Genomic DNA, 72,089 nt, shown 5'->3' on the forward strand with positions numbered 1-72,089 from the left:
AATTCTGGCTTCACCACTTATGGTAGCAATGTAGATAATAGTATTTGATAAATACTTAACCTTCTTAAAACTCCATTCTTTAGCTGACAATAACTACAACTACCTTAAACATGTAAGTATTAAATGAAATAAACCTGTGAAAAATTTAACTAAAAAAATTAATTACTAATAAAAAATTCAAAAAAAGCTTGTAGAACAAGGATATAAAGAAACACCGTACAATGTATTTGTGTGTTAAGCTGAGTGCTATCACAAGAGTCAAAAAGTTAAAAAATGAAAACCTTAAAAAAATAAAGTTACAGTAAGCTTAGGTGAATTTCTTATTGAAGAAAGTGAACGATTGTTTTATAAATTTAGTGTATCCTAAGTGTACTGTGTTTATAAAGTATATAGTAGTTCAGTTATGTCCTAGGCCTTCACATTCACTTACCACTCACTTACTGATTCACTCAGAGCGGTTTCCAGTTCTGCAAGCTTTATTCATAGTAAGTGCCCTTTACAGGTGTAGCATTTATTATCATTTATACCATATTTTTACTGTACCTTTTCTATGTTTAGATGCAGAAATACTTCCCATTGTGTTACAATTGCCTACAATATTTGGTACACGCTGCGCTAAATACAAATTTGTAACATGCTGTATAGGTTTGTAGCCTAGGAGCCATAGGCTATATCATATAATCTAGGTGTGTAGTAGGCTATACCATCTATGCTTGTATAAGTACACTCTATGATGTTCTTACAATGACAAAAATCACCTAAGGATTCATTTCTAGAACACACCCTCATTTTCATGTGCGTCCGTGTGAAGAGACCACTGAACAGGCTTTGTGTGAGCAACAAGGCTGTTTATTTCACCTGGGTACAGGTGGGCTGAGTCTGAAAAGAGAGTCAGCAAAGATAGATAGGGGTGGGGCCATTTTATAAGATTTGGGTAGGTAAAGGATAAAGGGGGATTGTTCTCTGGTGGGCAGGTGTGGAGGGTCACAAGGTGCTCAGCAGGGGAGGTTTTGAGCCAGGATGAGCCAGGAGAGGGAATTTCACAAGGTAATGTCATCAGTTAAGGCAGGAACAGGCCATTTTCACTTCTTTTGTGGTGGAATGTCATCAGTTAAGGCAGGAACTGGCCATCTGGATGTGTAGTGCAGGTCACAGGGGATATGATGGCTTAGCTTGAGCTCAGAGGTCTGATATTCTTGTCTTCTTATGTTAATAAGAAAAATAAAATAGTGGTAAAATGTTGGGGCAGCGAAAATTTTTGGGGGTGGTATGGAGAGATAATGGGCGATGTTTCTCAGGGCTGCTTCGAGGGGGATTAGGGGTGGTGTGGGAACTTAGCATGGGAGAGATTAAGCTGAAGGAAGATTTTGTGGTAAGGGGTGATATTGTGGGGTTGTTAGAAGAAACATTTGTCAGGTAGAATTATTGGTGATGGCCTGGATATGGTTTTGTATGGATTGAAAAACTAAACAGAATAAGAGAAGGAGAAAAACAGGTATTAAAGGACTAAGAATTGGGAGGAGCCAGGACATCTAATTAGAGAGTGCCCAAGGAGGTTCAGCATAGCCTTGCCAGCAAAGATTATTTATTTACTTTAAGAGTTAAGAGTGGTGGTTTGGGGATAGCACCAGGAGATACCAGCTGTGATGGCTTGGAGAAACAGTGTAAACCAACAATGTAAATAAGAGCAGGGCATTTATAAGTAGTTGAGAATGGTGAATAGGAGTATGACTAGACAGAAGATAGTAGGATGACAAGTTTTTTGGGGCACAGTCCAAGTTGGTCTGGTGTCTGGAATGAGACTGGGGCCTAATAAAAAGGAGCATCTATACAGGAGCTTAAATGGGCTGTACCCTGTAGCATTCCGAGGACAGGCCCGAATTCTGAGAAGGGAAAGTGGTAAAAGTATTGTCCAGTCCTTTTTAAGTTGGTGGCTGAGCTTGGTGAGGTGTGTTTTTAAAAGACCATTAGTCCGTTCTACCTTTCCTGAAGACTGAGGACTGTAAGGGATATAAAGGTTTCACTGAATACCAAGGGCCTGAAAAACTGCTTGGGTGATTTGACTAATAAAGGCCAGTCTGTTATCAGGCTGTATAGAGGTGAGAAGGCCAAATGGAGGAATTATGTCTGACAGAAGGGAAGAAATGACTGTGGAGGCCTTCTCAGACCCTGTGGGAAAGGCCTCTACCCATCCAGTGAAAGTGTCTACCTAGACCAAGAGGTATTTTAGTTTCCTGACTCGAGGCATGTGAGTAAAGTCAATTTGCCAGTCCTGGGTGGGGGCAAATCCCTGAGCTTGATGTGTAGGGAAGGGAGGGGCCTGAGAAACTCCTGATGAGTAGTAGAAGAGCAGATGGAACACTGAGAAGTGATTTCCTTGAGGATAGATTTCCACGATGGAAAGGAAATGAGAGGTTCTAAGAGGCAGGCTAGCGGCTTGTAACCTACATGGAAGAGGTTATGAAATGACGACAGAATAGAATGGGCCTGCAAGGCTGGAAGGAGATATTTTCCTGGTCTAAGAACCATTTGCCTTGTGTGGGAAGAGATTGATAGGTGGAAGTTTCAATGGGGGAGTAGGTGGGAGTGGACAGATGAGAAGGAGAAAAACTGAAAGTGAGGAATAGAAGTTGGAATGCTAGCTGCTTTTTAAGCTACCTTATCAGCATAAGTGTTGTCCTGAGTGATGGGATCTGATGCCTTTTGATGGCCTTTGCAGTGAATGACTCCAGCTTCCTTTGGAAGTAAAGCAGCTTTGAGAAGCATTTTTATTAAAGAGGCATTAATGATGGATGACCCTTGCATAGTGAGGAAACCTCTTTCAGCCCATATAACAGCATGTTGGTGCAAGATATGGAAGGCATATTTAAGAGTCAGTACAAATATTGACACGTAGTCCTTTTGCAAGAGTGAGGGCTTGAGTTAAGGCAATGAGTTCAGCTTACTGAGAGGTAGTGGAGGGGGGCAGAAAGTATATGCATCAGGTGTGAGGAAGAAAATAGATTTTGGAAGTTATGAGAACTCTAGAGAGTCAATGATTTGTGATTTTGAGGGCCTCTAAAAGTATTAAGGCAGTGGCAGCTGCTGCATGCAGATGTGAGGGCTAGGCTAAAACAGTAAGGTTAAGTTGTTTGGACAGAAAAGCTACAGGGTGCTGCCTGGGCTCTTGTGTAAGAATTCTGACCACACTAACCATGCCTAGGAAGGAAAGGAGTTGTTATTTTGTAGAAGGGATTGGGGTTTGGGAGATTAGCTGGACATGATCAGCAGGGAGAGCATGTTACCATGAGAATTACGTCGAGATAGGTAACAGATGAGGAAGAAATTTGGGCTTGACTGAAGTAATGGGGGCTGTCTGTGAAGCCTTGAGGCAGTACAGCCCAGGTAATTTGCTGAGCCTGTTGGGTGTCAGGGTCAGTCTAAGAGAAAGTGAATAGAGGCTGGGGTGAAGGGTGCACAGGAATAGTAAAGAAAGCATGTTTGAGATCCAGAATAGAATAATGGGTTTGTGGAGGGAGGTATTTAGGATAGGAGAGTATATGGGTTTGGCACCATGGGGTGGATAGGCAAAACAAGTTGGTTGATAAGGCGCAGATCCTGAACTAACCTGTAAGACTTGTCCGGTTTTTGGACAGATAAAATGGGGGAATTGTAAGGAGAATTTATAGGCTTTAAGAGGCTGTGCTGTAACAGGCAAGTGATAACAGGCTTTAATCCTTTTAAAGCGTGCTGCAGGATGGGATATTGGCATTGAGTGGGGTAAGCATGATTAGGTTTTAATGGGATGGTAAGGGGTACATGATCAGTCACTAAGGAGGGAGTAGAGGTATCCCATACTTGTGGGTTAAGGTGGGGAGATATAAGGGGAGGATGTGAAGGAGGCTTTGAACTGGGGGAAAAGGTGGCAATGATGTGTGGCTGTAGCCCAGGAATAGTCAGGGAAGCAGATAATTTAGTTAAAATATCTCGGCCTAATAAGGGAACTGGGCAGGTGGGGATAACTAAAAGGAGTGCTTAAAAGAGTATTGTCTAAGTTGGCACCAGAGTTGGGGAGTTTTAAGAGTTTTAGAAGCCTGGTCATCAATACCCACAACAATTATGGAGGCAAGGGAAACAGGCCCTTGAAAAGAAGGTAATGTGGAGTGGGTAGCCTCCGTATTGATTAAGAAGGGGACGGACTTACCCTCCACTGTGAGAGTTACCCAAAGATGGACATCCATGATGGTCTTGGGGGCTTCCAAGGCAATCAGGCAGTGTCAGTCTTCAGCTGCTAAGCCAAGAAGATCTGGGAAGGAGTCAGAGAGCCTTGGGCCAAAGTTCCAGGGGCTCTGGGAGTGGCTGCCAGGTGAGCTGAACAGTCTGATTTTCAGTGGGATCCTGCACAGATGGGACACAGCTTAGGAGGAATTCTGGGCTGCAAGCATTCCTTGGCCCAGTGGCCATATTTCCAGCACTTCTAGCAAGCTCCTGGGGGAGGCGGGCCTGGGTGAATGCCTGACTGCTGTGGTTTAGGCGTTTGGAAGTTCTTGTGTGCTGGAGATGTGGCTGGGGTTTGTCTCATGGTTGAGGCAAGGAATTGCAACTCAGAAATACATTGCTACTTGGCTGCCTCTACTCTATTATTGTACACCTTGAAGGTGAGGTTAATTAAGTCCTGTTGTGGGGTTTGAGGACTGGAATTTAAATTTTGGAGCTTTATTTAATGTCTGGAGCAGATTGAGTAATAAAATAAAATGCATATTGAGAATAAGATGACCTTCTGACCTTTCAGGGTCTAGGGCTGTAAAGCGTCTGAGGGTTGCTGCCAAACAAGCCATGAACTGGGCTGGGTTTTTATATTTGATGAAAGAACCTATACACTAACTGATTTGGGAGAGGTCAGATAAAGAAAAAGGAGCATTAACCTTGACTATGCCTTTAGCTCCAGCCACCTTTTTAAGAGGAAATTGCTGGGCAGGTGGGGGAGGGCTAGTCACGGAATGAAACTGTAAGCCAGACCAGGTGTGAGGAGGGGAGGTGATTAAAGGATTATAGGGTAGAGGAGTGGAGACTGAGGAAGAATTGGGACCTAGCTTGGCCTGGCGAGGAGCAGCCTGGGGAGGAGGGGAGAGGTCAGATGGGTCTGTAGAAAAGGAAGATTGGAAAGAGGAAAGACTCAGCGACACTTGGGGCTGGGACTGAGGGGACAGGGGGAAGGGAAAGAAGGAAGATTTGGGATGAGTTGCATTGGGAACAGAGAGTAGGGAGGGACGATGTGTAAAAGAATGCCTGGACGTCAGGCACCTCAGACTGTTTGCCCATTTTACGACAAGGATTATTTAGATCTTGTAGGATGGAAAAAATCGAAAGTGCTGTTTTCTGGCTATTTGGAACCACTGTCGAATTTGTATTGGGGTCAAGCAGCATTTGCAGAAGAAAATAAGGCATTTAGGTTTTAGGTCAGGTGTGAGTTGAAGAGGTTTTAAGTCTTTGAGAATACAGGCTAAGGGAGAAGGAGGAATGGAGGGTGGAAGGTTGCCTATAGTGAAGGAGGCAAGTCCAGAGAAAAGAGAGGGTAGAGACATGGAGAGAAGGAGTTGGGGGTGCTTGCCCCACAGGAAAGTGGAGAAGGGGTAGAGACATGGAGAGAAGGGGTCGGGGGGTTCTTGACCCCCAGAAAAGCGATACTTGCCACTAAGGGTGAAGGACCAAGGCAGGCGTCCCTGCGTGGTCAGACACCACTGAAACATGGGTGAATAATCAGGCAGGTGTCCCTGCGTGGTCTGACACCTCTGAAACATGGGTGAATAATCAGGCAGGTGTCCCCACAATGATTAAACACCAAGGGAAGACTGCCTTCCCAAGTCTGTGACCCACGCTGGAGTTTTGGGTTCATGTTTAAAATGTGTCTCCTGAGTTGTCTTTACCAGGAAAGGAAAGGAACTGAAATTAAGAGAAGGGAGCGATTGAAAGCTGGTGCCAAGATTGAAAGGAGAAAGAGGTTAAGGGATAGGCAGGGAGGTTGGAGAAGAGAGTAAAAAGAGGCTGCTTACTGGATTTTAAATTGGTGAGATGTTCCTTGGGCTGGTCAGTCTGAGGACCCGAGGTTGTAGGTGGATCTTTCTCATGGAGCAAAGAGCAGGAGGACAGGGGATTGATCTCCCACGGAGGTCCCCCTATCCAAGTCACGGCACCAAATTTCATGCACGTCTGTGTGAAGAGACCACCAAACAAGCTTTGTGTGAGTAACAAGGCTGTTTATTTCACCTGGGTGCAGGTGGGCTGAGTCCGAAAAGAGAGTCAGTGAAGGGAGATGGGGTGGGGCTGTTTTATAAGATTTGGGTAGGTAAAGGAAAAAGGGGGATTTGTTCTCTGGTGGGCAGGTGTGGGGGTCACAAGGTGCTCAGTGGGGGAGCTTTTGAGCCAGGATGAGCCAGGAGAAGGAATTTCACAAGGTAATGTCATCAGTTAAGGCAGGAACAGGCCATTTTCACTTCTTTTGTGGTGGAATGTCATCAGTTAAGGCAAGAACTGGCCATCTGGATGTGTATGTGCAGGTCACAGGGGATATGATGGCTTAGCTTGGGCTCAGAGGCCTGACACTCATCATTAAGTGACACCTGACTCTATATCACTATTGTTTGAGATGAAGAAGTGAAAGCTCAATAAAAAGCTACATTTTGTTTAAGCAGGATGGTATTATATTCACTAGCTTCTATTTTAATATTATCACAATTTAATTGTTTTACATCTGCAATGCCTTCTCCCCATACCACATTCTTCTCAGGCTTCAAAGTTTAATTCTGGTCTCACCTCTTCCAAAAATTATTCCACTTTGCAGTTTCACACTGATTTCCTACTTCTCTATGTACTTTTGCATATACAGTATGAGTTAATTTAACATTTTATTGTACTCTTCTTCAGCAATTGTTTCATATGTCTACCTTCTCTTCCAAATTAGACAAAGTCCTTTAGGGTAATATGATGTCTTAGCAATATTGTATTCCTAGTGCTTCCAATGGACTCAGAACATATTAGCTGCTTGGGAAGAAACAAGTTATTGATTAAATCAATTTACTCAATTGCCTGCAAAATGAAACCTAAGAGAGTTAGATTTTTCTTAGGTACATTGAATGAATCAGAAGGTTCATCAAAGCTATAAAGAAGATTATAATAAACAGAAGTAGGCTGGGCACAGTGGCTCACGCCTGTAATCCCAGCACTTTGGGAGGCCGAGGTGGGCAGATCACTTGAGGTCAGGAGTTCAAGACCAGCCTGGCCAACGTGGTGAAACCCAGTCTCTACTAAAAATACAAAAATTAGCTGAGCGTGGTGGCAGGCAACTGTAATCCCAGCTACTTGGGAGGCTGAGGCAGGAGAATCACTTAAACCCAGGAGGTGGAAGCTGCAGTGAGCCCAGTTCGTACCACTGCACTCTAGCCTGGATGACAGAGTGAGACTGTACCTCAAAAAAAAAAAAAAAAAAAAAAAAAAAAGAAAAAAAAGAAAAAATATGGTAGAAAGAGAGTTGAGAGTGTTTGCATTCAAACTTCATGAGCTTCACAGATTTCCTAATAATAACTCGATTCCAACTTGACTTACCCAAATTTGCCCAGGTGAAGTTTTTTGAAAGGTGGGTGAATGATATAACTGAAGCTTAAACTTAACCGTGCAAACTCTAGCATCATTATCTTGGCTTATGTTTCTGGCAATGGCATACTCCCTGCTTTGATGAACCTTCTGATTCATTCAATGTACCTAAGAAAAATCTAACTCTCTTAGGTTTCATTTTGCAGGCAATTGAGTAAATTGATTTAATCAATAACTTGTTTCTTCCCAAGCAGCTAATATGTTCTGAGTCCATTGGAAGCACTAGGAATTAAGCACAATTATTAGAGGCTGTGGCAGATCCCTAGTTTTTAGACTAAAGGCTTAATTGATCTTTCTTTCACCAGAGTCTCTCCTAAGGAGCCCTAGATTAGTTCATCTACTCTACTTTTGGATTATGAGGGAGAACATTGCTGACAACCAGAAAGGCACTACTTTCTAGAATATTGTTCTAATCCCTGAAATCTGGCTGTGATTGAATTATCACATTCAGATGTGGTGTGGGGTTTTATGACTTCGTATTATATGTAGGTGTTCTCTGGGCATTGGTGTAACCCAAAACATCATGGAAAGTCTGTTGAAATCTTTGTCTGTGGGTTTGAGTAGTAAATGCACAGAGTTTTACTTTTTCATGTCTCTTACATACATGAATACATTTGCTAGGCTCTGGCCTATTAGCATTATGGAGCCTAGGAAGATTTGTTTGCTAGTTATCATGCAAGAGGGATAATTTTCTTCCACTTCTCCAATATGCAAAATTCACTCAGAAAAAAAAATTAAAGGCTTTAATTACTTGCTAATTTCCTTTATGGGAGACAAGAAAACTGCCAAACGTGTTCTGAGGGATGGTATTTATTATTAATTGCATGTACAGTAGTTTCCCTTTATCTATGGGGGATACCTTCCAAGACCCCCAGTAGATGCCTGAAACCTTGGCTAGTACTGAACCCTAAACAGACAGTTCCTGACATACAATGGTTCAATTTACAGTTTTTAAACTTCATGATGGTGCGAAAGTGATATGCATTCAGTATGCTCTTTGACTTATGAGGGAGTTATGTCCCGATAAACCCTCATAAGTTGAAAAATACTGTAAGTTCAAAATGCACTTTTGACTTAAAATATTTTCAGTTTATAATTGATATAACAGTTTGTAACCCCAGTGTAAGTTAAGGAGTATCTGTATACACAGTATTATTTTTCCTATATATACATACCTATGATAAAGTCTAATTTATACATTAAGAACAGTAAGAGGTTTACAACAATAACTAATAAAGTAGGACAATTACAGAAATAGGCTAGTATTACTTCTCTTGTTCTTTGGGGCCATTATTAAGGGTTACTTGAACACAAACAATGTAATATCTCGGCAGTCAACCTGATAACCCAGATAGCTACTAAGTGACTAACAGGTGGGTTGTGTATACAGTTGTGTATACAGGACAAAGGGATGTTCTCATCCAGAGCAGGACTCAGGGGACAGAGTGAGATTTCATTATGCTAGTCAGAATGGCTTACTATTTTAAACTTCTGAATTGCTCACCTCTGGAATTTTCCATTTAATATTCAGACTGCAGTTGTCCTCAGGTAACTGAAACTGGATAAGTGAAACCGTGGATAAGAGGGAACTACTGCAATTCTTCATTTTCTATATCCATGCTGATGAATATGTGCTAATAATTACATTAAATGCTTTTTCTATGTTTTATGTAAAAGGGCACAGATATCCCTTGTAGCATTTATAGTTATATTATTACCAAACATAGATTTTGTAATTATAGCTCATATATAAGATCTCATACTAAATTAACAGAAGTTGAATGATGACTCTGTTTTTAAGGTCACATAGCCAGTTATCCAGTTTTAAATATAACTGGCTTAATATAATCTGCAAACCCACAAGTATCTTGCACTTAGAACATATTTGCTCAGGCAAGACACTCTCACATTATTTACTCAGAAACTACCTAAATTATTTTGATTGTCAATTCTATTAATCACATTACTTCCTTGGTCACTTTCCTGCATTGTTTTATCTTTGAAACCTCTGTCTTTTCAATTTTCACTTTTGCACCCTAACTTAAATCATCCTGATTAATGGAAAGAAAACATTATTATGCATTCCCAAATTTTAACTAATCATTTAAAGTGAATATCCTCTGATGTGTTGGATAGGCATCGTAAAAACAGGATAAAATGCCACAACTTGCAAGTGAATGGCCAGAATATTTATTTATAAATTGAGATATGAAGAATGCACATTTTCTGAGCATCTTCTATAGCTCAGGTATCGTACCAGGAGTTTTACGTACATGATCTTGTTTAACCTTTACCCTGAGGTGGGTAGTATTATTATTCTACAGGTAAAATTGAAAAAGGGTTTCAGGGAGGGAGAGAGTTAGTACCTATCTCAACCACCTGGCTGGTAAGAGTTGAAGCGTGATATAAACCCATATATTTGTAACTGTCTAGCCTCTTTACCGAGAAACAGAAAAAGCAGAAAAGTTGCTCGCTCTTCAACATGACTATGACCCAGTAATTCCTTTGGAAAATGGCAGTCTGAGAAACCTCACTGACCCTGGTTCTACTTCCATGACTTTTGTACTCAGGATGCCTATGTTTGTACTGGATAGGATGAACTAGCTCTGTCCAGGAGAGTTTTTGGTTACAACCTGATTTGCAGAAAATAAGTTATCTACTTACATTGCTGTGGTATATAAAATATTCACCAGTCAACTGTCACCTGGCTTGAGAAAGTTTTTAATGATCTAAGGTGCTGGAAAGATAAATTTTATTGGAACTAAAACTCTAATAATAAACTGAGAAGACCATATCTCATAGAATCATTATGGTGTGACATCAATAGACTCAGGAGGGAAAGGGGAGGGGGTGGAGCTAGTGATGGCAGTCAGAGGCCTACTAGAAGAAGGAGAGAACCCACCACAGTAAAACTGTCTCCCATTTTGTAGAACTTGTTTATTTGCATGTACAGAGTATGTACCATTTAATATTTGAGAAAACAGTGTTAGCACAATGGCTGAAGGCATCATTAAAAGGAGCATAAAGTTTTTAATCTGTTAGACTTATGAGATGTGCCTGTATTAGTCAGTGTTCTTTGGAGGGACAGGATGAACAGGACAGATGTATATATGAAAGTGAGTTTATTAAGGAGTAATGACTCAACACAATCGCAAGGTGAAGTCCCACAATAGACTCTTTGCAAGATGAGGAGCAAAGAAGACAGTATGAGTCCCCAAACCTCAAATGTAGGGAAGCCTACAGGGCAGCTTTCAGTCTGAGGCCGAAGGCCCTAGAGGCCCTGGCAAATCACCGGTATAGGTCCAAAAGTCCAAAAACTGAAAAACTAGGAGTCTGATGTTTGAGGGCAGGAAGCATCCAGCATGGAAGAAAGATGGAGGCAAGGAGACTTAGCCAGGCTAGTCCTTCCACGTTCATCTGCCTGCTTTTATCCTAGGTGCACTGGCAGCTGATTAGATGGTGCCCACCCAGATTCAGGGTGTTTCGGCCTCTCCTAGTCCACTGACTCACATGTTAATCTCCTTTGGCAACACCCTCATAGACACACCCAGGAACAATACTTTGCATCCTTCAATCCAATCAAGTTGACACTCAATATTAATCATCACAGTGCCATTAGAAATTTATAAGACCACTGGAAAGCTCTTTAATTCCTTTGAAATCGGACAACCCCATCTATTAGGGCTATGTGGTGTGGATATTTGTACTAATTTTATGAGTGTCATCCTTGTTTTCTTTTCTAGAATGTAACATTTTTAATGTTGGTTTTGAGTCATCAAGGTTTTATTTAAAAAGTGTCACAGTTAACTTGCAAATTGATTTTCTTTCCTTGGCTTTCTTTTTTCTTTTTCTTTTTTTGAGATGGGGTCTTACTCTGTTGCCCAGGCTGGAGTGCAGTGGCCCGATCATGGATAAGGGGATGCTACTGTATTATTATATACAGGAGCTACTGAATTAGGCATATTTAAATAGAGATTCACATTCTGTGATGAAAACTTACTCTGTGGCTAATGAGAATCTCCCTGACTGGATCACCTTTTTCTGTCAAAGAGAGCTAGTATAACATAGTGAAAGCAAAAGAGAGCTTTGGAATAAAAACCTTGCACTTCAGTTGGCTCCATTCTTAGTAGTTGATTTAGTTTAGATACCTACCATTCCATAAGTCATGGTTCATCATCTATAAAATGTTGATGATTAAAATTTGAACTGTGTTGAGAGGCTAAAATATATATAAAAAATGTTTACACAGAAGCATTTAATATTAACACTTGTTATTATTATACCCATCCAAAAGACCAAAGTATCATGAATTTTGATGAACCAAGGTAATGGTGACATCAAGGTAGGATGAAGAGGAAAAGTGAGGGATAATGTAAAATAGATTTTAAAACGAAACAAAAGTCAATTTGGTGTCATCCTGGGTTGATTAGCTTCACCCTCAGTCTGAGGACTTGACTAGGTAATAAAGCTCATTAGCACTGACGGTAGAAGAGGCAAGCAAGCCTTGTGGCTGGGCTGGTGGGGAGATGAAGGAGGAGCCTCTTCTCACGTTGTCTTCCCTTCCCTTACACTTTTTTTTTTTTTTTTTTTTGAGACGGAGTCTCCCTCTGTCACCCAGGCTGGAGTGTGGTGGCGCGATCTCGGCTCACTGCAAGCTGCGCCTCCCGGGTTCACGCCATTCTCCTGCCTCAGCCTCCCTAATAGCTGAGACTATAGGCGCCCGCCACCATGCCGGCTAATTTTTTGTATTTTTAGTAGAGACGGGGTTTCACCATGTTAGCCAGGATGGTCTCCATGTCCTGATCTCGTGATCCGCCCGCCTCGGCCTCCCAAAGTGCTGGGATTACAGGCGTGAGCCACCGGGCCTGGCCCCCCTACACCTTTTTAACAAAAACTTCCACCTTGATGGTTCAGAACCTTTCAGGCTGCTTAGGTGAGTAATTAGGCATTAACTAGCCCTACCTAATTATTACCCAATGCTTGGAAGGTGAGTTTTCCCAGCTGCTTCTTATGGTTTACTATTATTTAAACTGGTTAGTATGGTTGACAGCCTCTTCCAAACGTAAGGCACATCATTGTTTTTATGAAAATCTCAACTCAAATAATGGCATGCATATCACTTTCACATACAACTCAGAAATACCACTTGGAAATCTTAGCTTCTTTGGCCGGTCTACAGAGAATATGTGCTGGAAGATGAGTTTGTAACCATGATGACAAAAGAACTTGACGAAAGAGCTGCTATTTGGATGTTCAATAGTCTTCCCCATCTTAACTGTCAGTGAAATTGCTGTATAAGGATAGCTATGAGAAAGACATTTGTAAAAAGGTTTTGAAGGGGCAATCACAAACTGCTGATGAAAGTAGATGACGCTATGAAAAAGATTTATGAAGACTAATTTAGAACTGAATAGTGTTATGAGACGCTTTTGGAATTCCGCAGTGTGGCTGGGGCCAGGAGGGAAGGGATGAGAGAAAGTAGAATGCTGAATACTGTTTGCCAGCAGACACATTAGGCCTACAGCTCAGATCTCAGCTGTAAAATTTCATTGCACTCTGGGCGTATTGGTTGTGGGAAATGCCTGTGATTTTCCCAGCTTGCTTCTCTTAGCAGGCTTTGAGTGCAAGTTGTCTCAAAGGCTATAAGAAACCAATAGGAAAGGGAACAGTAAAAGATAATAATTGAAAAAAAAAAGAAATAGCAATTAAGTGTTAATTGAAACAATTTTTTTTTCAGTATGCTGTGAATCATCTTATGATGATAGTTGCTCACTTCTTAAGGTGGGTGGCATGGTGTTTGCAGCTCTTGGTTGGCTGAGAGTCTCCCACACATATAGGAGGAATAAAACCAAATAGCCTCTGTAGAGATAAGAGGGACTCCATCAACAGCATGTTCATTCTGGTGAGAGCCAGCAGTTTCCGCCCCTTAAACTAAGACACCCTTTAGAGAATACATCAGTCTATTGAACTTTTCAAACTTACACCTTATAAACTGATACCTAATTTTAGTCTATGTTCAGATTTTATATAACTTTTACTCTCAATATAGTTTAATTGTGATAATGAACAAAAGTGATATCTAGGTTAAACACTTGTTAGTTTTCCTATTCATTTTATTAATGAAAACTTTAACAGTGACAAAGATTCTAAAATTTTAATAGAGCAGAATGTTTTTGAAGACTACCTGTATTGGTTTGTGAGTGTGCACTTTGACCTTTTTGTTTTGTAGAGATGGGGTCTTGCTATGTTGTCCAGGTGATCCTCCCACCTCAACTTCTCAAAGCACTGAGATTACAGGCTTGAGACACTACTCCTGTCCTTTCATCTTGAATAAATAAACAATATTAAAATTTCTAGTAGACATATTCATAGTTCCACATGAAAAGTACTATGGGAATGAGTATGTTGTAGTAGAGATGAGATGTGTAGATTTGGAAGCTCTTAGATTGAGTTTAAGTCACCAGCTGAGCACTCTCAAGCAATTTACTTAATTCTTCTGTTTTACATTGCTCATTTTTAAACTGAGGTTGCCACCATCCTCACAAGGTTTCCATGAGGATTAAATGATGTGCATAGAAAAGCAAAATATTGGCACACAGAAAAGATACAAAATGTAATCTTCCATTTCCTTCTGTAGGGGAAAATCCATATATAGTCTCAATTCGCTAATAAGGAATGAGAAAAGAGTACAGCAATTAAGAGTTACTGTGTGCCACTGAGAAATAGCCCATCTGCCCCTATATATTGTGTATGATAAAACTCTTAGTGTTTTTCTATATAAATATTTTCAATTGAAAACTTCAATGTATGTGTATGTCAAGTTATACAATCTCAGAAGTGTTACTGATTTTTAAAAATGTAATCATGATTTGTTTCTCTCCACGTATGGGATGGAACACAAAATTGTCATGAGTACAAATGTGTCAGGAATCCATGGATAAATTTTTATCCTTTTATAAAACACAAGAAATATTTTAATGAGATTTAAGAATTAAGTTAGCAAGAGAAATTGCAACTATCAGTCCCAAAATGAGACATGACATTGTACATTCATGAATCTGGTGTCTAAGCTATGACCTTTTTCTGGCTCCCTCATTATTTTATCAATAAGAATTAGAATCTGCACATTTCATTTTACACTTCTTGAGGCATGCTGTGGAGAATGTTGATGATCAAAAACAGAAATAGAGCAACCTTTAAAACCGATGTTTCCATTGCAACATTTAATATCTAGGGAAATCGGAGTAAAACGATGAAAAAAAGACATAGTTGTTGCAACTCCTTGATCATTGTCAAAAACTAAGGTCCTGAAAACTAAAGGAAAGGAAATAAAGTCCATGCCTTCTGGTTATTTTTTCATTAGGACTTAGCAAACCAAGCTTGTGCACATGGCATACATTAATATTGCTGCCTGTCCATTCACTGCTGCTCATGCCCATTATAAAAGACAAAAGATTTACATGATCTCAAGAAAAACCGGAGTATGTGCCATGCCGATTTATGCTTGGTTCTGACACTTCTCTCTATAATCCTGGGCCATTAAAGAGCTCACTTCAACTTCTCTGACTGCTTCCACAGATGCTATCCATTTTGATGGAACAGAGTGACTGTGAGTGCCACTTTTGTTCTCTTAACCACAAACGAGTGCACATTTCTGCTCTTCTACAATACCGGACCTATTTATCTTATGGCACCTGAGAGAAGAGATGATATCCGGGATAGACCATGATAACCCCCTTTCTATTGTTGGTCAGTTTTTCTTTTTCCACATTTCCAAGAAACATATTCATTTGAATAAATTAAACTTAATAAAGAAGCCAGTGACAAAGTACATGCAAGCCTCATGATGACTATTTTTAAAGTTATGGCTAGATTTTCTAAATGTACAGTAATGCTTAAAGTAGACTGCAGTTATCTTAACATGAATGTAGACATAGGCTAAAAATTTATAATTTAAGAAATATTTAAAACTGATGCCCAGTCCCAAAAGGTTCTTTATACTGAAGTCATCTTTTTAACTATAATTTTTACTATTGACTTTCTTTGGCAGGTTCAATTATATCTTTCTAAAATATCACTTAGAATGATTAACCATTTTGGTGACTTTTAAAACACGGTGCTTTAAAATAATGCTTATGCATGGGAAACAAAGTGCAAAATGATAGACAGTAAATAGGAAATCTTTTTTTCTACCCCAGACCACCTTTGCATGATTTTGATATTAGTTTTTGATACCTTTTTATAAGTTCTCAATTGCAATGATGAATACTTCACTTATTTTCATTCTTTTCTTCAACAATGCTATATTTAATATCTGCATAAGATTTGAACAATTATGTAACATTTCAAATAGAGAGTGATAGTATAACATACCCACATGCACCTGTTATTCCATTTACATAATAAACCTTGTTTCCTCCATTACTCCCTCCAAATTTAACCCTTGTTTCTGGATTTCTTTGACAATAATTCTGGGCAGTGTATTCTTTCACTAGTAAATATTTTAGTACTGACTGTATCTCTAAAGCATAGTCTTGTTCCATAACATTTTGTATAATTTTGAGCACATCTGGTAAGAGCACTATTTTCAATTTCATAAATTATTTCAACATGAGCAATGCTAAACAATGACATTACTGGCACCCTGCCTTGCTACACTAAACTTGTTTTGATAGATTTATCAAACAATGAACACTTGGGGTCACAGAAAGTGAGTGAAAAATTTTCAAACTCAATTTCGTTATATATCCACCTTGATATTTTCTTCCATATATATTTTAGAAAGAAATTATTTGTTTATTAACTATTCATGAAAAGATAGTTTTGTGGGTGGCAGGGCCAGGGATGGTCAGATAATGTCTTCAAATTTCTTTGTTCTATAAAAAGAACTCATGTTTTTACATGTTGATTTTCAACACCAGCAAGCTCAAATTCATTTGAAAATTTCAAATTTAAAAATTCAGAATGCGTCAGAAACTTGTTAATACTTATTTCCCCCAGATTAGTATTGCAATGTTTTTAAAGTCTTATTTACCTTAAGAGCTAGTATTCTTAGAGGGTTTCTTCAATTAATGGTTAAGAATTCTTCTTTTCATTTCTCTGATGGCCAGTGATGATGAGCATTTTTTCATGTGTCTGTTGGCTGCATAAATGGCTTCTTTTGAGAAGTGTCTGTTCATATCCTTCGCCCACTTTGTGATGGGTTTTTTTTTTCTTGTAAATTTGTTTGAGTTCTTTGTAGATTCTAGATATTAGCCCTTTGTCAGATGAGTAGATTGCAAAAATTTTCTCCCATTCTGTAGGTTGCCTGTTCACTCTGATGGTAGTTTCTTTTGCTGTGCAGAAGCTCTTTAGTTTAATTAGATCCCATTTGTCAATTTTGGCTTTTGTTGCCATTGCTTTTGGTGTTTTAGACATGAAGTGTTTGGTCATGCCTATGTCCTGAATGGTATTGCCTAGGTTTTCTTCTAGGGTTTTTATGGTTTAGGCCTAACATTTAAGTCTTTAATACAGTGTGGCAATTCCTCAGGGATCTAGAACTAGAAATACCATTTGACCCAGCCATCCCATTACTGGGTATATGACCAAAGGATTATAAGTCATGCAGCTATAAAGACACATGCACACGTATGTTTATTGCGGCACTATTCACAATAGCAAAGACTTGGAACCAACCCAAATGTCCATCAGTGATAGACTGGATTAAGAAAATGTGGCACATATATACCAGGGAATACTGTGCAGCCATAAAAATGATGAGTTCATGTCCTTTGTAGGGACATGGAGGAAGCTGGAAACCATCATTCTCAGCAAACTATCACAAGGACAAAAAACCAAACACTGCATGTTCTCACTCATAGGTGGGAAATGAACAATGAGAACATTTGGACACAGGAAGGGGAACATCACACACTGGGGCCTGTTGTGGGGTGGGGGTAGTGGGGAGGAATAGCATTAGGAGATATACCTAATGTTAAATGACGAGTTAATGGGTGCCGCACACCAACATGGGACATGTGTACATATGTAACAAACCTGCACGTTGTGCACATGTACCCTAGAACTTAAAGTATAATAATAAAAAAAAAATTCTTCTTTTCACCTACTGAAGGGAAAATTGAGAGTTTGAACCTATAAACGATATAGACCTTCACTGTATACTTTCATTTCTCCTCATCATTTTTCTGTTTCCAAAATTCATGACTTTTAGGGTTTGTCTTTTCTCTGCTTGATGGGTAACTAAATGTGAACATTCTCAGGTCTAAAGTATGCAGTAAGGTGCAGTGGTGGGCTCTACAGTGTCTTATAGCATTTTTAGAAACAAGAAAGAATTTCAAGGTAAGTAATTTTATTAATAATGTTTTCAGCCAGAAGATTTTAGTAAATTCTAGGCTGGGATTCAAGCAGAGCTATTAAAACCAATCAATATTCTATAGGGACAGAGTTATTGCTTTTCCCTTTGTATTGACCCCACCCACACATGAATTTCTGTGACACTTTATATGAAACATATTCATGCAATACACCTAAAGAAACGCCCATAGAATATTTGTAGATGTACATTTATATTCTTTTATTCAAAATATGGATTGTACTATTTTTAATATATAAATATATAAAAAGAGATGTCATTCTGATATGTCATAAACATTTCTTTTGGTTGTCAACATGAGCCCAGCTGAGTTTGAAGCTTTGTTTGTCCTTTAAGTCACACATATGCTCATTGGGTATCTTCCCTTATTTCTACATATGTGTGAACTTGGGGAAAGCTGTGTGTTTAGGAACACAGAGTAGAGTGTAGAGAAAGGACAAATCCGATTTTCTCAGAGCCCATTCTTTTTACCTGCTTTCTTTGGTTGCCAGAAGGCTCAAAGCTTCACAAATTAATGTGGTCCGCTGGTGGTATCTCTTGTGATGCACATCAGTGGAAGAGCTGAATCAATTTCCAGAACCTTCCACCTTTCACTAGGCTACGTGGTCACAATACTTTAAAATAATTTCATTTCATTTGTTTAATTGCTTGATTAATTAAGTCTCCTAGGATGGATCTAAGATAAACTTTACCTGCAGTGATTTCTGCCATATGTTGAGAATTAGAAATAAATTCTAGTCTAGATTGGGACTTCTGGGATCATTTAGCATCCAAACTCTCCTTTGAGTAAATGGTGAGAAGTGGTGAATATTTTTACAATCCAAATAGAGACGTCTATTAATCCTAAAATGAAATAGATATAGGAAAAAATAATCAAATGCTTTAGATGTTAAGTGGGAATACAGTTTAAATGTATCTTGAAAATTAAAGGAGGTTAAATGTAGTTATGGATGTTAGTTTTAATATATTTACTTGAAAATTAGTATTTTTCTGAATAACACATAGTTCCTCCAGTATTTAATGAATTAGTATTTACTGACTACTGGAGACAGATAACTTAACTCAAACATTTAGGTAAATTATTTGTAACAGTCTTCCATTACCTCCATTTTAAAGACTTGAAGCTCAGATATATAAAATGACAAATCAGTGTCTCCTGGTTACACAGCAGCAGAGCTGGATGGATCCAGAGGTTTCCTGACTCTGTCCAGTGCTCTGTTAGCCCTTCTACAGAAACTCCTAACAATACTGGAAGAATAAAGTGAGTACTATGTTAAAGTTACAGGTTAAGTGTCATAGAAATATGGGGAATTAGTCACGTCTGAGAGAGGGGAAAAGTCTCATAGATATAAGGCTGAAAATATTTGACCCGGTCACTCATATATTTTGTTAAAGAGTTTGCATTTTGTTCATTAGGCCACTGGGAGCCATTAACAGATTTTTTTTTAGTCATGATTCAAGTGTGTATTAAGAGAATAACTTTAGCAGCTGTGAGAATTAAAGACTACAGCAGTGTTTGTTTTCCCAGCTTTTTGGATTTTTTCATAACATTACATATACTTTTTGTTTATAAGTTACATTGCTAGTGCCATAGTTCTCAAGTTATGTATATTATAAGATTACACAAAAGGAGAAAATAAATTAAAGATAAGATTCAACTCAATTCTTTTAAATTTTATTTTATTAACAGTAAAATACTTTTGCTTCCTAATATAAAGTTAAGATAGTAATACAGTTTTACCACTATATAAAATTTATGTATGCTTACATTGAGAACAATGTGAATATATTTCCTAAAAAGAAAACAACTCTGTAGTTTATTTACCCTTTGTGAAAAAGGTATATTATGTGCTTATCTTAGTTCAGTTTATTTTGATTCTTTAATCATGTTGCTTTCATAGTTGTTATAATATTTATTCAATATTCATGATTTTATTCAATTTTAGAATATTTCTTCACTTTCAAATCTTACCCTTCAATTATGCAAAGTTTTGTATTAAAACTTAGGTAATTCCCATCTTTCCTGATGACAGACAGTAGTTACAAATTAATTGGAAGTTGTCAGATTTTTAATAAATCAGCTCTATATCTACTAATAGAATTTGCAAACACTTTTAACAGGTGAGCAAAATGTATTCCTGAGTTTTTAAATGTGTAGATAAGAAGTTTTGTAGTTGCTGATATTAATATTGGGAGAAAATTACATAACCATATTGGATTTGATTCGTTCATCATGTTCTGCACTAGAATGTGGCTCATTAAATGCATGAGTGTTGTGATTTTCTTGGCTTTTTAATGCTCTCTTAAATTTAGTGTTTTATTTTACCATTTTGTTGCTGAAATCTTTTTTTAATCACTATTCTATGATGACCGGTTTGATTAAAATGAAATAATCAAAACCTGACTTCAACTTCTTTGTAAGACAATATGCTGAAACTATCAATTATTCTACATTGTTGAATGTCCTCTTTGCCCTCAGGATTATTACCATAGCAGAGGAAATGGCTGGCATACTGCCAAAGGAGTGGGCTAGCATTGACTTACATATTAATAATTATAGCTAATTTTCATTTACAACTCACTTTTTTCCAAGCACTGTTCTACCCTAACTAATCTTCACAGCAGCTCTATGGGAAAAAAGTACTATATTATCTGTCTATTATATACAAGTAAATAAATTATTTTCAATTTTACATTCATTGAATTTTTGGGGTAAAAATAAATATAAATAGACTGTCTAATATTTCTTCCAATACTCAGGAGATTGACTTTATAGCTCCTAGGGCATCTGTACCTCACTTTAGAGATCTCTAGATGAGAGATGTGATGGAGGGAAGGAAGGAGATAGATTAGAAGGCCATGGCAGTAGGCAAATGAAAAACAATGACATCTTGTACTAGGGCAATGGAAGTGCAATTACATAGAAGGTAGAATTCATAGAATTTATGACTCTTTAACAAAAACTTCAGTTAACACAGAAGAAATATAGGCAGCAATAACACAAAAGGCATATTTCCAACACCCTCAGAATTAATTGAACATAAACTTTTGGTTGATTCCAAGCTATGTGTTACTGTTTCATCCTTTTCCAAGTCTAGTGATTCAATTTTCCCCTTACCAGTTTGTTATGCAGTTGGTCACTGAGTCAGTGCCTTCCTCAGCTGCCCTGGTAGTATCAGAGGACTGCAGAGAATGGCTGCCATTTTGTGTTTTGGTAAAATAATTTATCTTTCAGGAGACAGAAGGATTATGAGAAAAGCACTAGCTGTTCCGATTGTTCTGTTTCATATATGGTAGTAGTTACATGGTCAGTGGTACATAGACATATTTTGAACCTACAGATCAACCTGTGATCACTCAGTGCCAGACTTCCCTATTCCAGTCATATATTTTATGACTCTTTTGCCCCCAGCTTATTTTCCTTCTAATGTTTTTATTGTGTTTTTTAATACACAGAAGTATAAAACTTTTGTAAAGAACTAGTAAAGTTTTGTTATTTTGCTTCAAAAGTCTTCTCTTTTTCCAAAATTACGTAACTATTTACCCATAGTTTATTCCTCTTTGAAAAATGGTTTCAATTTTTACAATTACCACTTTAACCTCCTAGAGATATTTGGCAAGTATTGTGAAGGCTATTGTTTTTTAATATTATTAACCAGTTATTTTAACTGGTTAGAATATTTATTTACTAGTCTTATTGATTTATAAAAATAAGTATTTTTATGTTTAATTCTATTTTCAGCCTTCTCTTTTATTTCAGTGTGTATTATTTATGTTAAAATATTATATTTTAAAATATGAAAGTGCTAATATTTCCTTGCTCATTTCACCACAAAATTTCTCTTTGTCTATTTGTTTTTCTAAGTAACTTAGAATTAACTCAATACATCCAAAAATTTTGTTTTGACTTGTATAGAAATTATTTTAGATAACTGTATACATTAATGTTAGAGAGTCAACATTTTTGGAATATTGAGTGTTCCTACACTGAATGTAATTTGGTTCAATATTTATTCAAGTGTTTTTAAGTCCCTTAGTAAAATATTGAACTTTTATTTTTCTAAGTTTCTTAAAATTCATGGTTTTTTTGGTTTCTGAACGTTTTATATAATTTTTTTAAAATTTTGTGTTTAATTTTAAAATTTGTTTTGTATGTAGTAGTTCCTGATATATGGGTAAAAGTTTTATTTTATTTTTACATTTGGTATTCAGTCTTTGTAGAAAAAGGGTTTCCCTATGTTGCCCAGGCTGGCCTCAAACTCTTGACCTCAAGCAATCCTCCCACCTCAGCCTCCCCAAGTGCTGGGATTTACAGGCATGAGCCATTACGCCTGGCCACATTTTCTTATTATGTCTACTGATTTTTATGTTGATTGTCTGGAATTATTTAAATAAACAATTCTATTATCTTAAAATGATCTTTTTTATCTCTGATTTTTAATTTTTAAAACTCATTCTGTTTTATTGCAGAAATAGTACTGGCAAAGTATTCTTGAATTATTTTAGCTCTAGTATGTATATATAGTATGCGAAATTCTCAGTAGAAAATGAGATTCAGCTTTAATTATTGCAAAGGCCTGTGTGTTTTATCACCTTCTTAAGAGTTACAATAGCACATGAAAATCAAACTGTCATTAGCTGCTTTTTTTTTTTTTTTAAATCAAGGGCAGTGTGGACCTGCTTATTTTGAATGTGTAGCTGCAGGCATCAATTCCCATATCCTCTTTATTTCTCAGAAGATTTTGCTTCCTTATGACCACTTTGTATGCTGCGATCCATTAAGAGACCTATAGTGGGAACTGTTTTTCTTTAGATCACTTGTTTATTGACACTGTTTTAACTCTTTATTAGCCATATATATATATATATATAGGCACTTTGGGAGGCCAAGGTGGGTTCAAGACCAGCCTGGGCAACATGATGAAACCCTGCCTCCATATATATATATGGCTAGTAAAGAGTCATATATATATATATATATATATATATATATATATATATATACACAGTTAACCTCCTGGTAAGTATGGTTTGGAGAGTGCATGCTATTTTAATCTGATGATACAAGGTTCAGTAGATCTGGAAGATGTGTGAACCTAAAAATGTGGCATTAAATACATTTCTGTAATATTATTCCAATTTCTCATCCTTTCTTTGTAAAGTTGGAAATAAGAATTTTCAACTGGAGATAAACATGCTTTATAATGCTATGGAATCATAAACACACAATCAATGTGATTAAGTACAAACTTACTGGAGAAAATCAGGAATTGGCTAATGGGACACTAGGAGGGAGCACTGTTTATTCTGACCATGATGTCTGCTGGTGTATAACCCACAGGATTGGTGAGCATACTCAAAGGTCTGTCTATGAGAACTTGTCTTTGTCTCTTTGCATAGCCGAGCTTAAGAACTCAAACAGGTAAGATTCATTTTGATGATTAGCAGATCAGCATCAGGAGAAGCCAATGAAGAGGATTTTGGGAAGATGCCAGTGTATGAGCCATCTTGAAAAATGTAGGAAGATAGGGATTAGAAGGAATTAGGACAAGGGTATGTAGTATGGGCCCACAGGTTTCCGATCAGAGTTTTGTTGTGACCTGTGGCCACAAGAAGCCCTTGCACATCTTTGGCCTTCTGTGACTCTGCTGTTCCTATAACCTAGGCTTCTTTGTTCTTTCTTCCATTTGCCCCAATTAGATTTAATATTGAGGATCATTCTGAGACTTTCGTGATGGTACCATTTTATTCGTCATCTTGAACAATCTGCACATGCCTCCAACATGGCAACTGTCATGTTGCCATGTAATTATCTGTTACTCTGGCTCTTCCTCATGGCACTACATATGGTCAAGAATAATGTTGGAGTTCTGTTGGGGCTGCATTTAGGGATCAAGAGGTGAATTCAGGTAGAACTGTGACATAAACCCTAATTTGGGGGAAATGGCAGGCATACATTAAAAAGAGAGAGATTGACAGGAGAATAGAATAGGCCCTTTGGAGGGTATATGTTGGATATTAAGGACAAGACTGGAAATGATGTTATTTGTCCTGTTGCCTTTTATCCTCCAACATGATTTAAAGGGATAATTATATCTGAATCACCTAGTTCAGAATAGTTACCTTATTGAAAACAGGAAAAATAATTTACAGCATCTCAAATTTACTCAATGATCAAAATAACCTGAAATGATTGTTAAATGTTCAGCTTACCAGGCCTCTTTGAAATTCTAGTTCAGAAACACAGTGTTGGTTGCCTAGGAATTTGTGCTTTGAATAAGCTGACTACTGATGAATCTGGTACATGCTAACATGTGAGAACCAGTGATTGAGGCTATAATCTTAAGAAAGCCAAGCAGTTTATTTCCTTCTTCCAATATCTATTCCCTACTTTCTTTTTACGTTAGAAAAACCCACAGATGAAGGCACATTTATACGATTGTATGTGTGACTAGGTTTGGCCAATGAGATATGTGGAACTGATGGGTACAAGTTCCTGGTGGTGTCCTTGTGAAGAAAGTCTGTGCTGCTTTTCCAACCCTGCCTTTATCTTGCTGCATGGGATGTGGACATGGTGGGTGCACCATCATAAGCCATGCAAATAAGGACCAGACTGCAGATTTGAGGGAGTAGTAAGATTGAAGGAGCCAGAATCCCTGGACATTATCCCTTTCACATGAGAGAAGAACTTTTTACCTGGCCATTCAGATCTGTTATATAGAATCCAGCTCATATCTTGAATAATAGAATACAATAAAAGAGTAAAATAGTTAAAAACATAGCTTGGTGAAGTGTAAATTAATATATGAAGACAAAAAGAAGAAACAGAATCTTAAGTCACAAAGTTGTTTATAGTGGTTATCTCTTAGACCTGCATTTGGTTTCAAGTTTCTAGAAAGCAGAAGTAAAAAGGGAAATATGATTAGATATACTTTCTCCAATATCAAAAAGTAAAACTTTGCTTATCCTTTACCTCTAAAGTTTTTTTTCAAGTGTTGTTACATATGTGGGGCATTATTGAACATTGATAACACACGGACACAGGAAGGGGAACATCACACACTGGGGCCTGTTGTGGGGTGGGGGGAGGGGGGAGGTATAGCATTAGGAGATATACCTAATGTTAAATGACGAGTTAATGGATGCAGCACACCAACATGGCACATGTATACATATGTAACTAACCTGCACGTTGTACACATGTACCATAAAACTTAAAGTATAATTAAAAAAAAGAAAAAAAAGATAGGCAGTGGGCAGAGAGCTCAATAATTACTTACAGCAATTGCATTAAGAGTTTCACAGTATAGTTGCTGGCCGTGTCTCTTAATAATCAGGCTGGGCACTTTGGGAGGCCACGGTGGGTTCAAGACCAGCCTGGGCAACATGGTGAAACCCTGCCTCCACTAAAATTACAAAAATTAGCTAGGTATGGTGGCAGATGCCTGTAATCCCAGCTACTCAGGAGGCTGAGGCATAAGATTTGCTTGAACCCAGGAGGCAGAGGTTGAAGTGAGATTATGCCACTGCACTCCAGCCTGGGTGTGTGCCACTGCACTCAAGCCTGGGTGACAGAGGGGAACTCTGTCTCGCACACACAAAAACAAACAAACAAAAATAATCAATATTATTACTGTCCTGGAATCAATACAATATTGTGTAATCATGAAGAATTCCAATGCTTAACGCTCAGGATTAATTTAAGTATAAAATTAAATATAAAATTTAGCATTATCACAGCACTGCATTTTATAGTTTTTAAGTATCAGAATCCCCTTTTCTTTTCAACTGAAATGTGTGGTCGACCCTGATACGTAAAACAACTCCCTTGATTTAGGTGGGAGTGATAGGCTCTGACATCTTTCAACTTGGCCTACCCTTGTTCTTAAGGATCAGTAGATCTGGAAGATGTGTGACCTAAAAATGTGAACTGTAGAACCTGAGAACTCAAGGTAGAAGTCCCTGATTTGAGGAATGAGTGTCTTGCATATTCTTCAAACCGTATGTCATAAATATCACTTTTTGTCAGTGGAACTTTGATAAGATTCAGACGGCTTGACCACTCAAGGCTGTGTATATATATATATATATATTTTTTTTTTTGCAAAACCCCACATATTTATATAGATTATGAAGGCTCACAACAGCACATTTCAAAAAAATTATGGAATCTTTAGATAATTTCTGGTGTATTTTGCTGATTTGTATAGAAATATGACTCTTGTTGCTTAGTGATTTAATTTAAAGTGATAATTTATTGGCCAGAATAGATTGGTATAATCCTATCCTTCTGAATTAACTTAAGAACTTGAATTTACTCATTAAAAATTTTAAACATCTGCCAGCCTGGAAAAAAGAGGCATATATGAAATGAAGTGCTGAAACAGTGAAAAGGAAAATGGAAAATTAATTCAGAGGATTTGGAATTGTTCTAAAGTAAAACTCATTTTTTAGATGGAAACACTTATTGGAGCTAACAAGATTTTTAGGGAGTGATTTCTTGATTGATCCCAGATTTTGGAGGTGTTCATTCCAAATCTTCGTCTGAGGTATTTTTTTAAAACCATAGAAATAGAGTTGGTAGCTTAGTAACTAATACTGCTTTGGAGGTTAACATTTTCAAGCAGGGCACCTTTGTGTTCACAAGAAATATAGAACCTACCAAAAAAAATGCAGCTTGAAATACAAAGCAGACATTTTGGCTAGTTATATGGGGTTAATAAGGATAATAGAGGATAAAGACATAATAGAATTTTGTTACTTAAGAGTTTGTTTCTGTTACAGTGAAAATAATGTCATGTCACAGGACATGAGAAAGGCTACATTAGCAGAATTTATTTTGAAGGTTCCTAGATAATTGTTTTGTGCACAATCCTTAAACATAGTCTAATTCCTCAACTTTTGAGTCACAGAAAGTCACAAAAAACTGGTGACTCACAGCTTAATCTAGTCTATTGATTTTTAATTTTTGTGTATGTACACGTGTGTCTAGGAATGTGCAGAGTCAACACTTTTTTTTTTTTAAACTGACTTTAAATGCTTTTTGCAGTAGCTTACACTGCCTCTTTGGTTCATCACTGGCCCCACTATTTCTACTTTCTTCACACTTTTGCCCATGTTACATGCATATTAATTGTCTTGACTCTGATGATATTTATATCTACCAATTTGTAACCATATAGACTAATTCTTGCCTCTGGCATCTGAAGGGAAGCTGGGTTGCTATTCTCATTCTTTTTTTTTTTTTAACTGCCTTTTTCTTTTTAATGATTTTTTTTCAGCAATTTTAGGTAAATAAGAGAACAGAACCTGCTTATAACACTCCTGCCATTCACAGCATTAAACAGAGTGGTCATGAAAACAAACAAAAACCAGCTAACTTTAAAAGATTTACAGATACTAAGATTAAAAAGCAAACAAACTTCTCAAATATTTAGATACAGATGCCTGAATAGAATAAACTGATTTCCTGAACTGTATGCTGTGTACACACTGAAAGTTTCAAGAGTATGGCTACACATCATGTTCAGACCATTCAAGCAGACTCAGGAAATGGGTTCAAAAAACTTTGAGGAACATCTTACTATGAGGGTCTTTGGCTCAGAACTCAAACTTTTAGCAAAAAAGGCAGATCAAGTGCCATAACTAAAATAAGGGCAGTTAATCTTTTCTTCTCTCCTCAACCCAAATCTAGACTCTTTCACGTTGACTTTATAAAATGATTTGATGTTGAGGATTTGAATAAAGCAATGTTTATACTTGTACTTGATTTTTCTAAAATGTTGTTTAAGAATAATTATCCAGATTGAGGACTCCTAGGAATTTTATTCACCTTGTTTACCATCCTATGTACATCGTGGTTCTGTTTTTCTCCAATTAAACTTTTATTTAAAAGAGTTTCTAGAGGAGGTCTTTAAAATGCAAACATTGTAAGAAAGTTTTAAAACCACAGGACTTAAAATCTTCCTAACAACTACTTTTAATGACTGACATTTGCCAATTTTGTTACTTTTAAACATTTTAAATTTTGTGGTGGTTTTTATGATAATGTTATTCTCATTCTTTTGACTCTTTCTAGACGTGAGTAGTCTCATTACTCAGTGGGTTTGAGGCAATGGTGTGTTGGAGCAACTCCTAGCAATCCACTGTACTTTCCAATTTCTTTCCAATCCATGACCAGGGACCCTTCAGTTGGTAGCTTGAAATCAGCCCTGTCGATATTTACACAATAGAAATCTGCAACTGCTACAAATGGTCTTGGGGAAGGGAGGTGAGTTAGTTAAATATTTACCAAGATACCAGTGGTTTGAGAATATACCTGAGCGCTACAAAGTCTGATCTTAAAAGGATGGTAATTAACTCTTTGCTTTCATAGTAAACATTTATTTGGTACATTTAGCTTGCCAGGCATAGAGAGTGATTTTCTCCTGAAAGTAAATATTAACTGGGCTGAGCACTATAAGAATGGAAATGGGATGAAGATGCCAAGTGCTAGAGTTAAGATTATAGGTTCTGAGTTGAGACTTCTAGGGAATGAGCCCCAACTGTCCCAGTTTCTCACTGTGTATCTTTGGGAAAGTTGCTTAAACTCACTAAGCCTCAGTTTCCTCCTATGTAATAGGGATTAAAACAGAATGTTTCTCATGAGTTTGCTTTGAGCACAGTGGCTGGCACATAGTAAACCCTCAACAAATGCTAATATTATAATTGCATTACCTACTAAGTGTTTTTCCACATAATTTTATGAAATTATAAAACAGCACTATAATGCAGATAGAACAATTTTCAGATTTTGGATGAGGAAACTAAGGCCCAGAGAGGTCAAATAGCATCTCCACGATTGCACAAATGTTACATGGCAGAGATAGACTTTTTCTTTTTAAATCTAGGTCCACTAGGTTCCATAGCATTGGCAAATCTTTAGAAGGCTTAGAATTTTCTCTTTTTAGTTATGGAATAATTGCCATAAACAACAATGTAGGCTTAGGTTTGGCTATAAGTACCAGAAGCAAAAAACTGTGTCTAACAGAAATTGTTGCTGCAGAACAAATCACCCCCAAACTAAGTGACATGCAGCAATCAAGCATTTATCATGCTCACAGGTCAGCTGGAGTGATTCAAACCAAGACTGAAGGTCTGTGGGTCAGCTGGGGTGATTCTTCTTAAATTGCAGATTTGAAGGAGAGCTTCAAATCCACTTATTACCCATTCTTCAGGAATCAATGGGCTACTAGGCTAAATTTTTTCTTGTGGCAATGACAGTAGCATAAGAGGATAAGCTCAGCTATAAAATACAAACACACTTCAAGCTTTTGCTTGTGTATTATCTGCTGGCATTCAATTGGTCAGGGCCAAAGGCAAGGGATAGGGAAGTGTACTGTGCTTTTTGTGGGAGGAGCTGTAAAGACACATAGCTGGCAGGATACGAGGAAGGGTGAGGAATTGAGGGCAATATTCAGTCTATTACATTATGGAATAGTGGCTTTAAAAGATGGGAATTTATTTTTCTTTCATATGAAGATCTGGGTGTACTTGATCCAGGATTGTATGACAGCTCTTCTCCATGAAGCCTTGAAGGGTTGAGATTCCTATTTTATATATCATTGCTATGCCTAGCCTGGCCTCCATTGCCAAGATTAGGAGTTAATGAAATTTTTCTATAAATGGCCAAATAGCAAGTATTTTACATTTTGTGAGCCATATGGTTTCTGTTGGAACTACTGAACTCTGCCACTATAGTTTGAAAACAGCCATAAACAGTAAGATGAACGAATGTGGCTGTGTTCTAATAATTTTTTTACGGACATTGATGATTTGAATTTTTTGTATTATTTTCATGTGTCATAAAATATTCCTTTTTTGATTTTTTTTTAGCATCTAGAATATGTAAAACCCATTTTCTTCTTGTCAGCTGTATAAAAACAGTCAGTTGGTTGAATTGTTCCATGGGCTATAGCTTGCTGACTCCTGCCCAAGATCATCTCAAGGATCAAATGATTGCTAAGTCATCACAGCTACATTAGTCAGCAGGCAGGAGGAAGGGATGAAAAAACAGGGGGAAAAGCGCATATTATATGCAGGTTGGATTTTTAAGAAAAACTGCCAAAAGCTGCCACATGGCATTCCCACTTATATCTCATTGGCTAAACTTAGTGACATGGTCACACCTAGCTGCAAGGGAAGCTGAGATAAGTAGTAGACTTTACTGTGATCAGTTAAACTCCCTGGTTAAAAATTGTGAGTTCTCTCTCTGTAGAGAAAAGGTAAAACAAATGCTATGGGACAACCAGCAGGCTCTGGCATCCAGTGTACAGAGTTTAGGGGTGAAGGGGCAGAAGAACTGAGTTCACTAGCTACATCATTGGACATGAATAATGTGTCACTAAATTATCTTTTTATCATAGAAAATAGATACAATGCCTACTTTGAGAACAGTATCCTATAAGCCTCCTCCTTGAGAGAAAAACAAAAATCAGAAACATTTTTTTTTATAAATGGGAAACTTTTAAAGTAAACATGAAACAAATTATTTAACATAAGTTTTTTCTTCTAGTTCTGTACATAAAGGCCCTACTGTGTGTGTCTACATAAACTGAATTTTTCATGCAATGAACATATCCCTTTAATTGTCAGACTTCTTAATCGTGTTTTGTAACTATCCACAATTATCTAAGCCATATTCTTAAACCTTGACTCTCATCTAAACTTGTCTGGATGTTGAAGTTGGTGAAACATGTGTCAGATAACCATAGTTAGTTATAAAACACAGCTTATTTAAGAAATGGTAATTGTTCATGAAGTTTGCCTCTTATCAGTCACTTCAAATATAAGCAAAAGTGAAATTACTGTGAGTTAAAAAAAAAAAAACCCAGTAACTTGACAATTTTTTCTTTCCTAGGACAAAGCCCTAATATGTTGCAATATCAGAAGTATTTAGTGCCCAGCATTCAATTGCCTCAGCCCAATATAATCACAATCCCAACTTAGGGGCCAGGTCTGTGTACAGGGAGTACCTTGCCTCAAGTTCCTCCCATCCATCATTCTACTCTTCTGCCTCAGGGTTCTCTCCAGAGCTGTAGACCACAGTTTCATTCTGGTGCAGCCCATAGTGCAAGGGCAAACCCTCAAATAATGGTAAACAGGAATCAGTGGATAGGTGTTCCACCCTCCCAGAGTTTGGATGAAATATTCTGGGGTTTTTTTTGTACTTATTTGAGAGTACGAAACCTTTGAACTGCTGCTGCTGATGATAGTGACCCCAAGGATTCATTTGTTTTCTCTTAGCTTGTCTCATTGTCCCTGCCTCCTCACTCTTGCTTCCTGGTATTATTTCCAGAAAAACTACAATTGCATTTCTAACAATTTCTTTTTCTTTTTGGCAGAGACAGGAGTTTTATTATTACTCAAATCAGTCTCCCTGAGCATTTGGGGATCAGAATTTTTAAGGACAACTTGGTGGATGGTGGGGAAGCCAGTGAACTGAGAGTGCTGATTGGTCAGGTCAGAGATGAAATCATAGAGTCTTCTTGCCCCAAGTCAGTTCCTAGGTGGGGACCATAAGAGCAGATGAGCCAGTTTATCAATGTGGGTGGTGCCAGTTGATCCATCAAATGCAGGGTCTGCAAAATGTCTCAAGCACTGGTCTTAGGTTTTACAATAGTGAATTTTATCCCCAGGAGCAATCTGGGGAGGGTCAGAATCTTGCAGCCTCTAGCTGCATAACTCCTAAACCATAATTTCTAAACTTTTGGCTAATTTATTAGTCCTACAAAGGCAGTTGAGTCTAGGGTTTGTTTTGGGAAAGGGCTGTTATCGTCTTTGTTCTAAACTATAGACTAAGTTTCTCCCAAAGTTAGTTCAGCTTACGCCTAAGCATGAACAAGGACAGCTTGGAGGTTAGAAACAACATGGAGTTGGTTAGGTCAGATGTCTTTCACTGTCTCACTTATAATTTTGCCGTGGCAGTTTCAATCCTTTCCTTTGGGTTTTATACCACCCTAAACGTGCCTGATCTCATCTGCATTTCTAACCAATTTCTAGGTGATGTTTATTCTGTTGGTTCAGGGACCACACTCTAAGAACCACTGTAATAGTGTGCTTTAAGATTCAAGCAACACCTTGAGGGGAATGGGATAGAATACCTAGGGACATGGTGGGACACAGGTTTATAAGCAACCCTCAGAAGGGAGTAACCGAAGGAGAAAATAAAAGGAGCATGAGTATTGTCTACTGGAGTAAGAAATAGAGATCCAAGATCCAGAACATCAAGGTAAGCCTGAGCAGGCTAGTCAATGATTAAAGAACACAGATAGTGTAAACTCACATGGAGCCAATCGGTAACTAGATGCAGGGTCACACCTCAAGCCATAAGAAAACAAAAGCCATGATCAGGAAACCCACTGATAGACAGTGCAGGATTGAAGTCCAAGAGGTGACTTTGTCTGTGTAACAGCTGGAACCCTAAAAATCAATGAGATGTGAGGGGCCCAGACCAATGCTACAATATCCAGATGTGGCTGGAATTAAATTATTACAGTGGCTTCTATTAGGTGCCTTTTCTTCCTCCATTCCTCTCTGCCTTCCTTCCTTTCTTCAACAAATACTTGACATACTACTTGCTACTTGAGACTCCTGTGGATATTCAGAGAATTAATTTAACCTGATCCTTATATGTGTACTTCCTCACTTATCCCAATAGTCAGCATTCATTCACTTATTCATTAATTCATGGATATTGACTGAGTGCCTCCTATGCAGCTGCCCTTGTTGAATGCTAGAAATGCATAGTCTCAGGGCTGAGGTGAGCTCAAGTCTCTTGAGGGATTATGTTACTGTACAGGTTATAGTATGTGAAGTATACACTCTTCATCACAGTGTGTCAGGGTTTATCAGGCATCCCCCAAGATGTTTCACTAATACTGCTCTTAAGCCATCTCTTTCTTTCTCATAGCATTGACCTAGTTGCTATGAATATTTTTCTTTTTAAATTGACAAATGAAGAGTACTGACTTGATAAGTGTTAGAGTTAAAAATGAAGTTAAAATCTAGATTATTTTGGCTCAGGTAGCATTAGTTTTGACCTCCAAGCTTGCTACTTAGTTTGGCATTGTGATGGGACTGAGCCTCCTAGCCCCAATTTTCTCATACATTGAAACAGGCTTGAATATCTCCCTATGGGGTTGTTTTAAGAACAAAATGAGGTGATGCATATAAAGTGTTTAGCAGAGCACCTAACACAAAGTACAGAACATTCAGATGAATGTCAGTTAATAGGAATTTGTATGGTCTCACATCAGAAATCCAGAACTGGAAGGCCCAGACTTTCAGTTCTCACTCTGCTGGCTCTGTGTGTTGTCTTTCATCCCCAGCATGTTTGTTCCTTGTTGCAAGATGACTACTGCTGCTTGAGAACAGGACTCATGGAAAGACAAAAAGGGAGGGGATACTGAGTGAGAGGAACATCCTTGTGGATCTTGCTTTTTAAATCAGGGAGTGAAAACTGTTACCCAGAACATCTCTACGGAATCCCTTTTTGGCTCCTCTACTGGCAAATGAAGCTGGTAAATTGAACAGCTAGCATTATCAGATTGTCATGGGAAAGCTGACTAGTAGAACAGGGGGAAGGAAATGGCATTTGCTTAGCAACACACAGTATTTGCCACATATGCTGAAAGAAAAATAGATTTTTTTCCTTTTAGATTTCCTGAGGGGAAATATCTAATTAAAGTGTTTAAAGTGCCTCTCTCTCTTTTCCTCATTTGTTTCAATGCCTCTACACATGCATCATTTAGCCAGTGGAAAATGCAATACCTGGTGGGCCTACTGTGCACACAACATTATAGGAAATTCAGTACAAACACAGAGGTTTCTAATAGGGACACTACACTATTAAGACCATGTATCCTTCTGAAAGTAATTTTTTCTTTCCCTCTTGTTTTATTCTTTTGATACTGTCTATGGTTTCCCTTTCATTAGTGCAAACTCTATATAATAAGGTCAGCATTTATGTGCAAAGCATGGTGCTGGACAAATTGGGAAAGACTCAGAAGAAAAAGGAGACACCATTACAGCCTTAATAAATTTAGCATATAGTGGAAATGAAGAAAGGAGGGACAAAACAGGCAGTCAGGGTAGCATGCACAAGGAAGATGAAAGGTTATGGGTAGTAAATCAAGTACAGACTCAAGCCATGACCCAGACATCTTCCTCATCCCTAGGATGCCAGGGTTCAGACAAAGGAATGTGCTAGTGGCAATGGCCTGTATACTGTTTTCTTAATTTCATTCCCTGCCATCAACCCAGCTCCTCAGCAAATTGAGGTAGATATAGAGGCAGCACAAGAATGTTCATGCCATTGAAAATGTTGTTTTTTGACTAAAAAATAGTGAAGTAAACTTTCAAGCTCTGGGCCTGGTGTTTTATTTACCTTCTCAGGTTTTGTTGGTACATAATAGGTGTTTATTATATTAAATCATGAATAGAAGACTGGATCTGATCCCATGTTCACTGAATCAGATCATGTTCTTAAATATTACTCATGTTACAAAGATTGTGTTTCCAGGGGAACCATACAACACTTTAACATGGGGGGAAAAGAGAAAAAGGGCAGAAAAAAGAAAAATGGAGACTAATAACTTAGTGGATAGGAAAATGTAAAACAATCCTCGAAATGGAAAGATTCAAAATCATAAGTAGGATATCTTGATTTTTTAAAATCTTCAGCCTCCTGGTCCACATCCCAGTTTGCCACGTATTCTGCATGTTAGACGTGATTACTATGGATAGTGACTCTTTTCAAAACTGTATTATTTAAAGCTACTTCTGTTGCTCATTCTGAGTTTGCAGCTGATAGAGATTATTGTATAGTGTTCAGACCATAGCTGCTGTCATGAATCCCACAATGAATAAAATACCACTAGTATGTCTAAAAACAATTTTTTTTGGGAGGGAGATGGTAAAAAAAATATGGACCAAAATATTTAATTGAATTACCTGCCAATTTTTAAATTTTAATTTACAAAGTTTTCATGGAAAATAAGTCTTTTTTTTAAAGTTACAAAACATTTGTTTGCATTTATTCATAAAATTACATACAATCATTTCTCTACATTATATGTAAGGAGTAGATCTAAGCCTCCTTTATTTTTAGAAGCTTGTGGGCATTAACATTTATGCATAGCTTGATTTTTTTTTTTTTTTTTTTTTTTGAGATGGAGTCTCACTCTGTCACCAGGCTAGAGTGCAGTGGCACAATCTCGGCTCACTGCAACCTCCGCCTCCCGGGTTCAAGCGATTCTCCTGCCTCAGCCTCCCAAGTAGCTGGGACTACAGGCATGCACCACCACGCCCAGCTGATTTTTGTATTTTTAGTAGAGACAGGGTTTCACCATGTTGACCAGGACGGTCTCGATCTCCTGACCTTGTGATCCGCCTGCCTCGGCCTCCCTAAGTGCTGGGATTACAGGCGTGAGCCACCTTTCCTGGCCAGCTTGATGTTTTTGTGTTATTTTTAATAATGGATAGTCTTGAACCCTTTGGCATTTTAGAATGAAAGGTATAGTTTCAAGGTCTATAGGAAAATACTAGGTTTTCATCATTGCTTTATTTTGGTAAGACTCCCTTTGGTCCTATGGTATCAACAGTACAGTACCCAGTTTCCATCGTAATTGAACATCAGTTTATTTCTGCAAAATCTAGGTTATTTAGTCTTAAGTGAGACCATCTGTGGGACATAAGCTGTCTAGTTCACATGGGGCTACATCAAGCCCAGTCCAGTTCCTTGTTAGTCTTTTCTAATAAAGAAAGAAATTTCTTAAGGTACAAACTCAGCCCCAGCTTCCTTGGTACAATGTAAAGCCCCTGGCATGGAGTGGGTACTCAGGAAATAGCTGCTCTATTAAGGAAACATGGCCAAAGAGCGGTTAGAATCTAAGTCCTTAGGATAAATTCAGAATTAGCATTCCTTTTGATGAAAAATTCATCTCAAAAATGTGTTTAATGGAGTACATTTTCTAGGCATTAAAATGCTTTTATAAACAAATCCATCACTAGGAACCTTCCAAATGAATCAAACAATTCTAATAAATAATCCTTGAAATTCATATGGGCTTAATAAATAATGGAAAAATTCACTTTAGCTTTTGCCAAATTTCAAATATTGGCAAAAAAAGTTGCACAACATTTGATCAACAATCTAGATATTTCCACATGTAACAAACTACAAACATGATATAAATGTGTAATGAATATATTTAGAAATTGTGATAATTATTTGTACATAGTGTATCCATAGCTTTTGTTTATATGTCACAGAAACTTTTCTGTGAAGTATGGTTCATATATTTTGAATTTGTTTTTCTCCCATGTACAGTAGGCATAAAAATATTTGTTTGTGGTATGTCTCATCGCTTTGTACTTTTTAAAACTGTTTTCAGATGTCAATCTGTGTAATGTGATAACTCACCATAAGGATTTCATGAAATGTTTTTAGTTCTTTTAGAAGACCAAAGCAGACTTATAAAAATAAATATTTGTTAAAAACAGTGTTCTCTGTGAAAAATTTAATGATTAAAAAATAGAGAAAAACAGAGCCTTAATCAATGTATTACCTCCCCTGAAGATGTTGAAATTCAGTGAAAGAATATAATCCAGGTTTGAAATGTCAATCTGGTCCAACTATTGTGTACTCTCTGTATAAATCCCACACCAGTATCTCTTGAAAGTAATTTTCCAGACTTTATATGGGTATTTCCAGAGACAAAGAACAAAGTACTTTATTCCATTTGAGACAACTATAATTTCATAGAGCTCATTCTTATAATGTGAGTCAAAAACTGACTCTCTGACTCTTCTTAGCATTCGTTCACTCTTGTGTTCTTTAAATCATTTAGAAATGAGGTTTCTTTCTTACAAGACAGTTCTTTAAATGTCTTGAGAAAACTATCATATTTTTAATGGCTTCTCTTTAGAATTTAATATTCTTTTATTTTTTCCTCTTCCTTTTCTCTCTCCTTTCCTCTCTTTCTCCTTTCATCCATTTCTACCAGATTTTCATGGTAGGTGGGGATTGACATGATCCCTTTTCTACAAGGAATCATGGTAATTCCTTTAGCAGCCAGTTAAATAGAGTGCTGTGAGGGCTCACAAAATGAGCAGAAGTCATGTGAGGCTTCACAGCAGGATGGCACCAAGTTGTACAGAATGAGTGGTAGGAAAAACCTGGCCAACTGGGAGGTGTCTTTGGGGAATGTCTTTCTAAGCAGAGAAAATAACATTCATGGCCCTGCAGGAACACTTTTACTCCTCAAAGAACTTCATTTATATTGTTTTTTCCATCCTAGTTGCTCCCTTCATATCTGTCCCAGTCTGGCTACACTTTAGGACTGTTGATAGGTAGGTTAAAAAAATTAACCTAAAAAATTAACTATTTCTGCATCAAATAGTACACCTTATTTCTACACATATTTAGGTGCAAGAAAGACAGTGTACTAAGTTGGGTTTTAAGAGAGTGTTCATTGTTAGGAAGTGAGTTAGGACATTGGAAATTAGGGAGGGAGAAAATGTAGTGGCAGTCAGGCAGAAAATAAAGACACTAAGTGGAAAAAGAGGGATTAACGGTCATTAAAAAATGAAAAGTATGAAAGAAAATGAATAGGATGCTTCCTGTATGGATGAACTTAAAGTGTGTTATAATCACGGCTTTGAGTATTAACATAGTTGTAAATGTGGAAATCCCTTGTCAATGTTGTGATTATTTTCAGTATTCTAAACTACTATGTGCACCTATGTGAAGGAAAAAAAAAAGATGTTTTCCTCATGAATTCTTCACATTAAAAAACATTCAATGTTCTAACCCATCGCAAGGAAGCTAAAAACCTTGAAAAAAGGTTAGATGAATGGCTAACTGAATAAACATTATAGAGAAGATCTTAAATGACCTGATGGAGCTAAAAACCATGGCATGAGAACTTCGTGATGCATACACAAGCTTCAATAGCCGATTCAATCAAGTGGAAGAGAGGATATCAGTGATTGAAGACCAAATTAATGAAATAAAGTGAGAAGACAAGATTAGAGACAAAAGAGTAAAAAGACACAATCAAAACCTCCAAGAAATATGGGACTATGTGAAAAGACCAAATCTATGTTTGATTGGTGTACCTGACAGTGACAGAGAGGATGGAACCAAGTTGGAAAACACTCTTCAGGATATTATCCAGGAGAACTTCCCCAACCTAGCAAGGCAGGCCAACATTCAAATTCAGGAAATACAGAGAACACCACAAACAAACCTCAAGAAGAGCAACTCCAAGACACATAATTATCAGATTCACCAAGGTTGAAATGAAGGAAAAAATGTTAAGGGCAGCCAGAGAGAAAGGTCAGGTTACCCACAGAGGGAAGCCCATCAGACTAACAGTGGCTCTCTTGGAAGAAATTCCACAAGCCAGAAGAGAGTGGGGGCCAATTTTCAACATTCTTTAAAGAAAATAATTTTCAACCCAGAATTTCATATCCAGCCAAACTAAGCTTCATAAGTGAAGGAGAAATAAAGTCCTTTACAGACAAGCAAATGCTGAGAGATTTTGTCACCACCAGGCCTGCCTTACAAGAGCTCCTGAAGGAAGCACAAAACCTGGAAAGGAACAACTGGTATGAGCCACTGCAAAAACATGCCAAATTGTAAGCACCATCAATGCTATGAAGAAACTGCATCAATTAATGGGCAAAATAACCAGCTAACATCATAATGACAGGATCAAATTCACACATAACAATATTAACCTTAAATGTAAATGGGCTAAATGCCCCAATTAAAAGACTGGCAAATTGGATAAAGAGTCAAGACCCATCAGTGTGCTGTAATCAGGAGACCAATCTCATGTGCAGAGAAACACACAGGCTCAAAATAAAGGGATAGAGAAAGATCTACCAAGCAAATGGAAAGCAAAAAAATCAGGGGTTGCCATCCTAGTCTCTGATAAAACAGACTTTAAACCAACAAAAGTCAAAAGAGACAAAGAAGGCCATTACATAATGGTAAACGGATCAATTCAACAAGAAGAGCTAACTATCCTAAATATATATGCACCCAATACAGGAACACCCAGATTCATAAAGCAAATCCTTAGAAACCTACAAAGAGACTTAGACTCCCACACAATAATAATAGAAAACTTTAACACCCCATGGTCAATATTAGACAGATCAATGAGACAGAAGGTTAACAAGGATATCCGGGACTTGAACTCAGCTCTGCACTAAGTGGACATCTACAGAACTCTCCACCCCAAATCAACAGAATATACATTCTTCTCAGCACCACATCTAACTTATTCTAAAATTGACCACATATTTGGAAGTAAAGCACTCCTCGGCAAATGTAAAAGAACAGAAATCACAACAAACTGTCTCTCAGACCACAGTGCAATCAAATTAGAACTCAGGATTAAGAAACTTACTCAAAACTGCACAACTACATGGAACCTGAATAACCTGCTCCTGAATGACTACTGGGTACATAACTAAAGGCTGCCTAGGAAAACCAGAGACCTTTGCTCATGCGTTTATCTGCTGACCTTCTCTCCAATATTATGCTATGACCCTGCCATATCCCCCTCTCCAAGAAACACCCAAGAATGATCAATAAATACTTTAAAAAAAAAAAGGAAGGCAGAAATAAAGATGTTCTTTGAAGCCAATGAGAACAAAGACAAAATGTACCAGAATCTCTGGGACACATTTAAAGCAGTGTGTAGAGGGAAATTTATAGCACTAAATGCCCACAAGAGAAAGCAGGAAAGATGTAAAATCGACATGCTAACATCACAATTAAAAGAACTAGAGAAGCAAAAGCAAACACATTCTAGAAGAAGGCAAGAAACAACTAAGATCAGAGCAGAACTGAAGGAGATAGAAACACAAAAAACCATCAAAAAAATCAATGAGTACGGGAGCTTGTTTTTTGAAAAGATCAGCAAAATTGATAGACCACTAGCAAGACTAATAAAGGAGAAAAGAGAGAAGAATCAAACAGATGCAATAAAAAATAAAGGGGATATCACCGCCGATCCCACAGAAATACAAACTACCATCAGAGAATACTATAAACACCTCTACGCAAATAAACTAGGAAACCTAGAAGAAATGGATAAATTCCTGGACACATAACCCTCCCTAGACTAAACCAGGAAGAAGTTGAGTCTCTGAATAGACCAATAACAGGCTCTAAAATTGAGGCAATAATTAATAGCCTACCAGTCAAAAAAAGTCCAGGACCAGATGTACTCACAGCTGAATTCTACCAGAGGAGTTGATACCATTCCTTCTGAAACTATTCCAATCAATAGAAAAAGAGGGAATCCTCCCTAATTCATTTTAGGGGGCCACCATCATCCTGACACCAAAGCCTGGAAGAGACACAACAAAAAAGAGAATTTTAGACCAATATCCCTGATGAACATCAAAGCAAAAATCATCAATAAAATACTGGCCGACTGAATCCAGCAGCACATCAAAAAGCTTATTCACCATGATCAAGTAGGCTTCATCCCTGGGATGCAAGGCTGGTTCAACATACACAAATCAATAAACATAATCCATCACATAAACAGAATCAATGACAAAAACAACATGATTATCTCCATAGATGCAGAAAAGGCCTTCAACAAAATTCAACAGCTCTTCATGCTAAAAACTCTCAGTAAACTAGGTATTGATGAAATGTATCTCAAAATAATAAGAGCTATTTATGACAAACCCACAGCCAATATCATACTGAATGGGCAAAAACTGGAAGCATTCTCTTTGAAAACCAGCACAAGACAAGGATGCCCTCTCTCACCACTCCTATTCAACACAGTGTTGGAAGTTCTGGCCAGGGCAATCAGGCAAGAGAAAGAAATAAAGGGTATTCAATTAGAAAAAGAGGGAGTCACATTGTCCCTGTTTGCAGATGACATGATTGTATATTTAGAAAACCGCATCGTCTCAGCCCAAAGTCTCCTTAAGCTGATAAGCAACTTCAGCAAAGTCTCAGGATACAAAATCAACGTGCAAAAATCACAAGCATTCCTATACACCAATAACAGACAAACAGAGAGCCAAATCATGAGTGAACTCCCATTCACAATTGCTACGAAGAGAATAAAATACCTAGGAATCCAACTTACACGGTTTGTGAAGGACCTCTTTGAGGAGAACTACAAAACACTGCTTAACGAAATAAAAGAGGTCAAAAACAAATGGAAGAACATTCCATACTCATGGATAGGAATAATCAATATCATGAAAGTGGCCATACTGCCTAAGGTAAATTATAGATTCAATACTGTCCCCATCAAGCTACCAATGACTTTCTTCACAAAATTGGAAAAAACTACTTTAAAGTTCATATGGAACCAAAAAAGAGCCTGCATAGCAAAGACAATCCTAAGCAAAAAGAACAAAGCTGGAGGCATCATGCTACCTGACTTCAAACTATACTACAAGGCTACAGTAACCAAAAGAGCATGGTACTGGTACCAAAACAGATATATAGACCAATGGAACAGAACAGAGGCCTCAGAAATAACACCACACATCTACAACCATCTAATCTTTGACAAACCTGACACAAACAAGAAATGGGGAAAGGATTCCCTATTTAATAAATGGTGCTGAGAAAACTGGCTAGCCATATATAGAAAGCTGAAACTGGATCCCTTCCTTACACCTTATACAACAATTAATTCAAGATGGATTAAAGACTTAAATGTAAGACCTAAAACTATAAAAACCCTAGAAGAAAACCTAGGCAATACCATTCAGGACATAGGCATTGGCAAAGACTTCATGTCTAAAACACCAAAAGCAATGGCAACAAAAGCCAAAATAGAAAAATGGGATCTAATTAAACTAAAGAGCTCCTGCACAGCAAAAGAAACTACCATCAGAGTGAACAGGCAACCTACAGAATGGGAGAAAATTTTTGTAATCTACCCACCTGACAAAGGGCTAATATCCAGAAACTACAAAGAACTTAAACAAATTTACAGAAAAAAACAACCCCATCAAAAAGTGGGCAAAGGATATGAACAGACACTTCTCAAAATAAGACATTTATGCAGCCAACATACACATGAAAAAATGCTCATCAGCACTGGTCATCTGAGAAATGCAAATCAAAACCACAATGAGATACCATCTCATGTCAGTCAGAATGGCAATCATTAAAAAGTCAGGAAACAACAGATGCTGGAGAGGATGAGGAGAAATAGGAATGCTTTTACACTGTTGCTGGGAGTGTAAATTAGTTCCACTATTGTGGAATACAATGTGGCAATTCCTCAAGGATCTAGAACTAGAAATACCATTTGACCCAGCAATCCCATTACTGGGAGTATACCCAAAGAATTATAAATGATGCTACTATACAGACACATGCACATGTATGTTTATTGTGGCAATATTTACAATAGCAAAGACTTGGAACCAACCCAAATGTCCATCAATGATAGACTGGATTAAGAAAATGTGGCACATATAAACTATGGAATACTATGCAGTCATAAAAAAGGATGAGCTCTTGTCCTTTGCAGGGACTTGGATGAAGCTGGAAACCATCATTCTCAGCAAAGTATCACAAGGACAGAAAACAAAACACCGAATGTTCTCACTCATAAGTGGGAATTCAACAACGAGAACACCTGGACACAGGGCAGGGAACATCACACACTGGGGCCTGCAAGAGTGGGGGACTGCGGGAGGGATAGCATTAGGAGAAATATCTAATGTAAATGACGAGTTTATGGCTGCAGCAAACCACCATGGCACATGTATACCTATGTAAGAAACCTGTAGGTTGTGCACATATATCCTAGAACTTAAAGTATAATAAAAAAAATTCACATTGGTACATTTCACATCTTTATGGCCCGTGTTTTTTCTTTTTCTCAATACTCTGTGATTTCCTAATTTAATCTGTATATTTAGAATACACGTGATTCAATGGAATCAGTACTTTAAAAAAATTACCATCAACCCATTATTTGAGAATTTTTAAAAAATTTTACACAATTCTGAATCGTTGTACTATTTGAAAGCAAAATTCCCAGTGGAAATGTATTTTCTGTTAAGCAAATAAAAATTTATTCTCTTCCTTGGGATAGCTTTCTTAAAAGTATAAAATTGTTTTACACAGTGATGGAAGTATATGAATAAGAGCATGTTTTATCTTTTCAGTTATTGAGCACAGCTCTAATCTCACCCAGTTTTAAATGAATGATGTAGCTCCTGGGTAATACGCTGGTTGTGGTCCCATTTAACTCCAATGCTTGTGATGTCTACTGTCTTTTTCCAGATACCCAATCCTGCTCTTTCTTCAAGGTCCAGCCTTCTGGACCTTTTATAAAAACTCTTCTGTTTCAGTTTCCTTTCTTATTTCTTGGCCATTATCATACCTGTCAAGTTCGTTGTTTGTTTTCCATTAGATTCCTTTTCATACTTGGGGTCTCTGTTTGCATACCAGTATGTTTGTGTGTATTAGGAAAAGACATCCTTCCTCAAGCAGACAAATTGCTAATAGATGCTACCAGTGGCTGGGAAAATTAGCAGAAGTCTCTTCATCTTGGGAGAAGCCGCTATAAGTAGACCTTGCCTAGATTTCAGCCCCCACTTGCCTTTTGGCTGGGTATCCACGTGAACAACTGCACGATTATGTACAGTTTTTTTCCACTCATCAAATTTATCACACATATGACTAGTAATGGGAACTTAATAAATAGTTGCATTTATTTCAATCTTTGTTAAATTAGGAGGAACTTTTTTAATCATAAAAAGAAAAATGCCATAAATCTTTTTTTCCCCAAAGTAAAAGATCATCCTGATGATATAGTGTTTATATTTCTGGCCAAATAAGAGCAGGAAAGCACAGGAGAAGGGAGGCAGAAATTAGACAATTTAGTGTATAGGGTTGTCATTGAAACTGTGGTCACAATGGGACCAATTTTCAATGGATTTTTGGCCCAAGCAGGTTGTGAAGTAAGGGTCTAATTTTTTCAAAAGCTGTTCTCATGCTCACACAAGCCTGTTTTTATACATCTCATTTAACTTCATGTTTTTCTTGGATGCTATATCAAAGTTGTTACATTTTCACACGATGGTGTAGTGCCAAGATGCGATTCTACGCATGGATCATGTGGTGTGTGCTTTCCCTGGAGCAAGTGCATGATCCTGTCACAGACACTGAAGAAAGACTGCATCCTCTGGCTGGATTTCTTAAGCTCCTGGAATTTAGAATCTTAGCCAGTAGCCAGGGGCAAGGCATCCATGTTTATTAGGTTACTCTTTAATATTCAGAATTTTACCAACAGTGCCTCTTTCGAAGTTGCATCAGTTCTCTCATTATGCCTTATGCACGTTAACATTTGCAAAAAGCATTGCAGAAAATCAGGTGCTGTTGCTATGCTTCTTACCATCTGTTGTGCAGTTATTTTTAGTTCTCTTCTTCATCAATCACCATGACTATGAGGGAAAAGGGACTACAAGTGTTGCCTGACTGTGTTTATACTACCAGTGACTTCTGAATCAGTTTTTCCTTTTTTTCATTTGAGACATCACACTGGGTTATGCCTGGCAAGTTTATTTTAGTGGAGAGATTATTTAATAGATTGGCATTAGATGAAATAGTTGTATCATGATTCTGGTGAATAGACATAGACTAATAAGTTTGAGTATAGCTCACAGAAATAAGACTCATTCAATTTACTTGGATTCCCTTACTTACCACTGCTTTTGCCTGCCATTTCTGGGAATGTGGAAATTTCCTGGCAACTACTGTCCTTTTTGTAAAAATGCTAATAAGTAAAATAAGCACTCTTAGAAAATATATGACATGTAGTAACTGTTTTGGATAATTTAAAAGTATATGGTATTTTCTGAGGTGAGGAGAGAACAAATCATATTTACAGTTCAGAAGAGTAAACTGTTTTTTATCCTTTAATGAAAGTGAAAACACTTTTTTATTATTTTTGTGGTATACTGATGGTCATTTACATTGAATAAAGATAGTTGCGCATTAACAGGGAAGTGTCAGTTTGTGTGATCAGATGCATGATGGTCAAATCTCCACAAAGATGTGCATTACACTGGGTCATGTTCTTCTATTCCTGAATGTCCACGAATCTATCTAACCATTAGCATCACTGCCCTCACCTAATCTTTACTGATCAAAATTCATAGCACTTTTCTCTGTATTAATCATTGCCATAACTTGGTGTACACATTAGAAATGCCCATGGGGACTTACATTTGAGATAAAATTTTGAACTTCAGGCTCTCATTATACTTGGACTGATAAGTACTATTTTATTGTGATGCATACTGCTGACAGTCTTTATACTCAAGCAATAAATGTTTGCTTTTAGAGTCATTCAATAAATTTACTATTTCTTGGTGAGAATACATTTATTCCATATCAAGCCAGTTTATAGAAATAGCCCCATATTTTGTCTCCTGAAATCATGTGTTTCATTTAAATGGTGATGGACATTGGGATGTTTTCAGTTTTTGGTGTATTATTTATAAAAATGCCTTGAAGATTTGAGTACAAGTCTCTGTGTGTACATATGTCTTCATTTATCTTGACTAATTCCTAAAAAAGATTAATATTCTCACCTGGAGATACATCACAAATTAATATTTAACATTATTTTTAGAATATTTTGCATTATTTTCCAAAATGGTAGTATCATCCAATGTATGAGAGTTCTTATTGCTCATAGTTGTCAACACTTTTAAGTTTTTAAAATTATTTTTCTATTTTTTTACTATTTTATTTTATTTTTTGAGACAGGATCTGGCTCTGTCACCCAGGCTGGAGTGCAGTGGCACCATCTTGGCTCACTGCAATCTCTGTCTCCTGGGCTCAAGCCATCCTCCCACCTCAGCCTCCCAAGTAGCTGGGACTATAGGCGCATGCCACTGCACCCAGCTAATTAAAAAAAAAAAATTTGTAGAACCAGGTTTCACCACGTTGCCCAGTCTAGTCTCAAACTCCTGAGCTCAAGTGATCTGCCGACCTCGGCCTCCCAAAGTGCTGGGATTACAGGTGTAAGCCACTGTGCCCGGCCAGTCTTTTTAATTTTAGCCTTTTTGGTAGAGTATAGATGTATGTTATTATAGTTTTAATTTGCATTTCCTTGATGACTAATGATGATAATTTTTCATGTGAATATTTAACATTTATTGTATTATATTTGTTATTATATATTCTATTAAAATTTGCTGCCCTTTTTTTTGTTTTTCTTACTAATGAGTTTAAAGAGTACTTCTTATGCTTTAGATAACAATGCTTTAACAGATATATATATTGCTAATATTTTCTCCAAATATAGAGTTTGTTCTTTTATTTTAGAAACAAAGTTTTAAATTCTGAATAAGTGCAATTTACGAATTTTGTTCTTTTACTATTAAAACTTTTGGAGTCCTAGCTAAGAATCCCTGCTTCCCCTAATGTCACAAAGATTTTCTCCTCTGTTTTCCTTTCAGTTTTATATTTTTTGCTTTAGAATGAGGTATATAATTGATCCCATGTTAGTTTTTGTGCATACTGGAGGCAAGGATTCATTCAGATGTCAGATTTTCCAGTACTATTATTGAAAAGATTATCCTTTCTCTTTAAATTGATCCTTTTGAAAATCAATTGATCTTGAGTGTGTGTATGTATATAGACTTTATATTCTCTCATTTACCTATATATCTCTGTGTTAGAGCCACACTGTCTTGATTACCATAGGTTTATCAGGTACCATAAGCCTTACAGTTTTCTTCTTCTTTTCAAAATTGTTTTGGCGTTTAGGTTTTTTGTATTTCCATGTAAATATTAAATTCAACTTGTGAATTTTTGCAATCTTGCTGGGATGTTGATTGAGATTGTTTTGAATTTATAGATAATTTTGAGGAATTTTATATTTTAATAATATTGAGTCTTCCAATTCATTATGGTATATTCCTTTATTTAGGTCTTTAGTCACTTTTAAGAGTGTTTTGTAGTTTTTTTTTTGTGTGGAAGTTTGCACCAATTTCTGTTGTTTATCTAAGTATTTAAGGTGTTTTTCATGCAATGATAAAATATTTTATTTTCCAATTGTTTATTTCTAGTGTATGAAAAATAATTTTTGTTTCATATATTGAACTTGTATTCTGTTTTCTTGATAAATTCACTTCTTAGTACTAGTAGATTTTGGTTGTATATGCCTTAGTTTTTTTCAGGCATAACATTTTTTCCTATGCAAATCAATAGTTTTACTTCTTTCTTTACAATATGTATGTCATTGTTTGTTATTCTTGCCTACAGCATGGCCTAGGATCTCCAATACTATGTTGAATAGAATAGAGAAGAGCAGACATGTTTGCCTTGTTCCTATTTTTAAGGCAACAATGTTCAATCTACCATCATTAGGTAAGATTTTAGGTAGTTGTTCCATAGATGCTCTATATAATATCGCAGAAAGTCTTTTCTGTTTCTAGTGTGTCAAGTTTTTATTTTTTGTATGAATGGACATTGATTGAATTTTGTGATGTGATTTTTCTGTATTTATTAAGATGTTCATGTCATTTTCTTCTTCATTCTTTCAAACTGAATTAATACATTGAATATTTTTCAAATGTTAAACTAATCTTTCATTTTTAGGGTAAGCCCTACCTCATAATAATACATTTTTTAATGTATTGCTGGATTTAATTTGGTAATGTTTTGTTAAGGATGTTTACATCTATGTTCATGAGTATCTCTCTCTCTTTTCCCCTGCATCTCTCATATTATGTTAATGACGCCTATGGTTTTCTTGTGTTTTTGTCCAGTCTTGACATCAAGGTAATATTGTCATAAAATTATTTGGAAATGTTCTCTTCTCTATATTACAAAACAGTTTTTAGTGGCTTGCTATTATTTCTTTACTGTTTAATAGAATTTACTAGTAAAGCAAACTGGCTCTGTAGTTTTCTTTGCTAGAAGGCTTTTAATTACAAGTTGAATTTATTTAAAGATATATGAATATTTTGTATTCCTGTATTAGTTTCAGTTCTTTGTATCTTCCAAAGAATTTGTCCATTTTCTCTAAACTGTTGAATATATTGACATAGTTATTGATAATATTGCCTTAATACCATTTAATATTAGTAGGAGTAGAATCAGAGTTCCTGTTTATCATTCTAATATTGGTCATTTCTGTGTTCTTTGTTCTCTTTTTTATTGGTAGGTCTAGATAGAAATATGTCAATTATTGATCTTTTCCAAAAATCAGTTTTGATTTTTGATTGTTATTATTCTGTTTTTTAATATCATTGATTTTGTTCTTTTTCTTTATTTCTACCTACTTTGCATTTAATGTGATTTTAATTTTCAGCCTTCATTAAAAAGCTTCAGTCATTGATGTTAGACGTTTGTAATTTTCCATTATAAGCATTTAATGGTGTAATACTTTCATAAGTACATCTTTAGCTCAAGTCAGCAAAATCTAGTAAATTTAGTCTTCATTATCATTCAGTTCAAGATATTTTCTAATTTACTGTGTGATTTATTGTTTGATCCATTGATTATTTATAACTGTATTGTTTAATTTCCAAATGTTTAGAGATTTTTTAAGATCTTTTTCTGTAATTGATTTCTGATCTAATTACCTGGTGATCAGAGAATGTCCTTTTATAATTTTAATCCTTTCAATGCTATTGAGATTTGTTTCATGTCATCTATTCCACCTTGGAGACTGTTCTATGTCTGCCCCCAACCCCAACCAGCTTTTTTTTTCTGTTTGTGATGGAGTCTTGCTCTTTTGCCCAGGCTGCTGGAGTGCAGTGGCACAATTTCAGCTCACTGTAACCTCCGCCTCCTGGGTTCAAGCAATTCCTGCCTCGGCCTTCGAAGTAGATGAGATTACAGGCATGCGCCACCGTGCCTGGCTTAATTTTGTCTTTTTAGTGGAGACGGGGTTTCTCCTTATTGGCCAAGCTGGTCTCAAACTCCTGACCTCGGGTGATCTGCCCGCCTTGGCCTCTCAAAGTGCTAGGATTACAGGAATAAGCCAATCTGTATTCTCTACAGGAGATTAGGCAAAGGAATTTTTGGAAAGAGATATTAATCTAAGATTCCTCATGATTTACTGAATATAGAAGTAGCATTTCCAAGTTGATTTATTTAATCTTCTCAGAAATACTTATTTATGTACAGATGAAGTTATACTGGTATTGAACTATACACATAATGGGTACTTCCTTTGTAGTGTCCAGAAATATCAAGGAGATATTGTTGATAATTTGTTTTTACCTGCAAACAAAAACAGACTTAAATTTGTATAAAATAATTTTAGAAAAATTTTTTATAAGCTCTAGCAATTCAATTCAGGTTGTATAAAAGATAATAGCAACATGAGGGATGTTTCTAGAAAAGTAAAATAGTTGTAAGTATAATACAAGTAATTATACAAACTAAATTTCATCTGTTAATATTATAGCAGGGAGCAATCAGTTCATGTTTTGAAAGTGTAAATAGTAGGTTAGTGCAAAAGTAATTGCTGTCTTCGTCACTGAAAGTAATGGGAGAAACCTCAATTACTTTTGCACCAATCTAACAATTGTAACAGTATTCTTAATGGCAACAAAAAATAATTCTGAGATCATTGAAATAATTGGCATAAGGTCTACTTTTCCAATGAAAATAGGTGTCTTATTAAAAACATCATTACTTACCTTTTAAAATATTTTCACAAACAAAGCCAAGCAATAGTTCTTCTTTGCTTAAGATGTAGAAACCCAAAACAATATGTGATTTTACTCTAACAATGAGAACCATATAATCTACAACATTTTAAATTCCCTTAGAAAACTGAGGTTATAATGCAAACAAGTAAACTATATTCTCGAAACTCAAATGCCTCAGGAGGAATAAAACATAGTTTGTTTTGCAGTTGGCAGAGCACAAGGGGAAGAAGTGGTCATCATAAAAGTAGATAAAAAGAATACAGCTGATATTTTAACAAACTCTCAAAGGCTGAAGGTAGGCCAGCTTGACAGTTTAAAATAACTGGGAGCTCCAGGTCAAAGGGAGTCCACATTTACTTAGAAGTACTTTTCCATGAGTTCCAGCAGTTCTCACAAGAAAGGTCAAAGACAATTTATTACCCTTAAGAAAAGGCCCCTCAGGTGAGTGGTATAGAAACAAACTAACCTTCCTCTAGAACCCCAGGTAAATATCCACTGGTTCTGGAAAGAAATAGAAGCAAAAATGGTCTACATCTGTGGGGAGGCACAGAAAATGCTTTTAGACTCAAGATTCTAAACCAAGCAGAAACTAAGCAGAAATCTCCCCCAGCTGAGAGAAGGGCAGAAAACTCATTCACAGAAAAACCACCACAAATGCAAGGTAAAGTTGGGAAGTGCGGGGATACCGAGAAAGCTCCATTATCGAGGCCCAGGTTCATATGTCCTTTCTGTGACCAAGGCTGGACAAACATAACTGAGAATCTCCTAACCTCCAAAAACAATTCTAGCAGTGAGTAACAAGAAATAGCAGTTATTTTTTAGAGGGGAAACAAGAGCATGGAGAGGGCATCACTATGGGGTCCAGCAGTGCAAAGATGACTGAAAGCTTAGAGTAACACACAAATAGTGAAAAAAAGAAAAAACAATCAAACACTGCAGTCTTTACCCTAGGCACAAGAAATAGCAATCCACTTCTGGAAAGATGGGTTGCTTGTGTTGCACTGGAGGTAATGACAGAAACACAAAACTATATAAACTAACTCAACCCCTGGATAGAGTGATTGAACCTCCCAAAGAAGATGCATACACATACATAAATATGATTTAACTCAGTCTCTACTGTCCTATACACAGTGAACTACATTCATTAAAAAAATGACAAACACAAAAAGGATGAAAAATTAACACATCTTCAAGAGATAAATAATAAACAGAACTAGACACAGAGATGACATTAAAATAGCTATAAGTAATGTATTAAATAATCTAAGAGAAAAGATGAACAGAATTCTTGAACAGAAAGCATATTTGAGCAGAGAAATGGTGATATGGTTTGGCTACGTGTCCACCATCAGTCATAGCCAGAAGTCCTAAGGTAATATCAAAATCTGATAAATTGAGAAGTAGCATTCAAAATAATTCTTATGTATATTGAATAACCACTGGAGGAAATAGTTAAATGATTAAAATTTAGTTGTGTTAAAGTATAATTTTCAAAAAGGTAAAATTATGACTCTAAAACAAACATAAAATAAGGATGTGTCAAATATCTTATTCAATTCATTAATTAAAGAGGGAACCAACCAGTAAGGTACAGCACAAAGGGCATTTGAATTGCTAAACAGTGTTAGGAAATTTATGAAAGAAATGTTAGGATCTGATTGCTGGATCAGATATAAAACTGTGTAATGTCCCACAGGACAATAAACTGTATCTATTATGTTTTCCACTGGATCAAAATTGGTTGCATTCTCTATCAGAAAAAAATCTACTAGTTAATATGTAACTTTTATCCTTGGCCCAAAGTGTTTAGCTTTTATCCTTGGCCTAAAGTGTTGCTTTTGGTGAATTGGTCTACAAATAGAACAGAACGTTTAAAAAATGTTGTTTAGCCATGTATGATTACTACTTAGGTAAAAAGAAAATAGAAAATAAATTAAAATATTTGTCTATTAAGGTAAGATCAGCCAACATTTATTTGAAGTTTGATATGTGCTGAGCACCTTGCAAATATTTAACATAAATTACATTGTTTAATTTTGCCACATCCTCTGAATCACATAGATGGTCTTTAAAAATTTGCTACATCCTGTGAGATATGTAATATTAATTTGTGCATCATACATATGAGGAAAGAAGTTCTAGGTAAGTTAAGAAACTAGGTCAAAGTTACATATATACTGAATGACAATTGCTTGTCTGTGATTTTAACTATGTACTAATCATACCAGAGAATGAGGAGAAGCTGGCTGTTTCAACATTAGAATAGAGCACATTAGGATATGGAGATTATTCTGGGATTTGAATAATTCATTAGGAAAATAAACAAAACTCATTTCTGATTTGATGGTATTTGTGTTTAGGAGTTTCGAGAAGAAGTACGGAAGCAGACAACATTTAAATGTTTCCCTACTTAGAACAGCAGAGACCTATCGTTTGAATAGCCTTAGCTTTTCTCTTGCACAATTTTAGCCTTGTCAGCTCATTTAAGCCGATTAGGTTTTTGAATGTTAATAATACATAATTATTGCCATCTTCAATGAATGCCTTTGTTTATTTAACTGCAGTTTTCTCCACATGACTACTCAGTGTACCAAACTATTTTACTGTTCAGATTTCCTTTTACAATTAAAATTTACATGATTATCTTTTGAATATGAAGTATCTACTTGTTGCCAAATAGTTCGGTTTTGTTTTTACTATAATAGCTAGTGTCTTAATATAGGTGTGCTTGAGAATTTCTCATTTATTTGTTTCACGACAGAGTTTTTTTTTTAGTTTTGCTACTTAAAACACTATGCTAATGATTGAGCCTATGCTATTTCAATGTTTTGGTGCTTCTTCAAAATTCACTGTTAGACGAGATATATATGTATGTATGTATGTATGTATGTATGTATATATTGCCTGAAGAACCTAATTCCTACCACTGCTGCATGTGGAAAGGAAACATTGAAAGAATAGTGCTACCAGAGGGATATGATAGGGAAATGTGTGTGTGTGTCTGTGTGTGAAGATTCCCATAACCTACTAGCTTTAGCTGAAACCCACCTCACACCTTCCCACCCCAGAGGACTTGCTTTCCAGTTGGTTTGTAGAGAAGCTTATTTTTTCTCACATCACACAGATCATACTAATGAGAGATCTCCTCCTTGCTTCCCTTCAGGGTTCCAGTCCCTAACTTTGTCACTGTTCACCTACGCCTTTGAGGCTAGAACATTCTCTTTCTCTTCTTGTTGATGTCACCTTCTCTTCTGCTGTCATTCTTCTACACCCAGTGGAGACTTCAGATTCTGGACCTTCATCTCCTCTCAGATGCTTTTCATCCTTCACTGCCATGTTAGGGGAGAAAATATCTAACATCGCAATTTGTTCATTTCTTAAACTTTTCATTTTTAGTAATCATTTTCCCCATACTCTTTACCACCTACCCTGATGGTCATATGCTAGATTTTGCTTTCAATGTCTTATGTCTTTTTTGTTTTTCAGTTTCTCTATTAGTGCCTTATTTTATATTAAATATATATTTTCTTTAATTTCTTTGTCATTTCTTTCACTGAAATTTTTGAGTTATTTTCTTAGTGGTTCCTTTGGAGATTAAAATATTCATCTTAATTTATAGCAATTTAGTTCAAATTCATACCAATTAATTTTAATAATATAAAAAAATTGCTCATATACATATAGCATGCATCCCATCTTTATATTATTGCCATAAATTACATCTTAATAGATTGTATGCCCATCAACTTAGATTTATAATTGTCATTTTTATGTAGTTCTCCTCTATATCAGATAGAAAAAAGAGAGTTAATGATAAAATAGAGTTGGCCCTCATATCCATAGATTGTATACTTGTGGACTTAACCAACTGCAGATCAAAAATATTCAGAAAAAAAATCCAAAGAGTAAAGTTGCAAAGAGAAAAATTTGAATTTGCTGTGTACCAAGTACTATGTTAAATCCTCACAAATAAAGGGATTTGTAGGCTTCTATTGGGTATTATAAGTAATCTAGAGATGATTTAAAGTGTACATGAGGATGTGTATAGGTTATATGGAAATACTACACCATTTTACGTAAGGAACTTGAGCATCTGTAGATTTTGGGATGCACAAAGTTTCCTGGAACAAATCCCCCATGGGTACTGAGTAATGACTGTATACATTTGTACTGTTTGTTATATTTTCCTATGTAGTTACATGTCTCAGTGTTTTTTTCATTGCTTCAGGGTGAAATAAAAGAACACTAGACAATAACTAAGCTCTACATGAGTTATTGTCTAGTGTTCTTTACTTCAGGTTAACGACTCCCTTTAGCATTTCTTATAGGACAGATATGCTAGTGATGAATTCTCTGATATCATTTATCTGGGAATGTCTTAATTTTTCTTTCATTTTTGAAGGATACTTCTGCTGGATATAGAATTCTTGTTAGACACTCTTTTTTGTTTTTCTTTTAGCAATTTAAACAAGTATGTAATCCAATGCCTTCTGGCCTTCATGATTTCTGAAAAAATAAACTGTTAATTTTACTGAGGATCCCTTGTATGTGATGAGTCACTGCTTTCTTGCTTTCAAGATTCTCTCTTTGTCTAGGGTTTCTAACAGTTTGATTAAAATGTGCTTGGTGTGGATCTGTTTGAGTTTATCCTGTTTGGAATTTGCTAAGCTTTTTGAATGCGTAGCAAAATGTTTTAAATCATGTCTGGGAATTTTTAAGTCATTATTTTTTCAAGTGTTCTTTCAGCCTGTTTCACCCTGTCCTCTTTTATTATTCTCATGATGTGTTTCTATGTGTTACCTATTATTATTATTTTTTCTTCCTCAGACTAGGTAATCTCAATGAACTTATCTTAAAGTTTGTTGATTCTTTCTTCTATCTGTTCAAATCTCCTTTTGAGTTCCCTAGTCAATTTAGTAAACATTTTACAAGAAATAATTATTTTTAATACAACAAAGAAATGAACTTTCTCAAGAATATTTTGATAAATTCTTGTCATTTTGAATAATGTTAAATGTGGTTTTGTCATTTCATTAATGTAGACTTTATAAATAGATTCATAAATGTATTATTCTTGAATATTTTCAATCACTATTTGATATGGTTTGGCTGTGTCCCCACCCAAATCTCACCGTGAATTGTAGTGTCCATAATCCCCATGTGTCACGGGTAGAACCCAGTGGGAGGTAATTAAATCACGGGGTTGGGTTTTTCCTGTGCTGTTCTGGTGATAATGAATAAATTTCGTGAGATCTGATAGTTTTATAAGGGACTTTTCCCCCTTTTGCTCGGCCCTTCTCCTTGCTACCTCCCTGTGAAGAAGGATGTGTTTGCTTCCCCTTCCACCATGATTGTAAGTTTCCTGAGGCTTCCCTAGGCCTGTGGAGCTGTGAGTCAGTTAAACCTCTTTATTTTATAAATTACCCAGCCTTTATTAGCAGAATGTGAATGGACTAATACAGTAAATTGGTACCACAGAGAATGGGGCACTGCTGTAAAGATACCCAAAAATGTGGAAGCAACTTTAGAACTGTGTAATAGGCAGAGGTTGAAACAGTTTGGAGGGCACAAAAGAAGACAGGAAAATGTGTGAAAGTTTGGAACTTCCTAGAGAATTGTTGAATGTCTTTGACCCAAATGCTGATAGTGATATGGACAATAAAATCCAGGCTTAGGTGGCCTCAAATGGAGATGAGGAACTTGTTAGAAACTGGATTAAAGGTCACTCTTGCTATGCAAAAAGACTGGTGGCATTTTGTGCTAGTCCTAGAGATCTGTGGAACTTTGAACTTGAGATAAATGATTTAGGGTATCTGGCAGTGGAAATTTCTAAGTGGCAAAGCATTCAAGAGAAAGCAGAGCATAAAAGTTTGGAAAATTTGCAGCCTAATAATGCAATAAAAAGAAAAACCGATTTTCTGGGGAGAAAATCAAGCCACTGCAGAAATTTGCATAAGTAACAAGGAGCTGAATGTGAATAACCAAGACAATGGAGAAAATGTCTCCAGGATATGTCAGAACCTTTGTGGCAGCCCCTCTCTGTCATAGGCCTGGAGGCTTAGGTTTTGTAGGCCTGGCCCAGGGCCCCCACTAATGTGTGCAGCCTTGGGATTGGTGCCCTGCATCCCAGCTGCTTCAGTCATGACTAAAAGGGGCAAAGGTACAGCTCAGGCTGTGGCTTTGGAGGGTTCAAGCCCCAAGTCTTGGTAACTTTAATGTGGTGTTGAGCCTGTGAGTGCACAAAAGTCAAGAATTGAGGTTTGGGATCATCCATATAGCTTTCAGAAGATGTATGGAAATGCCTGGATGTCCAGGCAGAGGTGTGCTGCATGGATGAAGCCCTCATGTAGAACCTTTGCTAGGGCAGTGTGGAAGGAAAATATAGGGTGGGAGCCCCCACACAGAGTCCCCAATGGGGCTCTGCCTAGTGGAGCTGTGAGAAGAGGACCCCTTTCCTCCAGACCCCGGAATGGTAGATCCACTGACAGCTTGCACCATGCACCTGGAAAAACTGCAGACACTCAAACCAGCCCATGAAAGAAGCTGGGAGGGGCCTGGACCCTGCAAAGCCGCAGGGTGGAGCTGCTCAAGGCTGTGGGAGCCCACCTCTTTCATCAATGAGACTAGGATGTGTCACACATGAAGTCAAAGGAGACCATTTTAGAGCTTCTAGATTTGGCTGTCTTGCTGGATTTCGGACTTGCATGGGGCCTGTAGCCCTTTTGTTTTGGCCAATTTCTTCTATTTGGAACAGCCATAATTACCTAATGCCTGTACCCCTATTTTAACTTGGAAGTAACTAATTTCCTTTTCATTTTACAGGCTCACAGGTGGAAGGTATTTGCCTTGCATCAGATGAGACGTTGGACTGTGGACATTTGAGTTAATGCTGAAATGAGTTAAGACTTTGAGGAACTGTTGGGAGGGCATGACAGGTTTTGAAATGTAAGGACATGAGATTTGGGAGGGCCCAGGGGTGGAATGATGTGGTTTGGCTGTGTCCCCACCCAAATCTCATCTTGAATTGTAGCTCCCCTAATCCCCATGTGTCATGGAAGGGACCAGGTGGGAGGTAACTGAATCATAGGATTGGGTTTTTCCATTGCTGTTCTTGTGATAGTGAATAAGTCTCATGATATCTGGTAGTTTTTATAAATGGCAGTTCCCCTGCAAATGCTCTCTTTCCTGCCACCACGTAAGATGTGCCTTTGCTCCTCCTTTGCCTTCTGACATGATTATGAGGCCTCCTCAGCCATGTAGAACTGTGAGTTCATTAAACTTCTTTTTCTTTGTAAATTACCCAGTCTTGGGAATTTTTTCATAGTAGTATAAAAATGAACTAATACACTAGTATTTTAAAAACTATAACCAGGTTATTTTAAATGGGAACTTTTTAGTTATGTTATTTTCTTTTAAATCTCTTTTAAAGTCTTTTTTTTGGTTTCATAATTTCCAAATTTGGGAGATTCTCTGAACATCTTTTAGGTTAATCAATTTGCCAAATTTACAAATTACTGTTTTATAAGATCACTTTTTTACCATTTTAAAAATTTTATAGGTGTTTATAGTAGATGGAATGATTTTAACAACTTTTTATAATATATCTACAAAGTTTTAATCAGTAAGTTTTTATTATGTATTGAAACATATTTTATGTATTGTCTTATCTTACCCTGTGCATGGTCTAAGCTCCCTCTGCTTCTGAAGCTATAGAAATATGCAGTGTCATGGGGATCCTCTGATACAATAAGTATGATAACAGAGATAAAACTCAAGGGATACAGATAATAGGATTATGTTATAGGGCTGTCAGAGAACTCTACTCTGATGAGAAACACATTAGTGGAAACATAGAAGGTGAGGAAGAGGCAACTATGAAAAGAATTTGGAGAACTACCTTATAGAAAGAAAGAACAGCATGTTGTGTTTTTGAAGACCCTATAGCAGAAAAGATCTTGGGCTAATTTGTTAGCTGAGAGGACTAGTGATTGTTATGTAACACTTTGCATATGCAATTACTAGATGCATACAATTACACGCCATTAATATGTGCATTTATGGTCAATCCCAATTATTTATGGATTCTGTATTTGCAAATTTGCCTGCTTGCTAAAATTTGTTATGTCACTTAGTACTCCTGGCATTTTGTGGTCATTCTCAGACATGTACAGAGTAGTAAAAATAGAGTCATCTGGCATGCATGTTACTAGCTGAGGTCTAACAGGGTGACCCTCTGCCTTCAGATCTCATTAGGTTTTAAAAAAGTATCTTTTTTGTGGTCTCTTTAGTACCAAATTTTTTTTTCCATGTTTGTGCTTTTCGTTGGGAGATTTTGCTCCTAATAATGGTCCCCAAGTGTAGTGCTGAAGTGCTGTCTGATGTTTCTAAGGGCAAGAAGGCTGTGATGCACCTTATGGAGAAAATACGTATGTTAAATACTTTCATTTAGGTGGGAGTTATAGTGCTGTTGGCTGTGAGTTCAATGTTACTGAATCAATAATATGTATTAAAGTGTCTTTAAACAAAAACACAAATAAAATATAACTTGTTGATGATAAGGTGATCAAAGACTAAGAGGAATCTAATCCTTTTTTCCCCTAGCAACAATAAATCAGTATTTGCTAAGCCAGTGTTCTCAACAATTTTATAGAAGAGAACTACCACAAATAATGAGACTTGATTATATAATGCGGTGCTGGTGCTTACATGACTATTTCTCAGGTTTATAGACTGCATTTGTCTATATGTTCCCAGCTTTTACCTTTGTATTGGCCCTTGAAATAGTGTTTGATAAATGTTTATTGTGGTACATAAAATAATGAACCATCACTGCACATTATATTCAGCCATTTGTACTGCATTTGCTTTGCATACTGCCAGTTTAAGCCAGGGTTTATTCTAGAGCAACACTTTAGCAAATCTACAACACAAAAACTGACAACCTTATTATTCTGATTGAAAAATAATATTACTTATGAATTTTTAAAACGAAGACTGTAAGTTTCATATGTCTGCTGCATAATTCAGCATGATTTTTTATGAAGCCATTTCTCCAAGGAAATCGGTAGATTTGAAAATTTAAACACACTGGGTGCATGTTGAGATGCGTTAAGTCTAAGTGAAATTTCTGAAACTGATAGTTAAGGACTAAATTATAATTCTGATGTCTGTTAGCACAATACTTTCCCTCAAATTATTATCAATCACTCACAAGATTACATATACCTTGAAATATTTCACTGAACTATAAGAGAAAGGATTTCCTTTTTTTTTTTTTTTTTTAGATGGCATTTCACTCTTGTTGCCCAGGCTGGAGTGCAGTGGCGTGATCTCGGCTCACGCAACCTCTGCCTCCCGAGTTCAAGCATTTCTCCTGCCTCAGCCTCCTGAGTAGCTGGGATTACAGGCATGTGCCACCACGCCCAACTAATTTTTGTATTTTTTTTAGTAGAGACGGGGTTTCACCATGTTGGCCAGGCTGGTCTCGAACTTTTGACCTCAGATGATCCACCCACCTCGGCCTCCCAAAGTGCTGGGATTACAGGCATGAACCACCGCGCCCAGATTTACATGTTTTAGACAGCTGATGTGAAACACATTAGTGATTTGTCTTTGTTGCTACAGGGCCCTTGCTTTCACATTTGTGGAAATGTGCCATTGATTATGCATCATGGACTCAATTTATCATTACATAAATAGATCTCTCCCATGTTCTTATTCTCATTTGTATCTTAGGGAGTGTACACATAACTTCCTTTTTCACACCTGGAGTCACATAGATAAATGAACTTAGAATAGTGAGGACAATAATTTCCCTTAATTACTCCATAACAGGGAATTCTAAGGCAATTTCTCTCTGTATAGATTGTCTCTAATTTTTTTTCAAGAAAGTGACTTTATTAGTTGAATCCAAGGTTGTAAGGAAATTGCAGGCTCCTTTAAAAAAAAAAAATTGTCTTGTCCCAAGTGATTAGTCAATTTGGTCATACTTTGAAGTACATGAAAATTTCTGACTTCTTTTAGAAAACATATTTTTTTAACAAGTTGTCTGAGATGGGTCAATATGTATGAATCAGTGAGGTCTCTAGATTGTGTCTTATAATTTATGGTAATTTAAGATATTGATTATTAATGAAATAATTACAATTACCAGCAAAGAATTTGAGGAACAGCCTTTCTAATCGTGTCATTTACTGTATATCAGTTGCTATATTAAGTGATTTATAAGCATAATATAATTTAATTCTTGCAGTATCTTGTGAGACAGGTACTATTACTTTTTAGATTAAAAAAACCCTGAGGCTTATTTAATATAAATAACTTTCCCAAAGCCACAAAGTAAACAAGTAAACCTTAACTCCTCTCAGATCTCATCTTCTTGGGAAACCTGCTGCAACCCCCTCACACGGGGCAGGGCCTCCTCAGATACCATATGCTTTCATCGTATCATGCATCTCTACTTGTTTGAGCATCCATTTGACTGATAGGTGATTCATGAGTGTATGGACCATGTACATATCTTCAAACTCGGCATGATGTCTGGCATGTAAAAAACTCATTATAATTATTTGTGCAATAAATGGCTGAAATGGAAAAGCCACTGTTTGATTCAGAAAATTTGTTTTAGAACTGTTGCTCTTCACCAAAACACTTATATTTAAGAACCACAATAAATTAATTGGTAAAATCTTGATTATAAGCATCTGAATTATGGATTTTATTGAGTTTGAATAATTGCTTCTGGATTGTCTCATGTATGTTCAGAAAAAAATACCCAAAATTTTTTTTCTCAAGGTATAGTTAGATGGGAAATTTGCTACTTAATTCCCCAAAGTTCTAAGCAATGAAACTAGTCATCTTTAAGATAGTCTGCTATTCTAATTATCCACATTATATTTCCAAGATAGTTAATTGTGTTTTCTGTATGTCATTAAAATATGTTGTAGAAATGTCTGGCTAAACATATATAGTAAGGAGTCTAAGGTGTAGAAATTGTCTCACAATTTACCTTCTAATTAAATTCTTTTGTAAATCGGTACTTTGGAATATGACAAATTATAGTCAAGTAGAGTTCAAATTAAATATCTTAGTAATCATTGACCCTATTTTATTTTGCTAGAATGTGAGGTTATTACATGCTTTTAAGGACATTTTTCAATAGCTTGATTCCACTGACAAATTTTTATGTATTACAAATCAAAATAGTTATAATCAACATTAAGACGTTTGAAATAGGATACAAGATAACTATATTTTATGCTTTCGTATCCTAGTACTTCAAATTAAAACATTTTACATTCAAAGGAAATCATTGTATGCACAGTGAGGAGTAAAACTGCTTTTGTTTGCTGATAAAACTTCCTCTGAAAAAGTACTAAAATAAGAAACATTTTTGGAAACTTTCAAGGCATATTTTCATTGTTTATATTCAATAAATGGGAAATGATTTATAAATGATACTTCATGCCTTGAAGGAAATCTTCATATTTATGGAACAAAACACATCTGGGTAGTACCCACAGTTTATTTAGCTGTAAAACAGCAAGACAAGTTACGCCATAAAATATAATCTCATACCTCCCATTTTAATTACTCTAATTTTACATCACTCTGAATTTTAGTGTTTCTGTTTCATTAATAGTACTGTAAAATAGCTCCTATCTACAAATCAAGTCTATAGCAACATCACGTTTTGGAATTCCACCAAGATGCTAAACATTAGCAAAAGAGACCTTTGGTAGCTACATTAAGATGCTCCAAACCCAATGTGCCCAAAATTCATGTAGTTTGTAGAAGTAGTATTTCGGGCCCACACTCTTGTCTCATTTATGTACATATGAACCTCAAGTTTAACAACCTGGTTATTTATTTTACAAAATAACCAAAAATTAGAAACACTATTAGCAGATGAGACAGCTGGCATACATAGCCAGGCATACCTAAGGCAGTGATGATAGATGTGGAAAGCAGTATAAGTAAATGCAAATCAACCCAAAAGTCAGGACTAATTGTGTCACCAAACCAAACAACAACAAAAACAACAACCACAACAATGAAATGAATAAAAACAGTCACAATAAAGTGATTTAGACTTATTAGTTCAGTAGCAAAGTTCTGTGTTTTAGTTTCTGCAAGTGTTTCACTATAACTGATGTTTGTAGTAATGACAGTGTCAAGCATAATTTCAATAAAGTTAAAATGAATTAAATATATTCCAATCATTTAACCAAACTGAATAATAAAATATATTGTTGCATAAAGGAGTTAACCAGGAACTCTTAAATTTTTAATCAGCCATAGCTATTTTATATTGACTTCCTGTAATCATGAAATCACCTTATAGCAATTATTAATAGGATACATGAAGGGAGCCCAAAATAGAAAAAGAATCACTTATTGAGTGTCTACTCTAGGTTAAATACTCTCCTAGACTTAAATATACTACTTTATTTAATAAAAATATTTTTCTTGCAAATTTGTCCAGGAAATTTGCAAGAGAGAATTGGAAGGTAAACTACATATACATGTCATGAAATATACCGCTCAGGGCCTTGAGTAGTGAAGCATTCTAGGAGCTCTCACCAGGGAGGAGGTAGTGAGCTGATTAGGTGAAAACTGTCTAGAATGTCAAATCTGAGCAAACATGGAAAGCTCATGTTGGATCCAGCCTGAGGTTGTTTGCAAAGATATATTTAATATTTGAAGGAAGGAACAGGTCTTTGAAGCAGAAGTGAGCATTATACAGCTTTCCAGCTTAGCTGTTAATAAATGTCCAGCTAACTTACAGTCTTGAGGGAGGGGGACTATTTCAAGGTGCAGTTAGCTTGGAAGTCATTCTTTTTCCAGAAGGATTTTTTTTGTGTTGGGCTAGTGCCTTTCTCATATATGAATTGACTAGTGCATCCAAAACTTTTGCTTGTGGAAAATTGTTCTGTTGAATTTTAGTAAGTGTAATGATAAAAGCAATAAAGTCATCCCTTGATATATATATATATATCTGTGGAGATATATATATATTTCATAGAGATAAAGGTTTTATGTTTATTCTTTTATGGTTTTGTTTAGTTTATTGTAGGACTTTTACATGATTTAGTATACTGCAAGATTTCTTAGAGATGCTATTGTACTATGCTATTGTATACTGTGACTCACCAAAATGGAGATTAAAGGGGAACAACAATAATAAGTACTTTATTTTTATTTTTATTTTTTTTTATTTATTATTTATTATTATTATTATTATTATACTTTAGGTTTTATGGTACATGTGCGCAATGTGCAGGTAAGTTACATATGTATACATGTGCCATGCTGGTGCGCTGCACCCACTAACTCGTCATCTAGCATTAGGTATATCTCCCAATGCTATTCCCTCCCCCCTCCCCCCACCCCACAACAGTCCCCGAAGTGTGATGTTCCCCTTCCTGTGTCCATGTGTTCTCATTGTTCAATTCCCACCTATGAGTGAGAATATGCGGTGTTTGGTTTTTTGTTCTTGCGATAGTTTACTGAGAATGATGATTTCCAATTTCATCCATGTCCCTACAAAGGACATGAATTCATCATTTTTTATGGCTGCATAGTATTCCATGGTGTATATGTGCCACATTTTCTTAATCCAGTCTATCATTGTTGGACATTTGGGTTGGTTTCAAGTCTTTGCTATTGCGAATAATGTGGCAATAAACATACGTGTGCATGTGTCTTTATAGCAGCATGATTTATAGTCCTTTGGGTATATACCCAGTAATGGGATGGCTGGGTCGAATGGAATTTCTAGTTCTAGATCCCTGAGGAAGCACCACACTGACTTCCACAATGGTTGAACTAGTTTCCAGTCCCAACAACAGTGTAAAACTGTTCCTATTTCTCCACATCCTCTCCAGCACCTGTTGTTTCCTGACTTTTTAATGATTGCCATTCTAACTGGTGTGAGATGGTATCTCATTGTGGTTTTGATTTGCATTTCTCTGATGGCCAGTGATGGTGAGCATTTTTTCATGTGTTTTTTGGCTGCATAAATGTCTTCTTTTGAGAAGTGTCTGTTCATGTCCTTCGCCCACTTTTTGATGGGGTTGTTTGTTTTTTTCTTGTAAATTTGTTGGAGTTCATTGTAGATTCCGGATATTAGCCCTTTGTCAGATGAGTAGGTTGCGAAAATTTTCTCCCATTTTGTAGGTTGCCTGTTCACTCTGATGGTAGTTTCCTTTGCTGTGCAGAAGCTCTTTAGTTTAATTAGATCCCATTTGTCAATCTTGGCTTTTGTTGCCATTGCTTTTGGTGTTTTAGACATGAAGTCCTTGCCCATGCCTATGTCCTGAATGGTAATGCCTAGGTTTTCTTCTAGGGTTTTTATGGTTTTAGGTCTAACATTTAAGTCTTTAATCCATCTTGAATTGATTTTTGTATAAGGTGTAAGGAAGGGATCCAGTTTCAGCTTTCTACATATGGCTAGCCAGTTTTCCCAGCACCATTTATTAAATAGGGAATCCTTTCCCCATTTCTTGTTTTTGTCAGGTTTGTCAAAGATCAGATAGTTGTAGATATGTGGCATTATTTCTGACGGCTCTGTTCTGTTCCATTGATCTATATCTCTGTTTTGGTACCAGTACCATGCTGTTCACTGCCTCCAGCTGTATTCTTTTGGTTTAGGATTGACTTGGCGATGTGGGCTCTTTTTTGGTTCCATATGAACTTTAAAGTAGTTTTTTCCAATTCTGTGAAGAAAGTCATTGGTAGCTTGATGGGGATGGCATTGAATCTATAAATTACCTTGGGCAGTATGGCCATTTTCACGATACTGATTCTTCCTAGCCATGAGCATGGAATGTTCTTCCATTTGTTTGTATCCTCTTTTATTTCCTTGAGCAGTGGTTTGTAGTTCCCCTTGAAGAGGTCCTTCACGTCCCTTGTAAGTTGGATTCCTAGGTATTTTATTCTCTTTGAAGCAATTGTGAATGGGAGTTCACTCATGATTTGGCTCTCTGTTTGTCTGTTATTGATGTATAAGAATGCTTGTGATTTTTGTACATTGATTTTGTATCCTGAGACTTTGCTGAAGTTGCTTATCAGCTTAAGGAGATTTTGGGCTGAGACAGTGGGGTTTTCTAGATATACTATCATGTCATCTGCAAACAGGGACAATTTGACTTCCTCTTTTCCTAATTGAATACCCTTGATTTCCTTCTCCTGCCTAATTGCCCTGGCCAGAACTTCCAACACTATGTTGAATAGGAGTGTTGAGAGAGTGCATCCCTGTCTTGTGCCAGTTTTCAAAGGGAATGCTTCCAGTTTTTGCCCATTCAGTATGATATTGGCTGTGGGTTTGTCATAGATAGCTCTTATTATTTTGAGATATGTCCCATCAATACCTAATTTATTGAGAGTTTTTAGCATGAAGGGTTGTTGAATTTTGTCAAAGGCCTTTTCTGCATCTATTGAGATAATCATGTTGTTTTTGTCTTTGATTCTGTTTATATGCTGGATTACATTTATTGATTTGCGTATATTGAACCAGCCTTGCATCCCAGGGATGAAGCCCACTTGATCATGGTGGATAAGGTTTTTGATGTGCTGCTGGATTCTGTTTGCCAGTATTTTATTGAGGATTTTTGCATCAATGTTCATCAAGGATATTGGTCTAAAATTCCCTTTTTTTGTTGTGTCTCTGCCAGGCTTTGGTATCTGGATGATGCTGGCCTCATAAAATGAGTTAGGGAGGATTCCCTCTTTTTCTATTGATTGGAATAGTTTCAGAAGGAATGGTACCAGCTCCTCCTTGTACCTCTGGTAGAATTCGGCTGTGAACCCATCTGGTCCTGGACTTTTTTTGGTTGGTAAGCTATTGATTATTGCCACAATTTCAGCTCCTGTTATTGGTCTATTCAGAGATTCAACTTCTTCCTGGTTTAGTCTTGGGAGGGTGTGTGTATTGAGGAATTTATCCATTTCTTCTAGATTTTCTAGTTTATTTGCGTAGAGGTGTTTGTAATATTCTCTGATGGTAGTTTGTATTTCTGTGGGATCGGTGGTGATATCCCCTTTATCATTTTTTATTGCATCTATTTGATTCTTCTCTCTTTTTTTCTTTATTAATCTTACTAGCGGTCTATCAATTTTGTTGATCCTTTCAAAAAACCAGCTCCTGGATTCATTTATTTTTTGAAGGGTTTTTTGTGTCTCTATTTCCTTCAGTTCTGCTCTGATGTTAGTTATTTCTTGCCTTCTGCTAGCTTTTGAATGTGTTTGCTCTTGCTTTTCTAGTTCTTTTAATTGTGATGTTAGGGTGTCAATTTTGGATCTTTCCTGCTTTCTCTTCTGGGCATTTAGTGCTATAAATTCCCTCTACACACTGCTTTGAATGCATCCCAGAGATTCTGGTATGTTGTGTCTTGGTTCTCGTTGGTTTCAAAGAACATCTTTATTTCTGCCTTCATTTTGTTATGTACGCAGTCGTCATTCAGGAGCAGGTTGTTCAGTTTCCACGTAGTTGAGTGGTTTTGAGTGAGATTCTTAATCCTGAGTTCTAGCTTGATTGCACTGTGATCTGAGAGATAGTTTGTTATAATTTCTGTTCTTTTACATTTATTGAGGAGAGCTTTACTTCCAAGTATGTGGTCAATTTTGGAATAGGTGTGGTGTGGTGCTGAAAAAAATGTATATTCTGTTGATTTGGCATGGAGAGTTCTGTAGATATCTATTAGGTCCGCTTGATGCAGAGCTGAGTTCAATTCCTGGGTATCCTTGTTGACTTTCTGTCTTGTTGATCTGTCTGATGTTGACAGTGGGGTGTTAAAGTCTCCCATTATTAATGTGTGGGAGTCTAAGTCTCTTTGTAGGTCACTCAGGACTTGCTTTATGAATCTGGGTGCTCCTGTATTGGGTGCATATATATTTAGGATAGTTAGCTCTTTTTGTTGAATTGATCCCTTTACCATTGTGTAATGGCCTTCTTTGTCTCTTTTGATCTTTGTTGGTTTAAAGTCTGTTTTATCAGAGACTAGGATTGCAACCCCTGCCTTTTTTTGTTTTCCATTTGCTTGGTAGATCTTCCTCCATCCTTTTATTTTGAGCCTATATGTGTCTCTGCACGTGAGATGGGTTTCCTGAATACAGCACACTGATGGATCTTGAGTCTTTATCCAATTTGCCAGTCTGTGTCTTTTAATTGGAGCATTTAGTCCATTTACATTTAAAGTTAATATTGTTATGTGTGAATTTGATTCTGTCATTATGATGTTAGCTGGTTATTTTGCTCGTTAGTTGATACAGTCTCTTCCTAGTCTGGATGGTCTTTACATTTCGGTATGGTTTTGCAGTGGCTGGTACCGGTTGTGCCTTTCCATGTTTAGCGCTTCCTTCAGGATCTCTTTTAGGGCAGGCCTGGTGGTGACAAAATCTCTCATCATTTGCTTGTCTGTAAAGCATTTTATTTCTCCTTCACTTATGAAGCTTAGTTTGGCAGGATATGAAATTTTGGGTTGAAAATTCTTTTCTTTAAGAATGTTGAATATTGGCCCCACTCTCTTCTGGCTTGTAGAGTTTCTGCCGAGAGATCCGCTGTTAGTCTGATGGGCTTCCCTTTGATGGTAACCCGACCTTTCTCTCTGGCTGCCCTTAACATTTTTTCCTTCATTTCAACTTTGGTGAATCTCACAATTATGTGTCTTGGAGTTGCTCTTCTCGAGGAGTATCTTTGTGGCGTTCTCTGTATTTCCTGAATCTGAATGTTGGCCTGCCTTGCTAGATTGGGGAAGTTCTCCTGGATAATATCCTGCAGAGTGTTTTCCAACTTGTTTCCATTCTCCCCATCACTTTCAGGTACACCAATCAGATGTAGATTTGGTCTTTTCACATAGTCCCACATTTCTTGGAGGCTTTGCTCGTTTCTTTCTATTCTTTTTTCTCTAAACTTCCCTTCTCACTTCATTTCATTCATTTCATCTTCCAGGGTTGACACCCTTTCTTCCATTTGATCGCATTGGCTCCTGAGGCTTCTGCATTCTTCACGTAGTTCTCGAGCCTTGGTTTTCGGCTCCATCAGCTCCTTTAAGCACTTCTCTGTATTGGTTTTTCTAGTTATACATTCTTCTAAATTTTTTTCAAAGTTTTCAACTTCTTTGCCTTTGGTTTGAATATCCTCCTGTAGCTCGGAGTAATTTGATCGTCTGAAGCCTTCTTCTCTCAGCTCGTCAAAGTCATTCTCCGTCCAGCTTTGTTCCGTTGCTGGTGAGGAACTGCATTCCTTTGGAGGAGGAGAGGTACTCTGCTTTTTAGAATTTCCAGTTTTTCTGCTCTGTTTTTTCCCCATCTTTGTGGTTTTATCTACTTTTGGTCTTTGATGATGGTGATGTACAGATGGGTTTTTGGTGTGGATGTCCATTCTGTTAGTTTTCCTTCTAACAGACAGGACCTTCAGCTGCAGGTCTGTTGGAGTACCTGGCCGGCCATGTGAGGTGTCAGTCTGCCCCTGCTGGGAGGTGCCTCCCAGTTAGGCTGCTCAGGGGTCAGGGGTCAGGGACCCACTTGAGGAGGCAGTCTGCTGGTTCTCAGATCTCCAGCTGCGTGCTGGGAGAACCACTGTTCTCCTCAAACTGTCAGACAGGGACATTTAAGTCTGCAGAGGTTACTGCTGTCTTTTTGTTTGCCTGTGCCCTGCCCCCAGAGGTGGAGCCTACAGAGGCAGGCAGGCCTCCTTGAGCTGTGGTGGGCTCCACCCAGTTCAAGCTTCCAGGCTGCTTTGTTTACCTAAGGGAGCCTGGGCAATGGCGGGCGCCCCTCCCCCAGCCTCGCTGCTGACTTGCTGTTTGATCTCAGACTGCTGTGCTAGCAATCAGCGAGACTCCGTGGGCGTAGGACCCTCTGAGTCAGGTGCGGGCTATACTCTCCTGGGGCACCGTTTCCTAAGCCCCTCGGAAAAGCACAGTATTCGGGTGGGAGTGGCCCGATTTTCCAGGTGCCGTCTGTCACCCCTGGAAAGGGAACTCCCTGACCCCTTGCACTTCCCGAGTGAGGCAATGCCTCGCCCCTGCTTTGGTTGGCGCATGGTGCACTCACCCACTGACTTGCGCCCACTGTCTGGCACTCCCTAGTGAGATGAACACGGTACCTCAGATGGAAATGCAGAAATCACCGGTCTTCTGCATCACTCACGCTGGGAGCTGTAGACCAGAGCTGTTCCTATTCGGCCATCTTGGCTCCTCCCCAATAATAAGTACTTTTATTGAGCCATTTCTATATATCAAGTGCTGTGCTAAGTACTTTAAATTCATTGTTTCGTTTTACCAATAAATTATTGGGTAAAATTTTGTTTCCATTTTACAAATAAGGAAATGGAAGAATAGTTAAATTGCTTTTCCAAAGTCATGAAGTTAGATAGGAAAGGGTTTTTAGTCTAACTTCAGAACTTATGCTCTTACTTAATAGCATCCTACGTTTATTTGACCAGTAGGATTTTGTTCCCATAAAATTCATTAACATTTCCAAAAACAAGTGTGTGTGGAAAGACATTTAAGAACGTCTGGGCTAGAGTGTAAGCAAGTCTGGATTAGAAACTATGTCCTTCTCATCTGCCAGTGTTTCTAGTGCCTCAAGCAGCACTTACTACTAAAATAACTAATTAAACCTTTATAGTTATCATCATGGAAATAGTATTCAAAAAGCTACAATTTAGAAAATTATTTGAGCAAAGACTAGTGACAGAACTCTAGTGGAAACTAGTGTGAATATGGAGTCTGTAAGAATGACTATACCCTAAGTATGAATCACTTCTGGGGGTATATTGGTGCTTATATGATAAAGTAGTATTAATACATCCTATATTTTTGTTTTATTAATCGTTCAAAACTCATCGTATAGAAGAAAAAAGTTAAAAAATTAGTTTAAAATATATATTATGTTATTTAGTATACTTTGAAAGGTGTAAGATAATAATATCTATTTGGCACCATTTATGTTTTCAGAAGGGAATGCAATTTTCTTTTGAACAAAATAAATTTTTCCATACTAGCAAAAATAAGTTAACTTCTGTAACAATGCCCAAATATGAACAATATTTAATAATCTTAGCTTACAATAGAATTTTCTTGTTCTAGCAGTATTCGATGGGTGAAAATATTGGGGCATCCCTGCTTTATACAGTTCTTCAGGTATATAGTCTCTTCCCTCTTTAAAATGCATCTTCTAAGATTACTCTGGGGGCTCCTTTTCATTCTAGCCTGCCAACAAAGGAAAAGACCAAAAAAGAGCACAATATTGAAGAATGGTTTAGATCTGCAAGTGGCACTCATTACTTCCATTCACAATCCACAGGTTGGAATTCAATAATATGGCCATACTTAATTTCAGGTAGACTGGGAAATGCAGGATCTGGGTGGACAACCACTTTCCAGCCTCAAGTCTAGCATGTTTGAAGATAAGCAAGTATTTTTGGTGGGCTGATAGTCACAGCATTTGTTTTATATAATCTAAACACCAATCCATACATTGATTAGCCACTGATGACAGTGACAATTTGCTTCTGGATTCTGATTCTGTGGTGTAAAAAAATATGAAAATTGAGAATTTAATCAGAATCTGACCACTAAGCATATGTATTTTTTAACATACAATGCAAAGACACTGTTGCAATACAAGATGATTCTGCCTTTGACATTTAACTATGCCTGATGTTGAAGGCAAACAGGTACAAAAATGTTTGGAAATGAGAAAAAAATTAAAATATTTTAGAGTGACATTAAAGCTAATAAAAGATATCCAATGGGCAGTCACAAGACATGATTTTTTGGTATTTTATAGAAGCTGAGGCTATCAAGATTTCTAAACTAGATTGGACTTGGATGCAAATTCCTGGGTTCCACAAGAGAATCAAATCTGACAGAAGTTCAAGCATCTTATTGTTGCCTCATCTGAAGCATGACCTCCCAGTCACTACAGCAGAGAAGAAAAGAGACTGGATACTCACAAACAGGCTTTTCGCTGCCTCAGTGAAAGTGCTTGTGCTTGGAAGTGATAGTGCTTCAGTGTCACTCTCATTTCATTGGCCAGAATAAGTCACATGCTACCCTTATTGCAGAGAAGCTGGGAAATGTTGGAGAATAATTGCTGGGCATATTTGGTGTTATTCCAGCATCTGCCAAAGGCACATGCCCAGGGATTGATACATTTCCTCTCTCATCTAAAAAATAAACCAAAGTTATATTACTGGTCATAATTTAAAACCCTATTCAAATATTGTAACAGAATATGAAGTAATAATTTTCCAGAACCCAGTATAATCAGAAAGTAGATAATAGATCTGTGTCAATCCCAAACTAAGATAGTCAACCTTCCAGCAGTTAAATAAGAAATAGTCATCCATTTATCAGCTAATGGATTTTCGAAAGACATTGTTCTGCTATTTCTGAGTTGATGTCTATCCAACTATGCAACGCTATCTCACAGAGACCATATGCTTTGCTTTTTTCTAATTAAATGAAACAGTTATTAAAAATTTAAAATTAGATGTTATTTTAATTTTTCTAAATTGTTATGGATTTTTCTGCATGAGAACCAAAGCCCATTAAGTGAATCAAGTATGTCAAAACTTTGAAAAAAAGGTCCACTGTGTGGTCAAGCTCCAGAGGATCCTCAGAGCACTTGAAATTATATGTGAGAATTTTCGTGAATGGATTTGTGTATATGTGTATATATTATATATATGCATTTAGTGTATGTGTATACACACACACACATACATATATTATATATATATATATACACTTTTTTTCTGGGAAGAATTATTACATTTTCAAAGGATTAATGAACATCAGAGGAAACAACTGAATAATCGATATTTCATTTCTTTTTTTTTTTGACAGAGTCTCCCTCTTTCACCCCTAGGCTGGAGTACAGTGGCATGATCTTGGCTCACTGCAACCTCCGCCTCTTAGTTGCAAGTGATTCTCTTGCCTCAGCCTCCTGAGTAGCTGGGACTACAGGCATGCACCACCATGCCTAGCTAATTTTTGTATTTTTAGTACAGATGGGGTTTCACTATGTTGGTTAGGCAGGTCTCAACTTCTGACCTTAAATGATCCACCTGCCTCAGCCTCCCCAAGTGCTGGGATTATAGCCATGAACTACTGCACCTGGCCTACCAATATTTCTTTATTAAATTAAAGAAAAAAATGCTTACAGGTGTTGTTGAAAAATTCCTTAAAATGTGAATTATACAAAATTGAATATCTCGGAGCTATTCAGGTTGCAAAGTATAATTGCAAAGTAGCTCCTAGAGTCTTTTAGCACAGTAGGGTACATAAATGGGAGGGCATATTTGGTGAGTTTTGTACTCTAAAACAAATAAGGAAAG

The 72,089-nt window shown here is 36.9% G+C and overlaps 1 pseudogene; it reads right to left on the reverse strand.

Annotated features, from left to right (window-relative positions):
* Window positions 1–1,349: 1,349 nt before the first annotated feature.
* On the reverse strand, window positions 1,350–53,077 carry LOC134739784 (uncharacterized; annotated as a pseudogene).
* Window positions 53,078–72,089: the final 19,012 nt, after the last annotated feature.

This window comes from Pongo pygmaeus, chromosome 5, assembly GCF_028885625.2.
Source record: "Pongo pygmaeus isolate AG05252 chromosome 5, NHGRI_mPonPyg2-v2.0_pri, whole genome shotgun sequence".
Taxonomy (NCBI): domain Eukaryota; kingdom Metazoa; phylum Chordata; class Mammalia; order Primates; family Hominidae; genus Pongo; species Pongo pygmaeus.